General features: G+C 32.9%; 7 protein-coding genes across 15 annotated transcripts; 5 read left to right on the top strand and 2 right to left on the bottom strand.

Annotated features, from left to right (window-relative positions):
- The first annotated feature begins 10,749 nt into the window (after nucleotides 1-10,749).
- Nucleotides 10,750-18,057, top strand: LOC105765973 (uncharacterized). 3 transcript variants are annotated; one of them, XM_012585267.2, is made up of 19 exons: nucleotides 10,803-11,220; nucleotides 11,741-12,401; nucleotides 12,947-13,147; nucleotides 13,343-13,426; nucleotides 14,041-14,100; nucleotides 14,251-14,295; nucleotides 14,444-14,643; nucleotides 14,764-15,255; nucleotides 15,417-15,519; nucleotides 15,710-15,889; nucleotides 15,975-16,064; nucleotides 16,161-16,223; nucleotides 16,327-16,401; nucleotides 16,543-16,593; nucleotides 16,743-16,823; nucleotides 16,934-17,068; nucleotides 17,273-17,380; nucleotides 17,502-17,567; nucleotides 17,710-18,057. In XM_012585267.2, exons 2-19 carry the CDS (start codon nucleotides 12,033-12,035, stop codon nucleotides 17,779-17,781), a joined length of 2,475 nt encoding a protein of 824 aa, XP_012440721.1. In that variant the 5' UTR covers nucleotides 10,803-11,220; nucleotides 11,741-12,032; the 3' UTR covers nucleotides 17,782-18,057. The 3 variants fall into 3 exon arrangements, with proteins under 3 accessions (XP_012440728.2, XP_012440721.1, XP_052489420.1); XM_012585274.2 differs by lacking the exon at nucleotides 17,710-18,057 and having other exon boundaries at nucleotides 10,750-10,875; nucleotides 17,502-17,702; XM_052633460.1 differs by lacking the exon at nucleotides 17,710-18,057 and having other exon boundaries at nucleotides 17,502-17,702.
- A 135-nt stretch (nucleotides 18,058-18,192) lies between these two features.
- LOC105766000 (uncharacterized) lies at nucleotides 18,193-22,106 on the bottom strand. Its single transcript, XM_012585300.2, has 10 exons — nucleotides 21,459-22,106; nucleotides 21,150-21,362; nucleotides 20,855-21,055; nucleotides 20,661-20,768; nucleotides 20,394-20,531; nucleotides 20,028-20,279; nucleotides 19,586-19,906; nucleotides 19,298-19,475; nucleotides 19,094-19,172; nucleotides 18,193-18,468 (listed from the first exon to the last, which is right to left on the bottom strand). Exons 1-8 carry the CDS (start codon nucleotides 21,963-21,965, stop codon nucleotides 19,308-19,310), a joined length of 1,908 nt encoding a protein of 635 aa, XP_012440754.1. The 5' UTR covers nucleotides 21,966-22,106; the 3' UTR covers nucleotides 18,193-18,468; nucleotides 19,094-19,172; nucleotides 19,298-19,307.
- A 1,474-nt stretch (nucleotides 22,107-23,580) lies between these two features.
- Nucleotides 23,581-24,149, top strand: LOC105766008 (uncharacterized). The gene has a single exon (XM_012585308.2). The coding sequence runs from the start codon at nucleotides 23,646-23,648 to the stop codon at nucleotides 24,030-24,032; it is 387 nt and encodes a 128-aa protein (XP_012440762.1). The 5' UTR covers nucleotides 23,581-23,645; the 3' UTR covers nucleotides 24,033-24,149.
- Nucleotides 24,150-27,820: 3,671 nt separating this feature from the next.
- On the top strand, nucleotides 27,821-31,376 carry LOC105765963 (MDIS1-interacting receptor like kinase 1). The gene is made up of 2 exons (XM_012585255.2): nucleotides 27,821-30,593; nucleotides 30,685-31,376. The coding sequence occupies exons 1-2, from the start codon at nucleotides 27,914-27,916 to the stop codon at nucleotides 31,089-31,091; spliced, it is 3,087 nt and encodes a 1,028-aa protein (XP_012440709.2). The 5' UTR covers nucleotides 27,821-27,913; the 3' UTR covers nucleotides 31,092-31,376.
- A 16,890-nt stretch (nucleotides 31,377-48,266) lies between these two features.
- On the top strand, nucleotides 48,267-50,366 carry LOC105766045 (plasmodesmata-located protein 1). Of its 4 annotated transcripts, none has more exons than XM_052633711.1 (3): nucleotides 48,267-49,277; nucleotides 49,911-50,054; nucleotides 50,155-50,366. In XM_052633711.1, the coding sequence occupies exons 1-3, from the start codon at nucleotides 48,497-48,499 to the stop codon at nucleotides 50,160-50,162; spliced, it is 933 nt and encodes a 310-aa protein (XP_052489671.1). In that variant the 5' UTR covers nucleotides 48,267-48,496; the 3' UTR covers nucleotides 50,163-50,366. The 4 variants fall into 4 exon arrangements, with proteins under 4 accessions (XP_052489671.1, XP_052489672.1, XP_012440804.1 ...); XM_012585350.2 differs by having other exon boundaries at nucleotides 48,268-49,277; nucleotides 49,917-50,066; XM_012585344.2 differs by having other exon boundaries at nucleotides 48,270-49,277; nucleotides 49,911-50,066.
- A 2,078-nt stretch (nucleotides 50,367-52,444) lies between these two features.
- LOC105766071 (mitochondrial import receptor subunit TOM9-2) lies at nucleotides 52,445-53,084 on the bottom strand. Its single transcript, XM_012585383.2, has one exon. It carries the CDS (start codon nucleotides 53,001-53,003, stop codon nucleotides 52,686-52,688), a length of 318 nt encoding a protein of 105 aa, XP_012440837.1. The 5' UTR covers nucleotides 53,004-53,084; the 3' UTR covers nucleotides 52,445-52,685.
- Nucleotides 53,085-59,841: 6,757 nt separating this feature from the next.
- LOC105766079 (pre-mRNA-processing factor 39-1) lies at nucleotides 59,842-68,918 on the top strand. Of its 4 annotated transcripts, none has more exons than XM_052633410.1 (14): nucleotides 59,842-59,994; nucleotides 60,298-60,750; nucleotides 61,334-61,443; nucleotides 61,777-62,006; nucleotides 62,611-62,778; nucleotides 63,412-63,778; nucleotides 64,255-64,398; nucleotides 65,355-65,507; nucleotides 65,596-65,712; nucleotides 66,303-66,383; nucleotides 66,543-66,638; nucleotides 66,987-67,295; nucleotides 67,574-67,687; nucleotides 68,477-68,918. In XM_052633410.1, the coding sequence occupies exons 2-14, from the start codon at nucleotides 60,339-60,341 to the stop codon at nucleotides 68,567-68,569; spliced, it is 2,394 nt and encodes a 797-aa protein (XP_052489370.1). In that variant the 5' UTR covers nucleotides 59,842-59,994; nucleotides 60,298-60,338; the 3' UTR covers nucleotides 68,570-68,918. The 4 variants fall into 4 exon arrangements, with proteins under 4 accessions (XP_052489370.1, XP_012440849.1, XP_012440859.1 ...); XM_012585395.2 differs by having other exon boundaries at nucleotides 66,501-66,638; XM_012585405.2 differs by having other exon boundaries at nucleotides 59,846-59,994; nucleotides 60,313-60,750; nucleotides 66,501-66,638.
- Nucleotides 68,919-70,600: the final 1,682 nt, after the last annotated feature.

Genomic DNA, 70,600 nt, shown 5'->3' with positions numbered 1-70,600 from the left:
ATGGCCCCTATTGAATACCCTACGTGGTGACCTCCTGATGAGCATTGAAACCACCAAATATAAATTCTTACACTTTAACTTAATTAAATAGTAGTATAGAGTAGTAGGGTAGATCCCACATGGACTGGGATATCTAATTTTCTGTTTTTGTGACCAGATTTTTGAGTCTAGGCAACTGCCGTGCCTTTGACTTGTGCGTGCAGTGCTGTAAAATAAATGAAATGGGGGGATTTAGTTGATAGAGAAAATAAAATAAATAAACATGTAATATAATAAAATAAAAACGGATTTGAGATTGCAAAATAAAATTAAGTGAATAAAATTTAATCAAGGAACTGAATATATTTAAACTTAGTCTCAGCCGTAGTATGCTCCAAACTTGAACCGGTTCTTGAAAAATGGTTTTTCCCTTCCAATCGATAATTTAGTTATAGCGACTAAGGACGCCTCAACCACCAACTTTCCCTCTCGTAGCCGATTCTGGTACGACCTGCAAACCTACCATTGCCGAATTTCTAACCATGTGGCATGTAGTCGTAATTTAAGATTTTGACAGCTTTGCGATCTAGAAAGCCCAACTCGAATTCACAGCCTCAACCGCGTGGGTCATTTAAATCCGATCACTATCTCCCTTGACGGAATCCAACTAGCTTTTCCAATTGAATATGCCAATTTTTTCGTGAGAATTCGAATATTGCACGGCCGACTCAACTTCCCAACTGTACGCCAAACGATTTCAACCCAACGCGCATTTTTTGAATTGAAATCGAATCAATTTTATGGGACGAATTTATATTATCCCATATACCAGAGAGCTAGTAAATACTGTATTGTAAAGTTTTAGTATGAGTTCATATCTCACAGTTATCTTATCGAAGCGATAACCGGACTAAAGCTAAAAGGGACTTAGCTAAGCATGAAGTTAATCATGTTAGTTGGTGCATGGAAATAATATTTAATGAAATTGGTGGAAAGGGAAAGGGGCTTAGGAAACAAATTACCCAAAATGTTGAAATGGAAAATAAAATGGCAGAATGCCAATACTTCTCTCTGATGCAAGAATGAAAAAAAAAAAAGGAATTATTTTATTCCAAAACCAAGTGTAATCAAGTGTCACTAATACTAGGTATTTATACACATTACTCTGCTAAATTTAGCATGTTTATCCTAAAATATCAATTAAAATTAAAATTTTAAAAATCAAAATTTAAACTAAAGATCAAATTCAAACTATTTATACGATTTTGACAATTTAAAAAAAAAATCTGATTTGGACCAGTCAACCACTAATCCTTTTAATTCTTCAATCCGGATCTCCTTTTTTCTTTCCATTCTAATTTAGTCCATTTTGTTTGATTTTAAACTTTGGCACACCAATTTCATCCATGATAAGAAAAATACAAGTTTAGTAGCATATTATTTGAAAATTAGTCAAAAATAAATACATTAAAAGCACAAATTTAACTTGCTATCAAATTTTCACCTACTTAGTCGATGCTTGTCCTCAAGCATGATGTTTATCAAAATCATTAGATAATCTTTTTTGAAATCAAACCCCCTTTGTAATGACCTAAAATTCACGAGCATCGGAAAAGTACATTATCGGGCCTCTGTCTTAGTAAACTAAGTCATAAATAATTATTAGAAGTAATTATGAGTTTAGTTGAGTGCTTAATTAGGTATTAATTAGGTGAATTTAGTCTAATTAAGAATAATTAGGAAAAAGACTAAATAGAATAAAGAATGAAAGCTTAATTATAGATTAAAAGAAAGTAAAAGGGCTAAAATGGCAATTAAGCCATTATATGAAATGAGGCGGCATATATGCATTAAAATCTAAGATTTTATTTAAGTTATACATAAATATTATATATAATTATTATAATTATTAACCATTACTATGGTTTTATATTATATTATTATTATTATTAAATAAAGTAAATAGTAGACAATTGTATGGTAATAAAATATACATGTGTAAAAATTATATTTGTACATTTGTAAACTAAACACCTAAATTACTTATAATTTAAGTATGAAGATATTTTATAATTAATTATTAATTGTATTAATTAAATTATAAGATTTTTTGTGATAAATAAAATAAATGATGACAAATGTATGGTATAGATGATATTGTACATTTATATATAAAATATATATGTACATTTATAATATTATTATTTGTTGTTAAATTGATTTTATTGAATAAATAAGATAATTGACATATAAATGGTATAAAATTTATACAAATGTAATAAAATAAATATGTACAAATGTAATTAAACAATTGGTTTATTTAATATTTAAGCCTAAGATATTTTATATTGATATAATATTAATTATTTAGTAATTAAAACAATAAAGCAAATGAAATAAAGTAAAAAAAAAAAAAAACAGAAGCAAAACGAAAACAGGGGAGAAAGGAAAGGAAAGAAAAATAAAAGGAAAACTAGGGATTTGAAGCTTGAAGTTTAATTGGTAAGTTAAATCAAGTCCCTTTGTTATAAATTTGATGTTTTGGAATCCTAGAGTGAAATACTCTTGGATTTAAGTTAAAAATTTGAAAGTTAATAGATTTTTAGTAGGGTTTATGTTGAATAAATTGTTGAATTAGGAATTTAAATGATAGAATTTCTAGTTAGAATTGATAAAAGGATTAAATTGTGAAGTAAGCTATAAGTTTTATGTTGTAGGGACTGAAATAAGGAAAATTCGAAATTAGTGAAATATGCTGAAAATTTGGTAGTTAAATTTGAGTTTAGATAAAATTTGAATAGAAATAGAGTGTGAATTAAATTAGAAAAGTAGATAAATCTAGTTAGGATTAAATTGGAATTAAAGTATAAAATTTGATAGAAATTTTATTTTTATTGTAAAATTTGTGCTGTAATTAATTATTTAATTATTTAATTTTCGTAGGTAATAAAGAATTCAAGGTATCGGCACAAAAAGGGAAGGAGAAGGTCGTTGAGGAGTAACTGCGAAATTCGGGTTTGTATTACTATAATTCAAATTATTTATTATTTTAATGTTAAATTAAAATTATGTGTATGGTAAGCAAATAATAAGGTAAGTGAAATATAAGGTAAGTATTATTATTAAGTTGAAAGAAATTCAATTGAATGATGGATATATGTGGAATTGAAATAAATATTGACTTGAAAATGGAAAAGTAAATTTGAATTGAATTGTGATTGAAAGTGAAAAAGTGAAATTGAATTGAAATGTGAATTTGAAAAGTATGTGTTGGTATTGAATTGTGTTTTGATTAGTGAATGGAAAAGTATAGTTGATATCGAAAATGAATTCTGGAAATAAAGGTGAAAATTTGATTGTGAAATTGAAATACCCTATTAATTAGTCGGACTGAGTCGGATATAATTGGCATGCCATAGGATTTGGAAGAGTACGGGATTTATCGACTTTGCCTACCAGGCACTTTATGTGTCGTACATCAGGCACTTTATGTGTCGTTTCAGGCACTTATGTGTCGTATACTGATTAGGTATTATGTACCGTTTTAGGCACAATGTGTCGTACTGGTGTGTTTGGGTTGGAATCCGTGTATCCGTCAAGTCTAGATTGTTAATAGGGTGAATAATTGAAATGAGAAAATCAAATGAATTTGATCGATTGTAGCATTGAATATGAGGAAAATTAAAATTATGGATTGAAATTGAGATTGAAAACAAAAGGCATGAACTTAATGTTCAAATAGTGATTGAAATTGTTACATGTGATATGTGATTGAAATTGAAGAATAGCTAAAAATTGTATTGTTATTGTTAATTAATGAAAGTTTATGAATTAATTGATATTTAAGAAATCGGATAGTTACATGCTTGGTAATTATAATTTTCGTTATTGCTATTATAATTTGAATTATGGTAATACCACTGAGTATAAAATACTCAGCTACGATTGTTTTCGTGCACAGGTTAAAAAGGAGTCAGAGTCTCGGTTTAGCATCCAGGTCAATCCCGACTCCAGCATAAAGATTTTGGTGATGTTTTCTTCCTTTAAGTGAAAGTGGCATGTACATAGGGATTTATAATGGTTATTTTAGTATGTTATATAATTTTGTTGTAAAGAAAGATATTTGGTGTTTTGACGATTAAATTAGTAAAATGGTAGAAATTGTTTATGGCATTGGTATTGAATTGGAATGGCTTGAATAGTTGATGAACTAATTAGAAAAATTAATAGGGTTTTCATTAATTAAAGTAGTAAATCAATTTATTGAGCATGATTTAGTAGCATTTTAAAGGATAAAATCATTGATTGAAATATTGTTATTGGTTTGTTGTTGGTTTTAAGTTCGCATGGGGTTTTATGTAAAAATAAGTAGAAATACTGTCGAAATAAAAAAAAAATGAATGAAGTCAATTAGTATAAATTTATACGAATTTATGATTCTTTTATATATGTTTGTTATTTATTTAAGAATTATTTGTAAATTGTCTGAAATGTCCGATAATGCCTCGTAACCCTGTTCCGGCGACGGTTTGGGGTTAGGGGGTGTAACACCCTTCCTCAGTCAAGCGTAATGCAAACAATGAGGTGAATCAAAAATAAATAATTGCTAGGTTGAATTAGTAAGCACTTTACAAAATTTCGAATAATATGTCAAATTCAATTATTTCACTAAATTTAGGCTTAATCAAATTTGTGAGACAATTGTACTCAATATATTCTTATTATTTATTATTATTTTCAAAACAGTTTATTTATATACATTGAAAAAATTGAAATAAAAATTGCAATACTTTATATTAATAAACAATGTAAAATAAATATGTTATTACTGTCGAAACCATTTTTTTTGGAAAAGGTAGAAGAGGGTCGACTTTGATTTTGAAAATGAAAACGAACATGGGAGTCGCCACCGATAATTTTTATGAGGTGTAATCGGGTCACCTCGTGACGGTTTAATTTATTAAAACAATAATTTTGGTCTATGAAATTCAAAAAAACGGGTTCGAGAGTCGGTTACGTACGAGGAAGGATTAGCACCCTCATAACACCCAAAATTGATACCTAGTTGATTAATTAGTGTCGAGAATTAAAAATCTTGAAGAGATTTAAAATACGATCCTTTGTTAAAATATTGAAAATTTTTCGAGAAAGGAGCATATTTCACGCTAATTGAGAAAGAGGATTAAGTCCCGTAAGTTAAGACACAATGTCTTAAATTCTCAATACAAGAATAAACGCCGAAAAATTTACTTATTTGAAAGATATTCGATTATCTCGATTTTAGAAAGAAATCATATTCCGTAAGTTAGAACACGACTTTTTTGATTCCCGAGATAATGAAAATTTGCCTCGGTTTAAAAATCTTCCTTTTTTTTTTTTGCATCTTGCCTAGAATGAACGTATTGCTTAGAACGATATACATTTTACTTATTCAGGCATAATATACACATGGATAAATGCTTAAACTTGATGTATGATATAGTAACAACGAAATAATATAAGATGGCCATGTGGGTAGAACATTTATATTAGAATGATAAATATCAAATACATAGATAAATACTATAATAATATAAATATAGTAATAATAAGAATATTAATTCATGACATTAACAACAAAATAAATAAAATAACTTAAAATAAAAATGAAAATGAAAAGTGCTCAATGAAAAGAAGTATAAGTAATATCAAATTTAAATACTTAAAAAAATAAAAGAATAAAAATAGATAAAACAAATATACATAATATTAAATTTAAGTATTTAATAAGAAAAGAATAATAAATAAATAAATAAATAGATAAAACAAATATAAAAGGATAAATTAATTGAATGAAGGGCTGAATTGAAATTTAAACAGAATTAAAGGTGTATATCATAATAAATTAAATAATAAAACCGAATAAAGACTAAAATGGAACGCGCGCAAAAAGGAGGGGGGCCAACTGGGAAATTATCCTAGGCTCTCTAAGTGCGCTGTTTCAATATGGACCAAAATGAAACAAAAAAAATTATGCGGAAAAATTTAAAATATATAAAATAGATGGGACTAGATTGAAAAGGAGTCCAAAAACGGAAGGACTAAAAGGGTAAATAGACCCTTAGTCCAAGAACACGCAACTCCTGGGGGGTCTTGGGTCGGATCTCAGGTCAAGGGCCAAGACGGTGCTGTTTTGGGGCTATTGAAGCCAGCCCTAAAACGAAGTCGATTGATGAATTTATAAAAGCTAAAATTTTTTTGAAAAGTCATTTTGCACCGTTTCTTTGAAAAAAAAGTTTCGAGAGCTCTCTCATGCTCTCTAGTCTCTTCGAACTCCGGTCGTCGGGCCACCGTGGCGGCCACCAGTCGCCAGCGACGGCGCCGCCGTCCACGGTGGCCGGGAAACCTAAAATGCCCCCCTTTATCCTCCTTTTCACGAGGAACCTCATTTTGGGGTTAAAAGCACCAAGGTATCGGCAAAAATCAGGCCAAAAATGAGAAACCCTTCGGTTTCCTCTTCTTTTTGGCCACAGAGGTTAGTGAAAAGCTTCCTTTTTTGTTTTATGCTTTATATATATATATATATATATATATATATATATATATATATATCTAAAAAATGATTGAAAAAAATAAATAAAAGAAAATCAATCACCTTTGAAATCTCGGGTTCTAATGTTTAGAAATTTTTTATTGCTTTTTTATTTTTGTATTTCTTTCTCTGTTATTTCAAAAAAAGAACCCCCTTACAATATGTTTTTTAGGCTATTTACAATGTATTTTATCTATTTTTTTCTACTGTTTCGCATTGTTTCTTGTGTGTTTCTGCTTTCCTTTCGCGCCTTTGCGATTTTGGTGCAATGCAGCAAAGGAGGGGTCAGGCCTCGGGACGAGGCGAGGGCGGTGCGCCCGAGGAGGAGCGGCGCACATGGGAGCTAGGGTTTCTGCTTTTCTAAAAATGTTTATGTGTTGTGAGCTTGTAATTTTTGAGCTAGGGTTTTTATAATTTAGGCCTGTTGGGTTTGTTGTTTGTAGCTGGATTGTTTAATTTTGGTTTCTTGTGGTCCTGACCCGGATAAATTGTGCCTATTACAATTACAATATTTCATGATTAGTGTTTGAGCATACTCTCAAACAACCAACACATTACTTGTCGGAAGGAAGGGCACACACTGTCTAAGGTGAAAATAAAATACGGTAAGAAAACAAAGCACCCTTCAAACTCCTTCCCTGACCACCAAAACACTGCAGGTAGCATTAGACTCCAAGAATTATTCTTCATTGCATTTGATGTCTATGAATCTTCTTCATCTTTGACTTGAGCCAAGATTGCATTTGCTTTTTCCATGGCAACAACTTCACTGCAGAAATCAAAGTTAAAATAAAATACTTATGCATCTTAATTAATCAAATGATAATAAGTAATTTTCATTGCAGAGACAAATTACCGAAGGAAGCGAGTGAGATTAGCAGCTTGAACCAAATCTCCACCCTCACGAGCTTTTAAGATTCCCAACATGACACCCAGCTTGATTCCAGTCATGGCTGATTATTTGGCGATCATTTGAACTTCTTGTTTCAGCTCATGACATTGCCTCTCAATCTCTCCGAACTTTGTTATTGATTTTATCTGCTCCTCTTTTAAACATAGTTGGTCGTCCCTTACCTTTCCGACCATCTCGGCTTTCAGTCGTTTGGCTTTTTCCCTCACTTTCAAATGCTTCTTCGCCATTTCTGGTTTCGACGCCACATGATCAGTCCTTCTTCTGGGTGCCATGGGAATATTTATAACTGTTGTAGGCTTGTAATAGCTCAAGTTCTGAACTGAAGCAGCTTGAGTTATGATCTTCCTTACTAAAAAGGCTGCAAACGTGGTTTGAATAACGACATTCAGTGAGCATGCAGCTTCGCAGATAATGTCTAGCGAAAATGTGGAAATATAAATTCAGCGACTCAGTGGTCAGCTTTGACTAGGTATCGCATGGTCGTTCAACTGTAATCGCGCGCGATTGAAGAAATGATGATAAAAGCTTTGATTTGATAACGTCAAATTCTATACAATGTCAACGTATTATGAGTTTGTTTGGACTTAGTCTTGATGATTTTTTCCCCAAAATGTATATTTCATTCCAAACTCATTTTTTTAAATCTTATCAATTTTTTTTTAAAATGTCGACTCAGTGTGAAAGAAGTGAATTCGAATGCGTTAAAGTGCATTATCCTCTTATTTAGTAAGTTAGGTTGACATTTTAAAAATTTTGATAAACTTTTGCACATTTAAAAAGATAAATAAAAATAAAAATGATATAAAAATATGAATATGTACATATCACATTATCTCATATTTTAGAAAATAAACCGTGCCAAATAATTTAATCGATGTAACGGAAAAATTGATCTTAAAATGAAAATATTACATTTCAAAAAGTAGAGAGATTAAAATGATTAAATTATAATAAAGAGACTAAATTAAGACATAATATAAGGATCTTTTGTAGAAAATTATCATTTGATAACGAAAAGTTTGATGCATGTGTTTAGACAAATTTGGGTTTTACAAAATAATAATATAATAAATTTTCGAGTTAACTTGTTAAGAGGGCGGCAATTCAATCTTAGAATGAACATGAAAATATCAATATCTATATTAACATAATTAATTAAATTGATATTATGAGTCAATAATAATTTACTCAAAAACCATTTAAAAATAATAAATATAAAACAACTAAAATCAAATTGTTTATGATTAAATTATTGATTAATATTTTATAAATATATTTTAATATCAATTATTTTCCATGCAATATAATATAGTAATATTTAAAGGGTTATGTGCATATATATATATATTATCTTTAATAAATAATATCATGATACATCTTTATTAAATTAAATAAATAAAATATGAAGAATTTATAAATAAATATCAATACTTTTATTTAAACATAATTAAAACATAAACTATAATAAATAAATATCAATAGCTCTAGTATTTAGGATTTTGAGTTTAAATGTTTTAGTCTAGAGTCCGGAGTATAGAGTTTAGAATCTCAAGTTTAGGTTTAAGATTTTAGCATTTATTTATAATTAATTATTATTTAATAATATTTAAATAAAGCTTTTAGTATTCATTTATTTATAACTCTTCCACTATTTTTCGTTGGGTTAATATTAGGTACATTATCATATGTCTCTTTTTTAAAAATATTTTTATTATTTTACTCATTGACTTGTTTGTCAAGTCTAAAAACTCCGTAGTAAATTAAATATTTTTTTCATTTTTCATTTTATTTAATAATAAAATATATCATTGATTATTCAACGACGATGCGTTAAACATTCTCTCAAAATAAAATTTTTAGGGTTGCCTGTGAAGAATAGCAACACTACTTTCTCAAAGTCTTTCTGGGTTTTATTGCCTCATGTTCTTGCAATTGCATGGAAAATGAAGTTGCTTCAAAAAGAAGTTATCTTATAATATTACGTTACTAATCTACAAGGTCATATTACTTCCACTATAAAGAGGCAAGATGTGACCTTGCTGCCAACACAATGCTTATATATGACGACCTAAATTTTCATATATACACCTGAACAGTAGGACAAAAATACAACCTTTATTCTCTCGCCAGATTGAACAACTCTCTCCCTTTTCTCCCATCTTCGAAGCCTTCTTCTCTTACATTTATGAGTTGAAGTTTTTCTATGTCAATATATAGGAAAAGAGATGAAAAGAAATAAAAATTTTAATTCATTTTAACTATATTTAATAAACTTATCAATATTTATTTATAATTCTTCAAAAAATTTATTATTTTACTTGTTCAAAAGGTGACTTAACGTGATTCATTGATGGTACACCGACGGTGCATCAAATATTATCTTATAAAAATATTAATTCTTTAACTGAATTTGATGTCTCAAGTGAAGTCATATCAACACAATGGATGAAAATAGTAAAAAACCTGTACATGAAAGTAAAATATAAGAGTGACTATCAATCTTTCTAGAATCGAATTCAGGTCATAAACTTGCTGATCTAATTAAAAGAGTATAAAAAAATTTTAGTTCAATCAATTAAACAAATTTTTTAATCAGTTCAACCGGTTTGTACTGGTTCACAATTCAATGATCCGATCCATATCCAACTTGATATTGATTTTTAATTTAACAGTTTCATCGATTGGTTTAATTAGTTTAATTCAAACATCATCGGTATGAAATTAATTATGAAATTGTACTTGTGAAGAAATCAAGTAAATTAATTATTTTGACAATGAAATTATTTGATCCGTTCAACCATGGATGTTGTGAAAGCATGTAAGATAGACGGCAATGAGAATGTGCGATTTTCGAGGGTTTATTCAAACTTTTACATCGTGCCAATAGGCGTTCAAACCACGCGCCTTCCGGTTTTAGCCAATTTCACACTCTTTTAACAGTGAAAATAATAGATGATTAACTTTACATAAATAGATGAATAAATTTTAAAATTATGAGTAGTTCTAGGTATTATATCAAAAAAATAGATATTATTAGAACATATAATGAGATATTGGTCAAAAAAAAAAAAAAGTCTTGTTCTCATCTCTATACTGAGAAAATCAGAAAGAAAGACCACGAGCGAAATAATAGGTTAGAATATGCCTTAAATTTATTTAACTTTTTAAAATTTGAAATTTAGTCTTTTTATTTTGTTTATTTTAATATGTCTAATTAACAATTAAATCTAAATTTTGTTTATAAAAATTACAGGATTTATAACGTGTTTTAACTAAAACGATAACCCTGAAGCCCAGCGAGGCCACTGATCATGAGTGCATTTAAAAGGGTAAAAACTTAGGTAGTCACCCTTTTTCCAATTGCATGAACGCCACACGTTGAATCAATCTCCATTCTACTTTCTCGTTTTATGTAAGTTGATGTATTATTTCTCTTTTGTTTTTAGACAATTAATATATGAAAGAACTTCCAAAAACCCATGCCATTTCCATGATTTCAGTACCTTTAGAACTCTTCCATTTTCCTTCATTATGACTTGGATTGAATTACATTTTTCTCTGGAAAAGAAGGGTTTCTGTTTTTTTTTTTAGTTGAAGAGAGAGTATATAATCATGGTACAATGATGATTATTTGTTTTAGACCTGAATATTGTTATATAGTTAAGCATTTCAATGAAATAGCCATAGCAATAGGATGATGACACAAAGCTTGAACCCAACCAACCAAAAGGGGAAAAAGTTCTCAGCAAAAAATGAAGTAAGCTGGCATTTGATTTGGATATTTACTTCCCACTATATATATTGTCATGTTTACAATTTAGCTGTATTTTTTTTCTTTTTTTTTTTGTTAATTTTCAAGAAAAGAAAAGCCTAGAGATGGCTTATTCTCCTTTTCTTATGTGTAACCTCTCCTTCTCTTTGTATTTATAACTCATTCTATTTTTAGCATTTTTCTTTTTCTCTCTCTTGCTTGAAGGAACAAAAACTTTGCTAAACAGATCCAAAAGGGGAAAAAAAGAAAAAGAAAAGCTCAGGAAAGGCAGAATCTCTCATGTTGCTCTTCCAATTAAAATTTTGCTATTTTTCATCCCATGTTATAATATCAAATTTCTTTTACAATAAAGTTGTGTGTTGATTTTTTCTTTTTTTTTTTGAAGAATATAAAGCTGTTGGGAATTTATTTATAAGTTATTGGTTTGGCATTTTTCATATTTGGTTATCAAAGTTTTGCAATAATTTTTACCAATTTCAGTTTCTTTTTTCTTCTTTGTAAACAGGGTGTTATAGTGTTTGAATCATACAGCCCAGGAATTGGCGTTGGAATTGTAAATTTATATAAAAAGAGGCAATTTTTGTATTGGATTTTAGAAGAAAATATATTGGAAAGGTTACAGATTTTGAGGATCAAGGGGAAATAAAAGGGGAATTCCATTTATCTTGGTATAATTTTAGAGGAATAAGGAATGAACTTGTTTCTTGTTAGACATGGATGACAAACTAATGGAGGAGAGATTTGTATGTATTTGGTGAAAAGAGCAAATGTAAGATGAGATAAGAGAGTGTTTAGAGATGGAAACCAAGGAAGAAGCTGAAGGAAATGAAGATTATCCACCATCACCCTCTTGGGAATTAAACCATCTTTTTGAGGTGGAGGAGGAGGAGGATGTCAAAGGGGATATTGGAGTAGCACAAAATCCTGAGCCCTCAGGGAGTTCGAATTATTCACGGTTGCCGCCGTTGGGGCATAGGCGCACTCAGAGCGATGTTCTAAATGCAGCACATCGCCGTAACAATAGTTTCCAGAGATTGAAAACATCTATGCAGAAAGCTTTGCGATGGGGTGGCAATTCGAGGGATGACAGGTTCCGTTCAAGCTTCAATCCTGAGGTTCTGGCAAACCAGAAACGCCAGTGGTATCAACTCCACTCCAAAACTATGGTATTTGAACTGAGCCCTTCCCTCTTCTTTCTTTTCTTTTCATTTAGTTTTTCCTTGGTTTTCTACAACCAGTTAGTGTTTGCATTATATGCAGCTTTAAATTTGTTTGATTGAATATAACTTGTTCTTGAAGAGCATCAGTACTTACACTGAACTTGTTTCCTCCCTTTTAGATGCATTTTGTTGCACTTTGTAACCTTAATCCTACCTTGATTTTCATTTGGTTTATACATCAGACATTGATGATATATAGGAAGCCATAATACATGGCTCTTATTGTTAATTGATTTTAGGTTGAATAGCCATGGAACTGGATAAACATTTTGCTCTTTCCCTTGCTTGAAATACCAATCTATAATAATCTAGTATACCTTAATGTAGGAAGTCAAGGGCATACCTTAAGTTAGTGATTCTGACAAAAATCTGCTATTGCTTGAAAGAATTTAGATGTTTAGATAAAATGGCTTGTGTAAGTTAACTTTGATGGGATACTGATACATATTTGTATTAGAAGTTTGGAATCTAATTGGAGAATGTTGTTGCAGGATAAGTTTAGATATGAGCAGCCGACTTCAATCTTTGAGCACTTCATTATTGCTGGGGTTCATCCAGATACTGATCTTGGGACAGTGGAGGAAGCCTTTGCTAAGAGGAAGAAGTGGGAAACAGATATGAAAAGATCTGGGATGATAGATGTTAAAATGCTGCAGAATCATGGACCTCCACTTCCAATATTTGAACCGCAGGTTTAGTACATAATTAAATATGACGAAACTCTTCTATATTTTTGACAATAATTACATGACCTTATGGAGATTAGTTTCTCCTTGCAAATTAAGGCTATGCCATTATAGAAGCAAGAATTTACTTTTTGTTTATTTTCTTTTCATATATGCTGACATCATTATTCTGTCACTCATTTTGTTTTCCCTGATTATCAGATACTTTTTAGATACCCTCCTGGGAAGAGGTTAGCTATGCGTTTGAAGGACTTAGCCACCTTTTGTTTTCCTGGAGGTGTTAAGGTTTGATCTCACTATTTTACTGTGATACTCTTGTCTACTGCAATATCAATTCTTTAACGTGGTGTGAACCATATTGAATGAGAACAGTCATTGGGTTAATTTGTCTGAAATTCCTTCCGTTGGTTCACACACAGCATTTGAAAATTCACTTTATCATTCTGATATTTAACCTGTTTGAGGGGAGAAAATGGTTATGATTCACTGAAGTTTAGCCTTTCTATGACATTGTAATTTGTAACTTGGTGAACAAGTGAGCAAATTGCTTGTGATGATCTAATTGAAAATTATCATCTCTTAGCCTTACATATAGGAGTAGCTAATGACATTTACCAGGAATGTGGAAGAATTTGCAGGATATGTTCCATAGGCATTTTGAGCACTGCATAAATCATTTATAGTGATTGCATTTAACTTTTGTACACATATTACAAGAAGCATCTTTCGCTTTTTCATATATATTGTTTCTATAGTTTAGATTTTAAGTTGTAGTCTTCAGCCCGAAATAGGATTTTGATGGCTTCTTGTATCTTTGTTCATTGTACTGGATTTTTTTTCCTTTTCTGGGTATTAATATATATGGACCTAATCCGAACATTTATTTTTCAATGAATTAGGCACGATTGCTGGAAAGAACTCCGTCATTTAGCGAGCTAAATGAGCTTCTTTATGGACAGGTATGCCAAATTAATGCATCTCTAATTGTCTCGTGTTTGAACTGTTAAAGGATTCTTGTAATGCATCTCTGTTTTACAAGTTTACTTGCTTCATCTTTCATTGGCCTAAATCCAAAACGTAACATTTTCACTATTCTATATTCTCCACAGGAGCATTTAAGCAGAGATGATTTCGCATTTATTTTTTCACTCAAGGTACATTTCGTATGTTCTCTCCTGTCAGTACTGCTGACTCCCACAACATAAGAAGTTGCCTGTTCTGTATCTCAGTTTTTTTCACTTGTTTGTTAGAGGAAGAGGACCATATATTAGGTTGTGAAACATTTTATGCTCCCTTGGTTAGGTGGCAGGCAATGCTACGGTTTATGGCGTTTGCTTGCATGTACCAGAACTTGTACAAAGACAGCCTGGTAATTTAGGTGGTTCATCACGCCTTTCTTCAATTGCAGGATCAAGCAGACAGTATATGGTTTCTGCACCTCGATGCTATTGTTTGCTAACTAGAGTGCCTTTCTTTGAGTTGCATTATGAGATGTTGAACAGGTTAAAGTTTAATCCCTTTTCCCCCATCACCTGTGAGAATTGTTTATCACCGAAATTTGAACGATATATAGCTATAATCTTTGCTGATAATTGAATTCTCAAGATCTTACTTGCATGCAGTATCATTGCACAGGAGCGCCTGAATCGAATAACCGAAGTTGTTAGTGAAACGAATCCATCTCTTGATGATCTTGCACCGTCTTCCTCGAAACAAGATGATCAAATAAATGATAACACCGTCACCAGCACTCCCAACAGCGAGTATGTTAATGAGTGGATGGCTTCTGCATTACCTGTTAACAGCACTGTAGTTCTTAGTAGTGACACTGCTGCCAATGATGAGGTTTCATCTGCTTCATTAAAGATAAGTTCACCATTGTCATCTGGAAGTGTAGCTGCGAGTGATGCTTCGGATTGGGGTCATGTTAGGGAAATAGAGAAGGATGTTAGGAAGGGTGTGCTATATATTGATGATAATGCATCTGAAGCCTCAGAAATTCGTTGCAGTGTTTTGGAAAGAATAAATGGCACCCATGAAAATGGACAAATTTCTCCAGATATTGGATCAGTTTTCAGCTTGCGGAGTCGTACTTCTTCTCAATCACTATTCAGGTGGTGAATTATGATTAACTAAACTGCTTTTGTTTCCGTTTACATTACAATATTCCTGAACAAAAGAAGTTTCCATTTAGATTACTTCTCTTAGTTTCTTGTGGTTCTTTTCCAGTTTTTTCCGATCACAATTTTCAGTAATATATTGTTATCTTTGGCAGTCCAGCTAGAAGCCTGACATCAGAGGATGATGAAGAGGAGGATGACCTTTTCTGGAATAATGAAAAAGAATATGGAGATGACTTGATAATGGAATGGGCTAAGGTTAGTTTTTCTCTTGTTTCTGATTTTTTGCATATCATTGAGGCCTATGTTAGTCGGGTGACTCAGGTGTTGGTATCAGAACATATACGGGTACAGAACTCATGTACTTCAAGAAATGAAGAATCGCAGTAGCATAGATTTTGGTTATTGAATTTCCATTTGATCTTTGTGTATCTGATCTCTTTGGTAGGAAAACAAAAATGATCTGCTACAGATAGTTTGCAGTTATCATGCTTTAGCTCTTCCACAACGAGGAAGTGAAATAGTTTTTCAGCCTCTTGAGCATTTACAGGCTATCGAGTATGTGAGACCTCCGATATCAGCCCTTGCCATGGATGAAAGCTTTTTTTATTCAATGGAACCTTCTGAGGTATTTCTTTGTTAACAGTATTTTCAGTCAGGTATTTCCTTCATAACTTATATATTTACTTAGATGTCACTCAACTTGGTGAAAGATCAATGCGAAGTTCGCAGCAGCTGAGGAAGCTCTTGCACTTTCAGTATGGACAACTGCAACGATTTGCCGAGTTCTCTCTCTCGATGGTGTAATGTTCTTTGATACATACCTATTCTTTAGCTGTTTCTATAACCATCAGCATTTGAATTGCAAATGAAAATGAACCTTATGATTGTTCCTTCAGATTTTGGCAGTGATTGCAGGAGTGTTATTGGAAAAACAGGTCGTAGTCGTTTGCCCGAACCTGGTAAGTTAAACCAGTTAGAAGAGGTTGTAATTTTTATTCCTATGTCAGCTATAAAACGTAGTATTGGGGTGACGACAGTAATTTTCATCTATCATCTATGCAGGGTGTTCTATCGGCCGTGGTGTTATCCCTTATTCCTATCATTCGTCCGTTTCAGTGGCAGAGCTTATTGCTTCCAGTAATCTTCCATAACCTCCATATCCCTGCTGCTCTTTCTTTGAAAGTTGACAGATATCTTTGTGGATGTAGCTTTGTTTCAATTAAGACTAATTCATGTGATCCACTATTTCTCATTTTTGTGAAATTCTCTTGCACTCAGGTACTGCCTATGAGGATGCTTGATTTTCTTGATGCACCTGTTCCATTTCTTGTGAGTTTTAGTGTTTTATTTTTGGGTGTTAAAAAAAAAGAATAGTACCCTTTTTGGCATTTGTCAAGCAGGTCAAAGCTTTTACTTTATTACGTATGAATGAACTTAAAAACACAGATGCATGATATCACATTTCTTTCATTTTATAGGTTGGCGTACAAGATAAACCAGCTGATTTGAAAATGAAATCAACATCCAATCTTGTTCAAGTTAATTTGCCCAAGAAACAGGTATTTTTGTGGTTTTTGAACATAGTTTTGCACTTTATTGGTTAGTATTGCTGGAAGTGTTTTGCCTTTACTCCCAAGTATTGTTGTTGGTTGTTTCGACTGTTCTTCAGGTGAAAACATGTTACGTGCCGCAACTTCCTCAACGGAAAGAGCTTGTATCAGAACTAGGGCCGATACATTCCACACTTGCCTTTGAAGGTTCAATTGCTAAGAAGCATCCTACATATAGGTGCAATGAAGTGCAGGTGTATACTCGTCACCACAACCATAATGTGCTGTTTCTACTTGCATGCCAACATGAATTCTGTTTTAACAGTAGATTTTACCATCCAACTTGTTTTCTGTTCCTTTAGCTTACACATCCATCTTTTTTTTTCTGTATTATTTACATTCATTTTCCAACAGCAACTAACTTCCGACCGAATATTTTTACCTTCTTACGCACTCAGGCTGAAGCTGCAATCCAGTTTTTGGCAATCATGAGGGACTACCTAGAGTCAATCTGTGCAAATCTGAGGTCTCATACAATTACTAGTGTACAATCAGACCAGGACAGGGTTGGGCACTTCCGATGCTTCTAATATTATGCTGTTGGTTTTTCCAGTTTGTTTCCTAACGATTACTGCAGAAATGCTACATGTTTCTCAGCTTCCTTTTTTGTCTTTGATTAACTACCAGGTTTCCTTGTTACTTAAAGATAGCTTTATCGATTCTTTTCCGATTAAGGACCGGCCATTTATTAAGGTATTTTATGCAGTTTTGGTTTTAATGATACTTGCAAAGCATACAACTCTCCATACAAATCTCAAATGTTCAGAATGATTGCTTAGACTTGGTAACTGAACAGCTTCAACTACTTGACATATTCCTGTTTTGTTGTTTGCAGCTATTTGTAGACACACAACTATTCACCGTTCTATCAGATTCTCGTTTGTCAAGATATGAGAATGAGCACTAACTTAAACCCCCCCACTAACAGGTATGTTGGCATCAGGTGAAATTTCCTAGGTGCAAAAAGCTCCATCAGCTATAAAAAAAGAAAAGAAAAAAAAGAAATGCACTTTATAAAGCCTGAAAGTGATGGTATCTGAAACTATATTGGTACTGACACTAAGCCATGTCAAATGACAATGGCTGCTGCAGAGGAAGAGCCATAAAATGTGAACTCACTTGCAGCAAACGATTGGGAAAAAAATGAATTTTGTAACATATAATGAAAATAATAATAATAATTGGGAAATGCCATAGAGAAGGTTGCAAACAACTGTTATCATCCCTAATATTTTATGGGATGTGATGCTTAGAAGATCAGAGATTTGTTATTACTCGTGAATCCTTGTAAATGTCAATAGTTTAATCGCACAGTCTATAGAGCAACTCATATTCTTGGTCATTGTATTTAGCTATAAATGTTACTGGATCATCTGTTCTTCTATCAGCTTACACATCAAAGCTTCGCAAACTAACCTACCCTATTTGACCACGAAGGTCAAACCAATCATCATTAATAAAATTTAACACTATCCCTTAAAGCTAAAAGTAGATTTCATTAAAGATACTATCCTCACCATGAAAGGCTAACAGGGCTATAGTAGCCTAATCTTTTACAATGATTCACCATGGGCAGTAAGTTCAAGGATCCATCCTGCATAAAATAAGTAAAATATTCAGTGAAGAGCCAAATAACTAATCGGTATTAATCATTCCGGGTATTAATCATTCCAGTTTTGAACCGGCATATGAAAAAGAGAATTATCTGAATATCTATGATTAAAGGGTAAAACAAGCAATGGGTAAATCTTTAAGTGATCGTAAGGGAACTATCTATTTATGGCAGCTTGAAGTAAGGTTTAACAAAAAAGAATGAATCAAACAATCCCAGTTAGAAGAAGATAGGTATAACCCAGAATCAAACAATCCCAGTTAGAAGATGATAGGTATAACCCAGCTAAGCTTCATCCATGAGCAGTTGACCACTCCAAGATAAACAAAAGAAAACATTTAAACAAGAATTAATTGCTTATGCAATCAATTTCTATGATTCACATTGGACAAATATTTAGCTTGATTGTGCATATTTCTATTTAGCATGTAATACGATATACCTACTGATATTATTGTATATTATGATAAAAGTACAAACTAATTTTGACATGAATCCTACAATTGGTAGGACAAATGAATCAATCATTTTTTGAGGATGACATGCAAATAATAAATTACAGACCAGTCGAAGACAAGAATGTCAGCAAAAAAATCAATAATTGCACCTTCCAGATAGCCAGTTCAATTCAATGAGTTCCGTAGGAGCCATATTAACTTGGGTAACATAGAGATCATACATATCAGCTGCCAAAAAAAGGGTCAAGAGTCAGAACCTTAACAGTAAGAAAGTAACCTATATACCATCAAGCATTGGATAATCATCATTTAGAAAAGGGAAAAAAACTAAAAAGTAGAGAATAAAATGCCACCACAATCAGATCATTTCTCTTCATCCTCAGAATCTGACTTTGCAAAAACAGGTTCTGGCTGGGTTTCAGCATATGCAGGAGCAATGAACTTTGGGTCTTTTTCAGCAACATCAGCGTACTTAAGTATAGCTTCTCTAGGATCTTCTTCCATCCATGTTTCTTTGATCATTCCCCCTTGCTGCAATGACAGGCAACAGGTAAGTCTCTTCCACTAGCTTTAGTTATACAACATTAAAACTTTGACGAACCCAAGACAGGCAAGTTCTTAGAAAGGAAAAACACCATTACCTTAAGAAGGTACTGGGTCAACAAACTTCCCTTGGTTGAACCAACCCTACCACCATGTCCTGGTCCTGTTATTGGAAGTTCAGGTTTATGTGACTTGACAGGATCCTTCAGTATCTTCTCCCGTTGACGCTTACGGCTTGGTTGGTCTCTAAATAATGGTAGTGCATGAGGATTGTGAATCACAAGCGGTGCCTCAAAATCATCAACAGATTTCTTCCTAGGTGCACGTGCAACACAAACAAGAGCTCCTCTCTCACTAAGTGTTGGATCATATAGTACATGAGTCCCTCCTTGGCTTTTGTCTCCTGATGTAGCAAATATCTAGAACAGAAACAAATAAATTAGTGTATTATTTTATTGTTATAAGTTTGTGCTTTCTTACCATGCATGCATATGAATCTGCGCTTAGGATAATGCAGAGAGAGACAACACTATGACATACCTGATTTAATCTTGGGTGCCAAGCACACTGCACCACACTGCAAGAAGGAGATATCCCAACTCTTTGAACAAGTTCAAGTTTTGAACAATCATAAAAACACAGCAAACCTCCAACGGTACTTTCCTTCTCAACGGATGTTCCAGTTAGAAAGAGTTGCTCATCGGGACTAAATGCAATATTTGTTTGGGCATAGTTATTTGGGAGATCATCAAACACCTTGAGAGGGGCTTTAATTTGGCGTAAATCCCAAACCTGACATTAATTCACAATTCATAGCAAATATCAAGATTCTAGAATGTATTTTTTTGGTTTTGGGGTTTGGGGAAGAGGGGATTTCATCACCGTCTGAAACTCTGTGAAAATTACCTTGAGTGAACCATCAAAGCTTCTGGACAACAAAGTTCTCCCATCACTAGAAAACCTAAGCCCAGTGATATCATCAGAATGACTTTTTTCAATGTATATATCTGGTCTGCTTCCCCATCCAGGCTTGAGGGTCCATATCTGCAAAATAGTTCAAGCAATCAATTCATCTGATTACTGAGAAAGCAGAAGCAGAAGCAGCAACACAACACCAAGCCATTTTGCAATCAATCAACATAAAAGAAGTGTTTAGCTATCAGAAACAAGTACCTGTATAGAACCATCACCAATTCCACCAGCAATACATTTCCCTTCACGATCCCATGCACATGTTGTAACAGGAATTCTTCCTGGCCTTGCAAGTTTTGGTTTGATAACCTGGATAATAAACAAGTGAACCATTTTCTTACCTAATTCGCTTCCAATAAAATCAGCAATGTAAACACACACACACACACACACACCTGCTTTTGACTTTTGAAGTCATTCACATCCCATATACGAAGTGATCCATCTTCAGATGATGTCAAAATTGTCTCCTTGGTTTTTGGATGCCACTCTCCACAAGTCAGCCCCGATATATGTCCCTTAGTATTCTTCAGATCGCGAATATACATATCCCCTTTTACAAACTCGCCTAAAGTAAGTCCATCTCGATCATATATCTAAATTGAAAATCAGAATACAATCATGAGCAACTATTCAATCAATACTAGAACATCCCACAAAAACACACTAATTACTTATGTAAGAAGTAACCTTAGCTTGAGCAGAGCCAGTGACACATAAGAACCGGTCTGATGTGGGACTCCAGCTTAGATTACGAACTTGGTGGCCTTCAAATGGTTCAAGCTGTCTAAATGATTGTAAACGAGAATTCATTCCTTGAAAATCAAACATTCGAACCGTATAGTCAAAACTACCCGAAAGAACCCTTGAGCCAGAGTGATCAATTGCAAGAGCTGAAACAATCTGAAAGCATTAAACATAATTAGGATTAATTACTTTAGTAATAAGAGATAGAAAAAAGGAATTTTACCTTGGAGAAATTACGATTAAATGAATTACCTTAGTATGCCCTTTGAGAACAATCTCATTGCTTAATGGAATTCGATAACGATTCTCCTCCTCCCCATCCTCCTCCGAGTCAGAACTCGGCCCAACTGGCGGGCGTGGCGGCCCAATCATGACATCGTTATCGTCATCCTCACTGGAACCTGGAGGAGGCGGAGGAGGTCCTACCATGACGTCTTCGTCATCCTCATCAGGAACTGGACCAGGTGGCGGACGAGGCGGGCCAATCACGGAGTCATTAGGGTTAGGGTTGGGAGACTTAGAATTGCGAAGGGAATCGAGCCAAGCTTTGGAATAGGAAGAAAGAGACGGAAGGGCTTCATTGGTTTTATTATTACTATTACTAGCGGTGGTACTAGCGGTGGAGGCAGCGGCTCCGGCGGTGGAACGGCGAGTGGCGTTGTGAATGGCTTCAAGAGAGGTTTGGGATTTTTGCTGCTTACCAAAAGCAAGAGGGAACTGAGCTCTGATTCCGTCGTAAATTTCGGCTTCGTCTTCCATTTCGTTCTTTCCCCTCGCTGTTGGATCGAATTCGAAAACGTAACTTTATTTTTGATTTACAGAGGATTATAGCTGTAGAATGTGGTAGGCTCCTGGTAATGGTCTAGCCCTGGTACTCGAGCCACCCAAATCAAGCCAAGGGGTTTAGCGGCTTGAAAATGGAAATAAGCGGGCGGTACTTTCTTGGTCTTGCATTGTGGTTCAGCCTGGGCTGGGCCACTTTTTCGATTCATTAATGGATTTTATGCTTTTTCATTTTCAGCCCCTTATAATTTAAGGCTGCCAACTTTTAGCCCGGATAGTAGAGACTTTAAGCCTTTGAATCGATCGGTTTATTTCACTAAACATCCCACCTAAATTTTAAAGTGTTATAATTAAATCCTAAAACTATCAATCTCATTTCAATAAGGTCTTTCAATCAACCTAGCTATTACCTTGTTTGTTAAATACTAACTTAGATCTAACATAAATAATGTTTAAAATATATTTATCAAATTGCAAACACGTTGTATCTAGGGGAGAAATCAATTTTTTTTTGAGGGGGACCGAAATTAAATTGTATATTTTTACGATAATAAAAATTTAATTTTACCATTTTAATAGCATATATCTTTATAATTTTTAAAGGGTTAAATTAAAATTTCATCATTTTTGAAGAGGCCAAAGAATAATTTTACCATTAAAAAATTTAAAAATTTTCCGTTTTAAAGGGAGTTGGGGAGCCTGCCAGCCCCTGGGTTTGCCACTAGTTGTACTTATCGCATAAGCGATCTCATGTTAAAAAAAATAATCCCTTAATTTTAGTGAAGTAATTTCCAAGTTCCCATATACAAGAATGAAGCCATAATTTTTTTTTTTGTTAAGGAAGGCTGGAATAAAATAAAATAAAATAATTAGAGGGTGAAAGCATGAATTTTGTATTAAAAAAACTTAAATTGAATTATAAAATATTAAAAATGACTAATAAGTATAATTGAAGCCCTACTTCTTAAATTTGCCCTTGAAAAGATACACATTTATATAATTTAATTAATATGTTTTAAAATACTTCATCTCAAATTTTAGTTTGCATTTAATACCTAAATTGATATATATTTTTGGTTCAATAATACCTACATTGAGATTTGAGATAATAGAGACACATAATTGATATAATTAGTGCAATTAAATTTTTAAAATGTAGTTCCAAATATCATACATGAAAAGATAAGTTCACGGTAGGCAGGTGCAAAGGCAAAAAAGTTTTTAGGGAGGTGAGAATTAAATGGTATACTTTTATGATAGTAAAATGAAATTTTATCATTTTAATAGTCTATATCTTTATAATTTTAAAGGATTAAATCAATTTTTCTTATTTTAAAGGAGCCAGAGTACAATTTTACCATATACTAATTTAAAATTTTTAATATTATAAAAGTACTGAAGGTGAAATTTTCCATTTAGCGACTCTGACGGTAGGGTTTATTAGGTTTTTCCTCTAAGATGAGAAGAGACAAGAAAAGAGTGTAGTTGAAGTCATTCTAATAGAACATTTTGAACTTTTCTTGTTGTCGCGGACAACCAAGAACCAAACACAGACTCATATGCGCAAGCAAAGAAGCAAAACCCATTGAAATCAACTGTGATATACTTTTTGACCCAACAATTCCAAAACAAACCAACCCAAAAAAAACCCCAACAATGTCGGGAACCGATGGTACCCCAGAAATTGGCTTAGGCTCTTTCAATACCATTAACATAGAAGGAACCAATGCCGGAGCTACGATGATCATCCGTCACGGCACGTCCGGCGAGCACGAAGGCTGTTGCTGCATCAACATTTACACCAACAGCAACGTTCAAGGTTGTAACAGTTCTGTGTTGGTGGGGAGTAACATAAAAATGAAGAATCCAGGGGTGCATATCTACTTGGGAGATCTTAAGTTTGGCGGAGGAGGATGTTCAAAACCCAGATCATTTAGTAGAAGAAGAACAGGCGGTGGTGCTACAGTAGATTTTAGTAGCGTCTTTCTGTTTGTATTTGTTCCTGTTATTTTAAGTCTCTTGCTTTCTCATGTGCTGCTTTAGTGAGTGTTAATTGTATTTGTTCATAGTTTATTTATTGTTATTTGAAGAATAATATTTGAAGAATAATATGGAATACAAAACTAAAGAAAAAGGAGAAGAATTGTTTTTCTTTTCCAATTCAAGGTGTAATTAATTTAAAATTTTAATTAATTTATTTATTTAATTAAAAATATATTCTTGTCCCGGTTGGATATCCAAGTTGGCATTTAAAACCCATGTGGACTACCATGTAGGATTGTCATTAGGGAGGTAATGGAGCTTAACGGAAGAGTGACCACTTCTTAACAAAACAATAACGTAAGTGACTAAAACGTACATAAGTGACTAAAATGCAATCTGAGGCAAACAAAAGTGATTATTTTTATAATTTACCCATATATTTTTAATGCGAATATAACTTAGATGTGATATAATTAGACCTACTCATGGGTTGGGTCATCCATCCAGGCTCGCAGGCCTGTCTGAAAAGTGGGAGAATTTGGACAAAATACGAGACTCGGAAGATGGGCTTGGATAAAATTTAAGACCAAGTTTCTATATGAGCCAAGCCTTGGGCAAGATTTTTTTGCCCGAGCCTGGCTTGACCCGGATATATTATATTATAAAAATATCATATTAATTATATATATTTATATTTATATTAAGTAACTAACTCAATAACAATTAAACCCATTACTCAAAACTTAAAAAAAATATCCAACTAAATAACCCAATCCAAAATATAAAATTTTAAAAATTATATTTAATACAATAAAATATTCATTATATTTATTTGTGTTTTTAATATAATAAATAATTTATTATACTTATGGTATTGTTTTTAATGTCTTAGAAAACTTTTATTTTAACCTTTTTTAGTGTATTATATTTTAAAATAAAAATTAATCTAAAAAAATCAAATATGGACAGATCAGGTCGAATTTACCTTTTTAAAATTGGATCAGGCTTAAATAAAAATAAACTCTTTTTTTGAGATGGGTCGAACTCAAACTTAAAAAATTAATCTAAATATATTGCATGGATCTAGCCCGAACCTATCCCGACCCGACCATGAGCCGCTCTAGATTTAACCTATTATTCATATTAAAGTATATTATATCATGTTAATTATGTGGAAATATAATTATTTGGTTCACATGTCATCCACGTCCACTTTAGTAATCTTCAATAGGAAATGCACCGTTTCACCTTTTATGAAATAAATAAAATAAAATAAAATCAGCCCACATGTTAGCATGTGGAAGATTAGTTTATTTATTCAAGTAATATTATGTGAAGAAAAAATGGCGGTGGGGTGGTGGAGCATGATTGATGATGGTGCATCATGGCTTTAACTTCCTAGTATTCTTTTCTGTACTACATAACTGATGACCGAACATTCTTTTTCTTTAATATTGCAACTCGGTACTTCTTTCTTTCCAAAAAGGATAAGACAAATATGTCCACATGCATCTTTCTCTCTATTATAAATTAATTACGAAAATAGAGTGTTTGTTATAGTAATTTTGGGTATTGTTAGTGGTGGAGTTAGAATTTTTTTTGGGTTAGAATTAAATTATATTACGATAGTAAAAATATAATTTTATCATTTTAATAGTTTATATATTTATAATTTTTAAAGGATTAAAATAAAATTTTATCATTTTTGGGGGCTAATGTGTAATTTTACAATTACTAATATTTTATAAACTATAAAGGATTTAAATAAAAAAATTTTCATTTTAAGGGGACCGGGACCCTTGTCAGACCCCCTAGCTCTGCCATTAGATAATGCCTAACACAATGGTAACATCGATGAATTTAAAAAAAAAACCTGAAAAAGTGAGAAAAAAATATTTTTTTGTGGTGCCGCCTAACCATTGGTGACACTAGTGAAATAAAAAAAATGATAAGAAAAAGAAAAGGTTGAAAAAGTTAAGAAAAAATAAAGCTAAATTGTGGTTCTACTAGACAATAAATTTTTTACTATATTTAATGCCTTAATGTACTTTCCCTACATTTAATCCTTAAAATCATAATTTTTTTTAATCGAGAGGATGCAGCTTAATATATTGACGACACCAATTAAAAAAATATTTTTTTCACTTTTTTAATGTTTTTTTTGTCTGACTTTTATTTTTAAAGTTCATCAGTGCCACCAAAATGTCAGGCGGCACAAAAATTTATTGTAGCAGATACCCCATTTTCGTAATTAATTTGTTGTTTACTCTATTTTTATAATAATTAATTTTTTAATATTATTTTTGTTAAAAAATGTTTAATTCAATTAGGTGTTTTATTATCTTTCATTTTGACCATGGAAGGGTATTTTTTTTCATTACCATTATGTATAATAACATTGGGTCTTGAATGTGTTTAAAGAATGATATTTATAAGAGAATAAAGGTTAATCAAATTGAGAAAATAATAGAAATTCCAACAACAACAACAAAAACTTCATTATTTCTAAATACCAAAACTATAAATGAATTATAGTTTAATGTGCAATTGTATACACGAACTTTGATTTTGTGCAATTTTATATATGAAATTTTGATTTGATCCTATTATTGTAAATTATTAACACAATTATTGATATAACATCATTTTACTTATATATTAAATAAAAATTATATTTATCTAATATAAAAATAAATTAAAACATATTTATTTCTTTAAATGTGTATGATTAAATCAAAATTAAAGTTTCAAGTATACATTTGAACCACAATTAAAGTTTATATATACAAAATTACATATTAAATCAAAATTGATGTACCATTTATAAAATTTGTCTGTCTCTCTTTCTCTATTTAGTTGGCCTATAACATGGAAAGATTCCTTCCAATTCAATCATAACAAATAAGTAAAGCCACCCTCACATAGATTATTTATTTTATTAGGACATGATGGGACCAGGTTTTTGTGTCTTTACAACAATAAATTAGGTTTTTAATCTTTAATTTGTATTTAATCACTGTTTGTTCTATTAAAAATAATGGAAGTGGAAGTTGCCAGTATTACTTTAGCTTTGATGTTGAGAAGGTCACATGTACATCAATAATTCCTAAATTCTTGTCATACTTTGAAGTTAACCTTACCCTTTTCTTCACCTTCACCTGGAAATGATTTGAACCATCTTCCCTTTTTCTTTTAAAAACTTTTTAGTATGAAGTTCAAATACGGGTAAGCGCTCATCTTAATTCAATGTGAAATTTTTTCGAATCGAGTTGAGTCGAATCAAATGAAATTGTTCGAGTTAAATGTGAAATTAAAATCTTGTTATAGTATAATTAATCCCATGTTAGAACACGTATAATGAATTTATTTAGCTCCTAAATTATTATTTTAGAAAATTTTAAATTTTAAATTTTCTTTATATAATTTTAGAAGTCTTTTAAAAAATTATAATTATAAAAAATATATAAATTTTAGAATTTTTATAAATATTTTGATTTTAATTTTTTTGTAATTTTATTGAGAAAAGATTAATTTGTTTATTTTTAAAATTGATAAGGACTAAAGAGGTATTTATACAGTTTGTTAATCGCTTAGGTTGACTAAGTGTTATTTCATAGATGTAAGTTTGTATTACTTATATGTTTAGGTTTATTCTCTTTTATCTATTCACCATGTTTAATGTCGGAGAAACTTCCATTAAAGTCCAAAAGCTTCCCTGTATAACAGCTGTTGCAGAACCCAAGATCTCACGAGCTCTCCAATAATTAAACTAATCACCCATTTCTTTATTATTTATATACCAATACTTATGCATCAACCACTCTTCTTTTCTTCCAAAAACACTAATGTAACCATGCCACTTTGCTCATCTTTTCCCTGTTTCTAGTTCTTGTATATGAAAATGGGAATCCATTCATCATTGTTGCTCTTCTGCTACTGAGATGCCACTTAAGAAGATCAATATGAAAATGGGAATCCGTTTATCATTGTTGTTCTTCTGCTACTGTATTGGTTCTTGTTCTTTCGGTCTTGCTGAAAAAACCAACCTGAATAATGAAGTATCGGCTTTGTTATCGATAAAAGCCGGTCTTATCGATCCATTGAATAGCCTTCGAGATTGGAAATTGCCGGACAATGTGGCATTGAAGCATTCAGCTCACTGTAATTGGACTGGTGTATGGTGCAACTCTGATGGGGCAGTTGAAAAGCTTGATCTCTCGTTTATGAATCTCAGCGGACGAGTTTCTGACGATATCCAACAGCTGAAACGCCTTACTTCTCTCAACTTGTGTTGCAATCAACTGTCGTCGGCTTTACCGGAAACCATATGCAATCTCACATCACTTAACAGCATTGACGTGAGCTCTAATTCATTCACCAGCAGCTTCCCTGTGGGTTTTGCAAGAGCTGCAAGGCTAACTTTCCTGAATGGTTCAAGCAACAGTTTCACAGGAGTTCTCCCTGAGGAACTTGGCAATGTAACTTCATTGGAGACGCTAGACCTGAGAGGCAATTTCTTCCAGGGTTCAGTTCCAAAGTCTTTCAAGAGCTTGCACAAGTTAAAGTTTCTTGGCCTTTCAGGGAATAATCTCACTGGCCAGATACCAGGAGAATTGGGGCAGCTTTCATCACTGGAGACCATAATTATGGGGTACAATGAATTTGAAGGGGGAATACCAGTTGAGTTTGGGAACCTTTCTAGTCTAAAGTACCTTGATTTGGCAGTTGGTAATCTTAGTGGAGAGATTCCAGCTGAACTAGGGAGACTCAAGCTACTCGAAACAGTTTTCTTGTATAAGAACAGTTTTGAAGGTAAGATTCACCCATCAATTGGCAACATCACTTCGTTGCAGCTGCTGGATTTGTCTGATAATGAGTTATCTGGAGAAATTCCTGCTGAGATATCTGATCTTAAGAACTTACAGCTCTTGAACCTAATGTGCAATCGGTTATCAGGCGCAGTTCCTACCGGAATTGGAGGTTTGACACAATTGCAGGTACTTGAGTTGTGGAACAATTCCTTGTCAGGCTCACTGCCGATCGATCTTGGCAAGAATTCACCGTTGCAGTGGTTGGACATATCGTCCAATTCATTCTCTGGTGAAATCCCGGGAACCTTGTGTGATGGAGGCAATCTCACCAAGCTCATTCTATTCAACAATGCTTTCTCAGGGACATTGCCAGTCAGCTTATCAAATTGTCCATCACTTGTTCGTGTTCGAGTGCAGAATAATCTTCTATCCGGGACAATTCCAGTTGGACTTGGTAAACTTGGGAGGCTTCAGAGGTTAGAATTGGCAAATAACAGCCTCACCGGGACAATTCCGGATGATATAGCTTCTTCTACATCACTTTCTTTTATTGATCTTTCTAATAATGATCTTGAATCTTCTCTCCCTTCTACCATTCTTTCAATCTCGAGCCTGCAAACGTTCATTGCCTCGAACAATAACTTGGTTGGTGAAATCCCAGATCAGTTTCAGGATTGGCCTTCACTTTCTGTGCTTGATCTGTCAACAAACCATTTCACAGGAAGTATTCCAGCTAGCATTGCTTCATGTGAGAAATTAGTCACTTTGAATCTAAGGAATAACCGATTGACCGGAGATATTCCAGAATCGATTGCTATGATGCCTACTTTGGCTGTTGTCGATTTGTCTAACAACTCTCTAACAGGTGGGATACCTGGTAATTTTGGAACCTCTCCGGCTTTAGAAATGTTCAATGTTTCGTATAACAAACTAGAGGGTCCAGTTCCTGCAACTGGTGTGCTAAGAACAATCAATCCGGATGATCTTGTCGGCAATGCTGGTCTCTGTGGTGGTGCTCTCCCTCCATGTAACTTACATTCACAAACTTCATCAAGGCAAAGAAGTTTGCGAGCAAAGCATATTGTTGCTGGATGGCTCACTGGGATTTCATCGGTTCTAGCAGCTGGAATCTTACTCATCGGTGGGCGATCACTCTATAAAAAGTGGTACTCACATGGTAGTTGCTTTGAAGAAAGGTTTGAAGCAGGAAAGGGAGAATGGCCATGGAGATTAATGGCATTCCAAAGACTTGGTTTCACAGCTGCTGACATCTTAGCCTGTATCAAAGAAACAAATGTGGTTGGGATGGGAGCCACCGGGGTCGTATACAAGGCTGAGATGCCGCAGTCAAATGCAGTCGTAGCAGTTAAAAAGCTGTGGAGATCAGGAACTGACATCGAAAACGGAAACAGTGGGGATTTTGTTGGAGAGGTGAATCTCTTAGGGAAACTTAGGCATCGAAACATAGTTCGGTTATTAGGATTCCTTCATAATGATACTAGCATGATGATAGTGTACGAGTTTATGCAAAATGGTAGCTTAGCAGATGCCTTGTACGGCAAGCAAGCCGGTAGGTTGCTGGTAGATTGGGTTTCAAGGTATAACATAGCACTTGGTGTTGCACAAGGCCTTGCTTATCTTCATCATGATTGTCATCCACCTGTAATACATCGAGACATCAAGTCGAACAACATACTGCTCGACGCAAATCTTGTGGCAAGAATTGCAGATTTTGGTTTGGCAAGGATGATGGTTAGTAAGAATGAAACGGTCTCGATGGTTGCAGGGTCCTACGGCTACATAGCTCCCGGTAAGTCAGCAGTTTTAACATCTCACTTCCATGGATTTGATTCTATTTTTATATACTAATCCTAATGTATTGCTTAATAACCTTGTCACAGAGTACGGTTACACTTTGAAGGTCGATGAAAAGATTGACATTTACAGCTTCGGGGTGGTTTTACTGGAACTTTTAACCGGGAAACGGCCTTTAGATCCAGAGTTCGGAGAATCCATTAACATTGTTGAATGGATTAGGAGAAAGGTTGGAGACAACAGAGCTTTAGAAGAGGAATTAGATCCTAATTTAGGGAACTGTAAGCATATTCAAGAAGAGATGCTCTTAGTTGTTAGGATAGCACTTCTCTGCACTGCCAAGCACCCAAAGGACAGACCATCAATGCGAGATGTGATTACGATGCTCGGTGAGGCAAAGCCTCGGAGGAAAAGCAGTAGCAGCAACAGCGGAAATGCATCGACCAAAGAGATGCCGGTATTTAGCACATCGCCTGTAAATGGCCTCTTCTAGGAACAGAATAACATTTCCCTTTCCAAAAACTGTATTCTATTTTGTATCTAGCATTGTATTTGTTAAGCCTTGTAATCACTCACTGGTTCATTTTGTTCAGAATATCAACAGGGATATCAAGCTGGCTTTCACCTGCAAATAAAGTCCCATTTTTCGGGGGCGAGCCATGCATGATGATAACTCCGTTGTAACTCAAATTTTTATTTCTCCTTGTCAAAGTATTTGTAATAGTGCAGATCTACAGATAAATTTCTTGTAAAATCCATCTTCTTATGCACCCAATTGCCATAGAAAAAAGAGTGTCGATTACAGTAAAATATAATCAGTTATGTATATTGGTATTCAAAAAGTAAGATTTCAAAAGAAAATATGCATACAATAATCATACAGCAACAGCAGGAGGGCACAACACAAAGGTTTAAACGTTACACAACGTACAGCAGCATTGGTCATCATCCTTCACCTTCATCAAAATCGTTGCAGTAAGAACCATACATGAACCATGGTTGATTAGCCAGTAACAACCGTGGTTCATTAGTAGGCCCGTTCTTGACATTTTCGGGCCCTAGGCGAAATAATAAATCGAACCTTTTTAAAAAAAACTATAAAATGTAATACAATAAAATAAAATCATATACTAATAATTTCATTAAAATAATATTTTTTATGACATTAAGCGAATAATATATTTTTCTAACAAAATTTAAATTAAAAAAAATATTTTTCATTCAATCTACTCCTATGTCATCAACTAGAAAAACACAAAAAATTATAACAAAATGGGTTTTGCGAGAATTCTGAGATGCAAAATTAGTAATGATAACATCAACATCAATGTTTTCCAAAAAAATCATTCTCGATTGATAAAATTGCCTAACCATTCAACCGTGCTTGTGACATTGACGACCTCAAGATTCATTTCTCTTATAGGTTCCTTTTCAACTAAAATGTCTCTTGTTTTGTTATCAAGATTAGCTCAATTTCTAATATTATAAATATCCAAAAAAGGAATTGTTTGTTCTTCATCAATGCCAATATCACGAGGAATTGTTTGTTCTTTATTAAGACTAACATTTTCAATATTGGATACATTTAACACATCATTAAGCTAATTTGAATCATTAATTTCATCATTCTCATTCTCATTGTCATCATTTCATTTAATTGATCTAAAATTTCATTAAAAACTTTTTTTAAAATAAACTTATCAATAGCATATCACTATGATTTTTTAACTCTTCAACACGTTTTCTCTTTTCCTTTTTATAAAGGAGATACTCAAGTAACACAAGAAAATAAAACAATAACACCTGATAGAAGAATTCCAAGTTGAATATTTGCTTTCACATTGCTAATTCTAAAAGTCAAATTGAGTCACTGAAATTATGTAAATATAATTAAAATAATTAATTACAAATAAACACTGTAATTAAAAATATCCAATTATTTGTGAGTAAAATGCAACTAAAAAATTAAATGAGTAACAAAAACAATTAAAAATTCAATTGCATAAACTAATAAAGAAAGGGTATGCAGTAGTATATTGTACTATGGTTCATCAAAAAGGAATTAGGGGAGAAGCTAAATATAAGGATGACTTAATGACTTTATTAGTTAAAACCCAAAAATATCATCAAATTAAGAATGAAAAGATTACAAGAAAGAAGAATAAGGAGGAGAAGCATACCTGCAATAATGGTAAATCTGACATATCATGGATGAGAGGCTTTCAGTCTCTCAAATATAAAGTAATAATTAATAACTTCAATTGATCAATGCTAATGAGGATGAATGATGTATTACTCAAATCAAAATTGACCCTATTTAATTTATAGAAAATTTCTTCCATTGTCATGGTTATAGGAAAATAAAGAAGGTTGAATGCTAGTAATGATTGATTTTTTGAGAAAAATTGATTTTTTTTTAAACTTTAATGATAAGAGTTGGAATTTAGGAATTAGAGGAGGCTTGGAGAAGCCAAAATGAAGTATTTATGGCAAAGAATTGAAAGCCCTAACCATTTAATTAATTTATTTTAGTGTGAGTTTTTTTCCCACATTAAAAACTGAAAAAATAATTTTTTGGGGCTCCTTTTAATCTTGAGCCCTAGGCAGCTACACTTCAAAACAGCCTCAGGGCCGGCCCTGTTCATTAGCGATTGATTAACAATTCTTGATTGGCGAGTCTAGATGGCTACCAGATACCTGATTTTGAATTTAACTCAAGCTTAGTTAATTTGGTTGCCAGGCTAAGGAGCTGAGTAAAATGCTAGATATATATAACTATTTGGAGATTTAAGGTGAGTTTGATAAATTGAAATTTTAAAATTAATTATTGAATTTTCAATATTAAATTTGATGAGTGAATTTATACTAAAATTTTATTTGGTAAATTAATAAATATAATTATTGAATATAAAAGTTTATGTTTAAAATTTTATTTATTTCTTAATTTTAATTTTATTAATATAATATTTTATATTATTTTAAATAGTTTTGATAGTAGAAAAATATGATAATTTGAATCTCATTTTTTAAAATAATAATTATTTTAATAAAATAAAATCAATTTAATACACGCCTTAGCATAATCAAGTGTTGTAGCCCTAACTTTTTATAACGATTCGATTTTTAGAAGTGTCCAAAACGTGATTTAGGAATTTCATATTTGTAAATCAAGTTCGTAGGGATAATATATAAAGGTTAAGGAAGTTAGTATGAAAATATATTGAAGTTCAGTTAAGTAATTTAATCGAGAAAATAATTAATTAATGTTCGAGGGCTAAATTGTAAAACTTTAAGCGCTATTAAATTTAAATTTAGAAAATGCTTAAAGATCTAGATAGCAATTATTTAAAGGGCCAAAATGGTTATTAAATCATTTTTTTTAAAGTTAATAGAGAATGATGATAGTGTTAATTTATTTAGTAAAATTATAATTAAAGAAAAGTAAATAAGATTAGTTAAATAAGTAATCATAATTAATTAAGTTTAATTAACTATTTAATCTAACTATATATATTTTTAAGTGGATGGAAAGAATATGTCTGGCTGTCGCGAGAGAAAGGAAAGACGAGAGTCGTAGACAAGAATGAAGTTTGTACTTTCATGATTCGAGTTCGATATATATATGCATGCATGATTGTTGCATACTAAGGGCTAGTTTAGTATTGCTTTTGAAAAGTGTTTTTAAAAAATATTGTGTAAAAGTGCTTTTGAAAAGTTTGGTTTAAGATTTGAGTGTTTAGCATTGTTGTCAAAAAGTACTTTTAAGAAATAAAACATCCATTTTAGACAATGTATTATCAATTAACAAATATGTATTTAAATAATTTTCAAATTAGTTAATATTATTATATTTTAGTAAGAATATAAAAATAATATATTATAACTTGTTGTTAATATTTTAATATATGAAATATAAATTTTAAATATTTTAAGTAATAAATATTAATTATTTATAAGATTTAATTAGAATATATAAAGTATATTCTAAATAATTAAGTATAACCATTAAATATTTGTAATTAGATATTAGCACATTAGTATTATTTTAAAAAATATTTTTTTATTTTTAATTAATGATTTTAACACATTTGCAATTAAGCACCAATAAAAAAAAGGAAAGTACCATGTTGTTGGAGGGGTGAAAAAGTAATTAAGCACCAAAAGTGTTTTTGGGAGAGGAAAAACTAAAAATTTTAGCTTCTCCTTTTTAAAAGTGCTTTTCAAAAGTAAAAAATTTCAATCAAAAGCAGCTTGTTTAGCACAACTTTTCTTCCAAATGTGTTTTTTTGAAGCAATACTAAACAAGGCCTAACTATTGAGGTAAGATCATTATTTGTTTCATGAATCGAATTATGTTTCAGTATTGAATTCTAAGAATTGAATTGTTCTAAGCATTGTAGAAATGAACATAATATGAATTGCTAAATGATATGTGATGTGAATTGATGATGAAAATGGTATGAGACCATGTGTAATGACCCTGTTTCTAATCGTGTCAAAAAATGCGATTTTGGGACCTAATTTCCTTAAACTGAGTTTGTAAATATTAAATAGAGATATTTACGGAGTTAGTGTGTTGCTGAATTGAATTTTGGATAAGCAGTTTAGTTTAAAATGTGGTTAATTAAGGTACAAGGACTAAATTGTAAAAGTTTAATTGCTATAGATTTTTAATTAGGAGAAGGTTTGAGGACTTAAATAACAATTATCCAAGGGACTAAGATGAAAAATAAACCTATTCTAAATGGATGATTGTAACACCCCGGATTTTGGGGTTAGAAGTTTTGAGCTTTGTGGTTAGGGACAGTGTGTAGGTTGAGCTATTGTGTTTAGTTGCACATTTTGATGTTAGAATGGGCTTGCTGGTTTGGTGGCTATTTGTGTGTTAGTGTATCTCTGGGTTGCGTGCTCAAATCCTTGTGTGTGCATTTTGGAGAAATATTTTTATTTTGTTAAATAGCAAATTTGTTTTAAGTTTAAGAATAATTATTTTGTTTTATTTTTATTATTTTTATTTTTACTTTGGTTACAACTTTTCTTTCTTTTCATGTTCTCCTCTCCCTCTCCTTTGTTCCCCTTTCTTATTTATTTATCTATTTGTTTTGTTTTGTTTTCCTTTCTGCTTTTGCGAAAATGGTGTTGTTTGTGGTTTCTGGAGAGCTTCAGTTTTTTTGTCGTCGAGTCGATGTCTGGACGTCTTTGATCGCGAATCAGGTGTTAGTTCAAACTCTCCAACTCCATTTGTGATTTGTTGTTTCGATTATGTGGAATTTGATATATTTTAAATGGATTGGTGAATGTGTGGAAGGTTTCGCTTTTAAGTTGCGTAAAACTTGGTTTCCTATGGCATGGTTCTGAACTGTTAGAGCTTAGAGGGCGTTTGGTGTGTAAATTCATGATTTGCAGGATGTTTCGAGGTGGTTTCGGGACCACATGGGTGGCCACACGGGCGTGTGCCTATTCACATGGCCTTGTAGAATTAGGAATTAGGGTTTCCGGGCAAGATTAGGTGTCACACGACAATGTGGCTGATTTAGGGAAATTAGTCGATTTTCACATGGCTGTGTCCCTTGGGCATACGGGCGTGTGCATTTGAGAATTAGAGTTTGGTTGATTGGGTGCCACAGGACTGTGTGGCTAATTTGGGGATTTAGGGATCCCACACGGGTGTATGTTTTGGACACACGACCATGCCTGGGGGGGCACACGGCCATGTGCCTCTTTCCACTCGGGTGTGTGCCCCTCCGCAAGGGCGTGTTGACCCCCCATACGGCCTAGGTATTTTCACACGGCCGTGTGGCCCCTTCTCGTTAATTTTTGACCTGTGTCCATTTCAGGCTTGATTATGTTTCTGTATGTTCTGACTCTTAGCTAAGTTTCAGTAAGGGTGGTCGGGACTTTGTTTTGGCTTTGGCTTTTGTGTTTTCGTAGTTATAACTTTTTTTAAGCAACTCGTTTGAGTGTTATTCGATGTTATTATGAAATTAATTCTGAATCTGGGTTAGTGAGTGTACGCATTTCTAAATCTGTTTGATTGGTGTGTGGGTGTTTGTATGTGGTGCGCATTCTGTGGCTGCACGAGAATTCTGTGATTAATTGACTGAATGTGGGCTTTTGTGTCCATATGATTGTCTGAAAGTTGTGTATTTTGATTTTGTACCCCTATCTGTATACATACATTTGCATAAAACATTTGGGGTTTGGTTGTAAAGAGAAGGTAGACTAATTCTGATCTGATCTGATCTGATAGTTTAACTACAACATATCTATACAACGATTTACCGCAATGCACTGTACTGCATATACGTCAGCTTTGCTGCGTATTATTATCTGAGTGGCCTAGTCCACATACGTAGTGTGTAGGGTTGGATAGGCCTTTTAAGGTCCTATGTGGTGTGTTTGGTTGGATGAGCTTAATTAGCTCTTTTGGGGTGTGATTGAGGGACGGAGAGGTGTTTGGCTAGATGGGTGGGTTCATATTGATGCATTTCATTTTCCACATTCTGTCTCACTATCTGATTGTAAGTTTAAGTGTTTATAGGTCGTTGTGTTTCAGTACTGATACGTTTGATTTGTTTTTGATGGTGAGTGTTTTGGTATCGACCCGTTAATGGGTTTACTAATTGAGTGTTCTGGTTGTATGATATGGTGTGCTTGATTGTTACGTACGATTGAGAGGTTAGTACTGTGTTTACCTTTTGGTTTTGTATTTCTCTGTAAGTGCATTCCGCTTTTGAACTGCTGTTTGGTTTGTTGTTCTATAATTTTGTTGTTAGTCACCTTTTGAACTCACACTAAGCTCATGTAGCTCACCCCCTTAGTGTTTCCCTTTGAAGGTACATTTCTGAATTTTGATGTTGGACTCGGCACGTCGGAGGTCTCGAAGTTACGTGTTTTAAATAATTAGTTTAAGTACTGTTTTGAAAGCTGAGGTATGAACTTTTGTATTAAATACATGTAAGCATTATTTGGACTGAGGTTTTTGTAATACCGGGATTTTATATCTTAGAGTTTTTATGGAACTGCAATACTGTAATATTTTTCGATTTGTTAAACTAAAATTTCCCACGATCACTTTGGTGATCGATGTGACCTCCGAAATTTGGTCTAAACTCCTAGGCTGAGTGTTGGGGTGTTACAATGATGGCGAGATGTGATGTCAAAATGTCATTAGTTTAAATTAATTAAAGATTAAAGCTTAATTAAGCACGATTAAGTTAATTAAAATGAATCATATTATACATATGAAAAGTTAGCAGAAAAAGATGATTAATCTCATCTTCTTCAACCTTTCTTACATTCCACCATTGAGGAAAGCTTGAAAAACCTAGTTTTAACATTCGATCATCTTTACAAGTAAGTCCCTAGACTTTTTTTTTATTTTTATAGATTTTTTTATCATGGAAGCTTACTTAAGCTAACCCATTAATTATTAATTCCGCACATTAGGGACTAAATTGAATAAAATAAAAAAATTATGAAATTCTTGTAGAAATAGAAAGTAGATGGTCCCTAATGAATATATGTGAAATCAGATTTTAATCTAAAGCTCTGGATTGAAAGTTATGCTTATCTTGGTTTTAGGGACTAAATTGAATAAATTACAAAATATTCATAAATTGATATTTGGCTATGAATTGGCTGGTAATTGATTGTGTGATATGCTTTGTGACTACTTGTAGCTAACGTCGACGTGGAATCTTCGAGAAGGAAAGGAAAAAACGAGAGTTGTTGACAAATGACGTAAGACCACGATTTGTACTTTTATGATTCAAGATAGATTAATTGCTTGCATATATGTGTTAATTATATAATTGTATGTCAAGGTGAGCACATGGTGATGTTGTGAATGGTTTTAATTTGGTTTGATATAGAATATTGATATAGAGGACTAAAATGAATAAAATGGCATGAAATATTTGAATTGTGATATGTTGTATAAAAATTGAAATGAAATGTGTTATATAATATGAAATATATGTATTTGATTATGAAATGGGATTGTGGTTACGAAAATGATATGAGATATAATACGGATTGAATTGTGAAGTGAAATTGAATATTGATATCCTATTAGTTATTTGGGTTGTGTTAGATATAGTTGGCATGTTATAGGATTGGTTTGTGTACGGGATTATACGCTTATGCCCTAGGATGCACTTCATGTGCCAGATATGCACTACATGCACCAGGATACACTTCATGTGCCAAGATGTACTATGTGTGCCAGTATGTACTTTGTGCACTAGGATACGCTTCGTGTGCCGATATGCACTTTACGTGCCAGTTTACCCTACTTTGGTTTATCCGGTGATGCACTTCAGTGCCAGTTTGGTATGTTGGTTGGATGATCCATTTATCCATCCTAGTCCAAGTCACGTTAATAGAGATTTATAATTGGTTAACTTGGTAAATGATATATAAATGAAATGGCATGATGATATGAGATGATTTGTGTACATATGTGAATTGTGATAGATAAAACAAGTAATCTATTGTGTAAATCAATTGAAAAAGAGACTTAGGGGACAAAACAATTGTGAATGAGTCAATCAGCTCCAGAAAAGACATTGAAAGGTAGTTAATAATGTAAATGTTGTTAATTGAACATGACATTAGTTAGCATACTAATAAAGGTAAATAGTTGTATGTGTTTGATTTATGATTGGCACTGAATTGGTATATATATTCATGGATTGATAATTGACAAGTAAATGAAGTTGGTCAAGGATATGGAAATGTTGAATAAGTTGTTTTAACACGATCATAAATATGCTTTCATGCATTGTAAGATGATAAGAATGGTAGACATTTTGGACCATGACTTGGTTAGATATTGAGTGCATATACACATCTATTTGTCTTGAAATGTATTACCTATGTTTATGCTATAATATCTTGGATCATGAAAGTGCTATTGAGCCCTATCGCTCCGTGTGCGGTTTGTTTATTTCGTACACATGTACAGGTATTCTCGAAGCCCTGGAAAAGTGAAGTCAGCACCCAGATGATAGAAATCAACTCAACCTAAGTTTGTATAGCCTTTTTCATTATATCAATGACATGTACCTCGGAATTCTTGGTCTAACTTTTGAGATGGTCACCTAAATGTACCTAAGTTATGGATATAACTATAATGGTTTTGGTCATGTATGAAATTGACATTTATGGCTTGAAAATGGTATATTATGCATGTATATTGTGTTTATTGGATGATTTAGGGCATTGTGACAAAACCTCTTAATGCCATATGCTAGGTGAATGTTAATGGAAAATAATGACATAGGGGTCTACTACCAATGTCATGACTTCACACCCTGAATGTCATGACATCAGGCTACCACGTCGCAATGTCCTCTATTTGAGGTCAAGACGTCGGTCCTATCTTATTTTGAAAACTTTACAATTTGCTCTTTAGGTTAGGAAGCTTGGCTACTGTCTTCAATGTCATGAAACCAAACCCTGGAAGTCGCAACACCCACCTGAAATATTTTGAAAACTTTCAGTTTAGTCCTAGTTTGACCCTGGGATGGTATTAAGCTTTCGTAAGCTCGTATATGACCCAAAAATGATTATATATCGTGTTTTAGGTTTGTAATACTTTTAATTTAATAATTAATTTATGAAATTTGTTTGTAATCGATCGTTGTTGCTCCGGCAATGAATGTAGCATTCTATAGCTCAAACCCGACGATCGAGTTGGGTATGTAACGACCCAGTTTCTAGTGGTATAAAAAAATGCAATTTTGAGACCTCGTTTCTGTAAATCAAGTCCATAAATATTAAATAGGGATATTTACGGAGTTGGTGTACAGATGAACTAAAATTTGGATAAGTAATTTAGCCAAAATTGTAATTAATTATGGCGTATGGACTAAATTGTAAAGTTTAGTCGTTATAGGTTTTTAATTAGGAAATGACTTGGGGACTTAAATTTCAATTATTGAAAGGGCCAAACTAGTTAATAAACCATTATTAAACATGTTATAGTGGACAGTAATGATGTTAGATAATTAATTAAGAAAAGTATGATTAATTAAGATAAAAATATGATTAATTAAGTTTAATTAAACTATAATCTTAGTATAAAAGTGAACTTTGGTGGATGGAGAGATAAAACATCATCTCCTTCAACCGACCATAAGAGAAAAGAAAGAGGAAAATGCCATTGCTAAGGTTTTAATCTTTTGGTCTTTAATTCAAGTAAGTCTCTATCTTTTTTTTTATTCTTATGGAAATTGAATCATGAGAGCTTGATTTACATAGCCCATGTATTAATTACAAAAATGTTTAAGTTTTTGAAAGTTACCATTGTTGAGAATTGGTGTGAAATTGTTAGAAATTAAGCTTAGTTTAAGAAAATGACTAAATTGTAAATTTAAATTATTAGTTTAGTACATTAGGGACCAAATTGAATAAAATCCAAAATTATTATAAAATTTTGGGAGGAATAGGTAAAGAGTTTGTAATGAATATAAGTGAAATCAGATTTTAATTTGAAGCTTTATATTGAAAGTAATGTTTGTCCTGATTTTAGGGACTAAATTGAATAAATTGTAAAATGTGTGTAAATTGAAATTGGTTATGAATTGATTGGAAATTTATTGTATGATATATTTTGGGAAAGGAAAAGTGAGAGTTGTCAACGAGTGACACGAGACCACGGTTTGTACATTTATGATTTAGGCTCGTATTAATTGATTGCATATTCATATTAATTGCATTTAGAAATATCAAGGTGAGTACCTAGTGATAATGAAAGCTATTAAATTGAGTTTGATTGTGAATTGCCGAAATGAGAGACTAAATTGAATAATTTGTAAAATATTATGAATTACTCAGAATATGATATGTGCTATGAGATTGGGTGAAAATGTATTGAATGACATGAAGCTTATGTGATACGTTAATTGATTGGGTTGTGATTGTGAATATAATTGATAAATGGTAATTGTACTAAATTGTAAATGAATTGAATATTGGTACCCTGTTAGTTGTTTGGGTCGTATCAGATATAGTTGGCATGTCATAAGATTGAATTGTGTATGAGATTATGTGCTTATATGCTAAGATGCAACTTATGTGCCAAGATTCACCTCGTGTGCCTGATACATGCTCCGTGCGCTGGGATGCACTTTGTGTGCTAGTATGCATTTTGTGCACCAAAATGCGTTTTGTACGCCATTATGCATGTTACATGCCAATTACCTTACATTGGTTTATCCAATGATGCACTTTGGTGCCAGTTTGGTGTGTTGGTTGGATGATTTGAGTATTCGTCCGAGTCCGAGTCAGGTTAATAGCAGTTGTAAATTGTAAGATTGATAAATTATGTGAATATGGTAATATATGGTGCTATTCAACTAAATATGTATATATGTGAATTGAGATAAAGGGAAATATGTTGATGATTATGAAAATCAAACGAAATCGAGCCTTGGGCACCGAAACAAACATAAATTAGTTGATAGACTCCAAAAATGAGCTAAATAAGGTGATGGCAAAGTAATGGATTGTATAGTATAGTTCATGATTAGTATATTGTTAATGATATATTGTAAAGAATCCTAAATGAATGTTTGACCCATGACTAAATTTTGAATTAGTATATGATGAATAGTTGGATATTGATAAGTAAATTAGAATTAGTCAATCATGATGTATAAATTGGATAAGTTATTTAGTATTTGCTATAAGCATGATTATATGTTTTGATTGATGATGGGAAACTTGATAGTTAACACATATATTAGATTGATATTATGTGCAATTTTTTTATGTATTAGCCTTAAGTAAAATGTTAATGCTATGTTACACATATACCTTGAATTGTAAATGAACCACTAAACCTTATTGCTCAACGAAAGGTTTGTTTTCTTCGTGCACAGATATAAGTGAACCTCAAGAATTCAAGAAGTTGTTCCAGCATCCAAAAATTGATTCTCCGACTCAACAAAGTTTGTAATGTACTCTTGGATTAAGTTTTTGGTTTGTTTTGTATATGGTGAAAGCTAGAATTTAATAGTTTGATGTTATTTTGAAGTACCATATATGTATATTTTGGCCTGGTTGCATTTGGTATGTTTTTAAATTGGTTGTATGGAAATGGTTACATATGATTTCAGGTCACCCAAACTTGTACCATGTTGATTTTTATGGAAATAATATGTCACATCACGACGACGTAACCCCAACATCGCGACGAGGAACAACTCAAGATTCACATTGCAATGGTGTGCACTCGAGGTCACAAAGAGCCTAAGTCAGAGAGTTGCACTGCAATAAGGAACCCCCAACGTTACGACATCAACCCAAAGTTTTGAAATCTTTACAATTTGGTCCTATTTTGACCTCGTGTAATACCCCGAAAATTACTACAGTAAGAAACTAGGTATCCTTGATAGTAAAATAAGGAAATAAAGTGATAAAAAGGGAAATTTTGAGTTATGGAAACATTGGGAATTATATTATGACATATTAATTCAAGAAAGGATTAAATCGCAAAAGTGAGAAAAGTTTTGTTGCCCAAAAGTAAATACTCAAAATTTGAGGGATTAAAGTGTAAATAAAAAGTTAAAGGACCAATAGTGTAAATATTTTAAGGGTGGAATAATCTAGAAACTAAGGAAAATGGATGAATTAGGACCAAATTGAAAAGGTGAAGAATTTTAAGGACTAAATCATAATTTTACCAAATTAAGTGATGACTCAAGGATGAAATTTTTAAAGATTATAAAGGAAAATGGTCAATTATAAGAGAGAAATCTAGAAGATAATGATTATGTTGGAGATATTTTATATTAAATAAATAAATAAATATTAGTTTATTAATATTTTAATTTGATTTTAAATGATATTTATTATTTTATTAGTATTTTATTTAGTATATATAAGAAAAGGAAGATGAAGAATCATCCATTCCACCATATTTCCATGCAACTAACGTGAGAAGAGATGATAAGAAATAAATTTTTGCTTTCTTTACAATTTGGTCCCTCTACCAAAAATTTACAATTTTTACCTAGAAATCAAAAGAATTTCCATAGCTTCCAAGAGAGAAGAATAACAAGGAGACAATGGGGAGCTAGAATATCAAGTTAGATTAAAGAAATAGAAGATGGAGGAGAGAGAACATCAAGTTAAAGATTGAAATCAATAGCACAAGGTAAGAACATCAAGATTTCAATATATTTTAAGTTTGATATTATTGAAAAGCATGGAAATAATGTTATAGTAGAGTTTTCTTATATAATGTCTTATGTTCTTGATATATTAGTGAAGAGAAATAAGTGAAAGTGATGAGAAATATTATAGAGAAAGGGAATAAGGGAGTTATACACCTAGTAATTAATATTTTGCACTAAAACAGTTTTAGACAGCAGCAGTAGGTTAAGCTTGAAAAAACACCATAAATTGTGGAAATAGAATTAGAGTATGAATAAAATATGTAAATAAATCTTATTGAGTCTAGTTTTCATAGAAGAAACGGTGTAAGTAATGAAATTGTAAATCATGAGGTATAATAAATTTTGTGAGACAATGTCAGAATGAATTCGGGTTCCCATGTTCTGACTTGGAAAAATCATTAAAATTGTAAAAAAATAATTATGGGTTATAATTTATATGTTTAAAATCCTTAATGAGTCTATTTTAAATAGAAACAAATAGAAACATCATTTGAATTTTGTACAAAGAGATAATTAATTTTTAGTGAAGAGGGGTCGGGACTGTCAAATAGTGAAACAAGGGAAACTTTAAAAAATAAATTGTACTTATTGGCTAAACCAAAAATTCTGAAAATTTTATGGTAAGAATATATGTGAGTCTAGTTTTTGATAAAATTTTCTGATCTCAATTCGGAGATCTGTAGCTTAAGATATAATAAATTTAGTGACTATGACTCAAGTGAACAGCTTGTTATGAGTAAACAAGTTAATAGTGGTATTATGTATATATCAAGGATGTGGAATGGAGTGGAGGAGGAGGAAAATATATGTGAATATTCAGCTAATATGAGTTTATTTTAAAATATCTAATTTACATGTTTTAGGTTCAGGGACTAAATTGAATAAAAGTAAAATTTTAAGGGTAATTTTGTAAAAATGTCAAAATGTGACCAAATTGCATGAAATGAATTGTATTATTATTTAAATTAATAAATTTAATGAAAATTAATTTATATCAAGATTGGGTGGAAATTGAGGAAAATAGAAAATTACCAAAATGTCCATAAATTTTGGTATTTCTGCAATTTAGCCTGGTAAATTCGTGTAACTTGAATTATATTCTTAGATGATTGAAATATATATATTGGATTGAGAAATTGATTTGAATTGTGAACATGAGAAATTGTGAATTGAATGAAATGGAAACGAAGCTTTGAATTACATGAGTAAATATCGGGTCTCGTAGGCCCTATTTGTTATGAATATAATATTTCGAGGATATGTTATAAAGAATTATAAAAGCACGTTAAAAATTTGAAAGTTTTAATTCGGATGAAATTTTGTAACTCGGTTTAATACGTACGCAAATGTATGTCTTCTAGTAATGCCTCGTACCCTATTCTGGCGTCGAATACGGGTAAGGGGTGTTACAATGTGACATCGCCAAATTCGGTCATAACGTTTAGACCGGGTTTGGGGTGTTATACCTCGGGTTAGTAAAAGAGCTTTCGTAAGCTTGTATTAGACCAACAAATGATTATGTATTGTTTTATACATATGTGTTACTTATATTTAATGCTTAATGGTTTTTAATCAAATGTAAATTTATAGTAGTTGCTCTAGCAACGAATGTGGCACCTTGAAGCTCGGACCCGACAATCGGGTCGAGTAATAGAGTGTGGCAGGGTATGGGGTGTTACGTCATGATATGTGAATTGGTTTATAATATGTAATTGAAACATTAATTACCCTACTATTTGTTCAAGCAGAATTGGATATAGTTGGCATGCCATAGGATACGGTATAATGATTAGAAACTATCGTTGTTAGACAACCCAAAGTGGTAAAATGTACATATTCTAGCAGTCGTCGTTGTCGAGCAACCCAGGATGATAGAATAAACATATTGTGAAAGCCATCATTGTTGGGCAACCCGGAATGGTAGTATGTACATGTTCTAGTAGTCATCATTGTTGAGCAACCCAAAATGACAAAGTAATATATTTGTGTATGCGTCCTAAGTCTATGTTGGGTTAATAGGGTTTAAAAAACATGAATTGGTTATATGATAATTGAAATGAAATGTGAATGAATTTGCTATACTTTGTATATATATGGAACATGGAAAATGATAACATGTGAAAAACCATGCGAACTGGTTTATACGAGCCTAGAAGACAATATGGAAATAGAACAAATTAATAGATTTGAGAATGAGATGAATTAAAAAAAAAAAAGAGATTGGATCTTATGAAATGAAGCTATATGTACCATATTGTTGAATGGTATGATATGATAAGTTTAAATGCAAGTGTCAAATGAATTGGTATACAAAATTGTTCTATGCATATATCATATGTTAATGGAAACTTTTGGCGTGAATGGAATGTGAATTGGCTAATTGTTGAACTTGAATTGATTGTGTTCATTTGATTAATGCTATTGTTATATTGACTTGAATAATGAAAGTGCCACTAAGTTTTATCGCTCAACGTACAGTTTGTTTATTTTGGGCGCAAGCTTTAGTAGATCTCGAAGACTTAAGAAGTGATCCAACATCCAAACCGCGATACTCGACTTAGCAATATTTGTATAGTTTCTTTTGTTTTAACAATGACATACCTAGATTTTGAGTCGATTTTGTATTGTAAATTGTCATTTTGGAAGTTTGGATAATTAATGACAACTTGAATAAAAAAAATATGATTTATTTAGCATGTATGGAATAGGTATAACATTTGAAATGGCTGAAATGAGTCATTTATACATTTGTTTTAAGTGTCCTGAATTGGTACCATATGGACCTTTTGGAATCAGTTTGTGAAGTCACGATGTCAAGCCCTCAATGCTGTAATGAGGAATGGTCAGTGAGTTGCATTGTGACCTGGAACCCCCAAAGTCGTGACGTCAACCCGATAGTTTGAAAATTTTATAATTTGGTCCTTGTTTGATCTCGAGTTATCTAAAGAGCTTTTGTAAGCTTGTATATGATTGTATAACATGTCATAATAATGTTTTGGACTTAATAATATGTATTAACTATTAGATTGAATTGTAATCGATCGTAGTTGCTCCGACAATGAACGTGATATCCTGTAGCTCAGATCTGGCGATCGAGTCAGGTATGGGGTGTTACACTTTCCCAATGCACTTCTTATATAGCCCAACTCTTTTTGTATTAGTAAAACCTTTACTTTATCACTTAGCTAAAACTCTATTTGCGCACAAATAATAGGATTTTCAGTGAGTTTTAAAGAGTTTTTATGATAATAATATTCTCTTAGTTTTAAAGAGTTTGTGTGGAATAATTTCTACTTTTTTTCTAATATGTAAAGAAATAAATATTTAACTTATTAAAGACTTATTTGATTTTACTCTTTCATTAAATTTTAAATTTTTATAATATATGATATTTTAATAATTTCTTATCATTTTAATAACTTTAATAAAATTTAATATTTTATAAAATTTTATTTGAAAATAAAAGATTAAATTTGTGGATGCTAACAGTAGTCATTTCACACGTCTCGTTTTGTCAAATCGTTGATTTTAATAGTCAACATGATTAAAAATGGTTTTCATTAATGAGAGGTTTAATTACTTTTTGGATTCACGATATTTTAGTTTTTATATTTTTGAATTTTGAAATTTTAGTGCTAACTCAATAGTAACAAATAAATTTGTTTGGTTAAATTATGCCATTAGTCATGTATTTTACGTAAAATTATAAATTTAATTCATGTTCACCAATTGAATCATTCTTAGTAGCTATGTTTTTGAACTTCAAATTTTTGACCCATCAAATAATAAAGATATAGCATTACACATACGATAATATATTTGACACATCAAAATTTAAAATAATAGAACTTAACTTTATGAATTTAATAGTTATCATTTGGTTAGGATTAAAGTTTTCTAATTCTAAAAGTACAAAGACTAAAATGACTAAATTAAAGTACAAATATTAAACCTACAACTTATGCAAAATATAGGGTCTAATAACACAATTTAACTATTTATTTATGTTCTTCCAAACTTTAATTAAAGCTAACAACTTGAATATGAAGAAACAAAATTACAATCAGGAAAGCAACCAAAACATAAAACTAGTCTTTCCGTATTTGATAATTGTAGAGAGGTATCAACCCCGTGGGGGAAGTCTTTGAAGTATCGTTCGCCAAGCGATTTATACAGCCTCCAATAATCATAGGTATTGTCTCGGGCTCGGGATGTTTCGGGTTTTGTCTCCTAACTCCATGAAGAGCCATGAGGGTTCACGGAGTAGGAGCGCCTTGATTAGTGGTTCAATTCACATCGCACACGACTTCATCGATTAATTATCTATATGTCTTTTAAGTACGTACTCTCTCTACTAACCGAGACGCTTCTATTCCACGAACCCCTGAGGGCTCTCCAGGGAGCCAAGAGATAAAACCTAGACCATACCTACTATTGTTGAAGGTCATATTGGTCACCCTACAAACAATATTTCAAAGACTTTTCTTAACGGTTAAATATCCCTCAACAATAATCATAATGAACTCTAATTAAATTTGGACATGAATTAACTCAGACGGAAACTTTGCTGATAACACCATATATATATATATATATATATATAGTCTCTTTCCTTTTTGCAGCTAAACACATCTAGAAAGGCCTATAGAAACCCCTGTTCAAACCATACTTTTTTTATGTTTGTCAAAATAAAACAATCCAGTTCTCTGAAATGAGTTTACCCAGAAAGTCCCTCTCTTTGCTCTTTGTTTCATTGTTTTCAGTCACAATCTTTGGTGGTGGGTCTTTTACTTTCTTTACAATAGCTGCAGATGATACCAACTTGGTCTTTAAGGGCTGTGCAAACCAGAAATTTCAAGACCCATCAGGGGTTTACTTACAGAACCTGAAAAACCTTATGTCAACTTTGGTTTCACAGTCATCACAGAAAACATTCTCCACCACAAGCTCTGGTGAGGATCCATATGCAATCATGGGCCTTTACCAATGCAGGGGAGACCTCACACCAAGCCAGTGTTACACCTGTGTGAGCAAGATCCCAGAAATGAGTGATAAACTTTGTGGTTCAGCTGTTGCCGCCAGGGTTCAGCTGAGTGGATGTTACCTAAGGTACGAGGTTGTTGGGTTCAAACAGGTTCCAGGGACTGAGTTTTTGTACAAGGTTTGTGGGTCATCTCGGGCAAGAGGGACCGAGTTTGAGAGCAGTAGAGACGCCGCTTTCAACATGGCGGAAAATGGTGTAAAAAGTGGTGGCGGTGGTGGTGGTGGTGGGAGCAGCTTGTTTTACACCGGAAATTATCAGTCTGTTTATGTTTTGGGGCAGTGTGAAGGTGATTTGGCTGCAAGTGATTGTGGGGACTGTGTGAAAAGCGCTTTCGAGACTGCTAAAGATGATTGTGGTGACTCAGTTTCAGGACAGGTTTACCTGCACAAGTGCTATATTAGTTATAGCTACTATTCTAATGGAGTTCCAACCATATCCTCTCCTTCAGGTAAAGCTGTAGATAAAAGGAAAAAAGGAAAAATAATTTATCTTTCACATTAATATGTCCTTTTTTAATTATATTTTTGTATTCTCACCTGTTGTTGAAAGAATGAAGATCATTTTCAATCTTGAATTCTAGGGCCAAGTCTCCACCTGGACCTCTCAGCTTTATTTTTTTCTTTAAAGATAAAGTAGGTGACTTAAAAAGTAATTAAGGATTTGTAGCCAGAGAAAAAGATACTGGTCTCCTTGTGTGAAGAAGACAGGTGGATTTCCATTTCATTTCCTTGGGATTTTGTGTTACTGTCAAAATGCTTTTAGTTTCACTGCTTGTTAACTATTTACAATGACAAACATATATTTTAAACTTGAATATAGAATTTCCAAATTTCCAAAACCTTCATTTTTATGTATTTTTCATCCTACATTTAATCTAGAGTATTATAATAATAACTCACATTTATATATATATAAAAGAGGGATAAAGAGGGTTGAAACTTCCAACTCAATACTTTATTTTAACGAAAGCCTCTAGTGGACGAGTTCACTTGTTGTCCTTGATTAATGTTATTAGCCTAGCCCTATTTTTGTCTTTGAATAAAATGGAATATGGTGAGCTGGGGCTTTTTGATTGGTGTAGCGACAGGGACAGGGGCAGGGACAGGGACAGGGACAAAGCAACATGCTCAGAGGACAGTGGCAATCGCAGTAGGAGGAGTGGCAGCTTTGGGGTTCATTATCGTTTGTCTTATGTTTCTCAAATCAGTGTCTAAGAAACGAAGAAGTAAATATTAAGGTTATGTTACAATGTCTAAAACATTCACTCATCTCTCACGCCTTTCTTTTTTTGGAAACTATATAATTTCTCACATGATTATGTGCAGGGTATTGAGAGAAACAAGCTGGGAGTGTGAGAATTTCATGGAAAAATATGAAGCTTCCCCACAGTTAAATACTAACCTTTTTGACTTTCAAATATAAGGGATAGGGTTATTCAAAGATTGAATCAGTCTTTTGTCACTCCACGTATGTGTATATATGTACATATGTATATATAACATGAACAATGGGTAATGCAATTTTACAATCTTGTTAATTTTGCTGAGTACTTTGCAAATACAATGGTACGGAAGCTTTATTCTTTGACTGGTTTTAGCCACCTAATCGAGTGAATTAAGTATGTGGGTGAGAATCAATCATAAAAAACATAATGCATCACTGTTAAGGCAATAACTATTTAGCATCCAAGTCCCAACTACCTGTTCTATCATTATTGTTATGTACTAAAGACTGTGTTAGTCTTTGTCCTAAAAATTTATCAGGGGCTGGGCACGGTTGGTTTTCTGGTTCTCTTGTCTCAGAGGGCCACCACCACTTTCACTGATCATTCAACGCTGTCACCTACACCTAGTGCATCAGGGTCAAAGTTGTTTTGTCCTACCTCAGGGCTCATCAATGCCGTCGAGTTCAACAAGATATCCAACGCCAATCTTAAAAGCAGAGAAAACCATATCCACAAGTCTGCTCTAGGGCCCGACCTCTCTAATTCTCCACCGACCAGGATATTTATGATGAAGTTTGTCGAATGACCTAAGCTGAGATCACATTACCAAATTCTCTAAGTCTTGGCTATGTATACAAAGAAAATTCTAGTTCCTAACCGTCGGTGTCTAACTGATTCTTTGCTTGTTTCTTTACCTTCTTACATTTCACAATACTCGGACCATTCAACTTAGGATGGGTTTGGATGGGCGATTGGGTGCGATGCGGTACGTTTAGCTTACTTTTTGCCTCACGCTACAATATCGCTATAGTATCTAATCTCACTGCCACCGCTGTTTTTACACTAACCGCAGGTAAACACACCGCCCATCCAAACCCACCCTTAGTTTGCAGATGCTGCTGCTCCTATGGCTACCCATTGCTTCATTAGAATGCGGTGTGCCTCTCTTCTTGTTGCAGGGAAGCTAACTAACATATCCTTCGGCAATGAACAGAAAACAAGAGCTTATGAGTTTCTTTCTCTAGACCGCTACTTTGTTTGCCCCCTTATTGGATAATTAACATGGTATAGCACCATCCAAGAGGGCTAGTGTAAGGATCGTAATATAACTGTTGTGAAGGACAAAGTACTCTCAAATCATTTACACCTCTAACTCTAAGCATTTAATCTGCAAAATTGCATTTTCACATGGCTGCAACTGAAACCACCAAAAGAATGATGAAAAGCCATGTACCAAATATTTTCACTTCATTCAGGTTGATGCAAAAGGAAATCTAACAATACGAAGCACTGCTGCAATGCCTCATCCTTGGCGGTGGGATTTAGCTTATTAAAGAGAAGAATATTACTCTTATCTTCTGGAGAATATGTAATTTGTTTCCTAATCCTGATCTCTATAGAGCAAAGATCAAGCAGTGCAGTTGTAGTGCAAGAGTCTTATCAGAAAATCTTACAGTACTCTCTTTCCTACAACCCAACTTTTGAACAAAAAGTTATTAGAAAAAAGGAATCAGAGACCTAAGATTGATCCAGACCACATTCTTCTCAATTCTCATCCTTGCCTCTGATATCAGATGCCAAGCTTTTTGATCTAACAGATTCAACCACCGTAGCAATTATAAAAGAAACAGCCTCAAACCCTCCTAGAATAATTGTTCAAACTATGAATCTAACAACTACAGTCCCTCGAGAACTTATATCATCCAATATGCTTTGCAATATGTCATGAAGGTCGTCCTAGTAAAAAACAACTCAAATCTTCTAGTACTTAACCTTTCTACACCTCCTGATTCCAAAATATTCATCACCAATGCTAATGGTAAACAAACCCCAATGTTTGGCCCATTGCAAGGGCGTTCACCCCATCCCCATGACTTGCCTGGTAGTGGGGGAGGGGCGATCCCAAACAAAAGCATGAACTCTTCACATATCTATCTATGGTTACAACATAATCCATAAACACAGATTCAATGCAAAGCGATGAGGTAAATGCATTTTCTTATATGTTTGGTACATATACAACCATAAAACAGAGTCCTTACTCCTTAGAACTATGAAATTTCATTTACAAAAAACATACAAACTAGAACACTTCATCAATGGTATCCCAATGAATTCCGAGATCATTATATGCAATGAAACATTAAAAAAAAAAAATCATTCCACGATCATTTAGTTTCACCAATTTTACTTTATCACAACAATGTTCAGTTTCACTTAAAAATTCATACGAATAAACTCAATCGATAAAACAAAGTCCAGTAACAACATTCCGACAAGTAAAAAACTTAAACTCAAATTAAAAGGAAAAAAATCCTAAGACTGAATCTAGAAGTTTCACTAAACTAGGACAACCATAAAATTTGATAAACAACAAGCTCCTCTGACCTGATATGACACAGACCCGGTTACTCAAGAGCGTGCAGGTGCAGTGGGTGGGGCACCGAGGAGACTAGCTTGCTGGAGCTCGAGTTCATTGAACTGCTGCTCGCGGTCCATCTCAATGATCAAAGGGACAAATAAGATCAAGAAGGTAGTTCCGGCGATCCAAGCGGCTTTGCCGGTGCTACGGAGGAGTTTCTTGGAGACGAAAGCAGCGTCAGAGGCCGCTTGCTTACCACGGGAAACAATGGGGGAAGAAGTGATCCTGTGGAGAATGTTGGAATGGGGTTTGGAGGCGGATGACCTCTCGGGTAGGGAAATTCCGCCTCGTCTGGGTTGGGCCGCCATAGGAGGGAACAGTGTTTTTGTTGGAGGGTTTTCTGTTTTGACGTGAAGACTGAGCAGTGAACTTGGAGAAATTGACTGTTATGACTTATGCGCCAATTTTATAGGTCGAGGGATTAGATACGGAGGTCAAAATAGGTTTTTTCTCATCACTATTATTTCGCTAAATTAGCCAAATATATTTTTTTTCTTTTATTGGTCAAATATGATATTTTTTTTCAAAATTTAAGAGAATTGGTCAATTTTGGAGAGAGTTGGAAGTATTTTTCTCGAACCATCATTTTCTAACTGTTAAAATTTCAACGAGGCAACTATAATTTTTTTAAGAGATATAAATATAAGTCATTTTTCATTCTTTTCAGTCAAATTTAACTTTCTCTATTCTCTCTAGACTTTCAATTCTCTCAAATCTCTCAATTTTTCAAGTTTTATTTAAAATTTTCCAATACATTTAGTTAAAAATATTATAGTTTTATTTTATTATTTTATATATTATTTATTTTGATTAAATTTTCACAAATGACAAGTTTACTGATTCGTTTTGACAATAAACACATTTTTGTCACTCAATAGGTAATGATAAGGAAAAAATTTTAATTTTGTTATTTTCAATTAAGTTAATTTTAAAGTTTTTTAATTTTTAAAATTATTTTATTTTGTTGATATATATAAGTGGATGATCGTGTTTTGGAAGGGCTCATACACAATTTGCCAAAAAGCCCAGATACTGAAATTCGTGATTACTTGCAATATACGAGATTTTTACATGTGTCTCGAATGCTTGGGGGATACAAATTGGATCCTACACTTATCAGCGTGTTGGTAGAAAGATGGAAACTCGAGATACATATATTCCATCTTCCATTCGGTGGGTGTACAATCACGCTCGATAACGTAACTTTGCAACTTGGTTTATTGGTGGATAGGCCATTTGTTATGGGTTTAGTGGTCGTTCCCAATAAAGAAGACTTTTGTGAGGCATTTTTGGGGAAGGTGCCGAGGAAGTTTTAAGGTGGCCGAATATATATGAAATGGTTGGAAGATAATTTCAAAGACTTTTCTCCGAACGCGACCGATGTTGTCAAAGAACAATTTGCTCAAGCATTCATCCTGAAGTTAATCTGGGGCATTTTAATGCTCGATAAATCTTAAATTTTGGTACACATAAGGTGACTACTACACCTAATCGACTTCAAAACATGCATACAACTGAGTTGATGATCATCTATGTTGGCCACGTTGTACAGGAGTTGTGTCGGGCTATGGAGCCAGATAAGATGTCAATCAGTGGTTGTCTACTCCTGCTACAGTCATAGGCATGGTGGCGGCTACCTTTTTTACATCCCCGGGTGCATGACCTTTATACATTCCCATTGGTGACAAGATAAAATTCATTTGATAATAATATATAGTTACCATAGTAAATGTTGTTTATTTATCATATGTTTGAATTAACATATTGTTTGAGTAGGTGGAACCATGGGCTGAATTATGTGGACTACTAGAGCAACTCGAAGATATCTAGCTGTTGTTAGATCAACGCTTGGAAGCCAATGTTAGTTGTTGAATTTTTTTTTCAAATCTATAATAATTACACAATAACTAGGAATTTAAAATTTTATAGATGATAAAATTTATAATTGTGCACTACAGTTTGAATGGATGTCATACGTCGATCCGGATATCATAGAATGTGTCTTGCCCAAATTTTTAGCCATTCAGAGTATGTGGGATACGAATGTGCCATTGATAGTTTACGCGATAGTGGGGATGCATGAATCAGTTCGAGTGATACGACAATTCAGGTGGAGACAAAAAAATTTCCATCACCACTGCAAGACATCGAAGCACTGCACAAGCTTAATCTGCGGGGAAAAATCGGCGAAAATTGGCGAGATTTCCACAAGGACTATATCGATATTTGGGATCATAGGATGGATTTCTAACCCATTTGCGAACCTTTTTTCACATCAAACACAACGACCTATTTGAAGTACATGCCTTGGTTTAAGGTCGCCGACAAGCCATATCTACTATCGGTGGTGTTGGGAAATGTGCCCATATTGTAGTAAACATGTAATTGTTTTCTATGTATTTGAACGATGAATAAATAAATAAAATTAATTTCACATTTCACTATTATATCTTTTGTGTTTCTATCTTTCATGTTTTGCATGCTTAGCGAAATTGTGACAAGTAAATATTAGCTCATTGATTGTCCAAGTTCAAACTGATAATAAGTGACATTGTAAGAACGTTTACATTATGAGAAAGACAACTTACATCAGTAGATAATCTAAACAAGCTTGTAATCCCGTAAAAGAATCAAAGTAAGCATTTGATTCAAAAACTTAGAAGGATTATTATGTCGTTTACAATTTCAATTGGAGAAATGACTAGTCTTAACTATCAGAACAATTGACTCCACATGTAGAGACATAGATGTACTAATTGGAAGAATAATATATTGGACTGGACCTAAGATGAATTAATTTTCAAGTCAAACAAATATATTCAAATACTTATACATGTTTTAAGTTATATAGGAGAATGGATGTGATATTATATATTTGTATATAATTATTTTTTTTTTGCCAAGGTTGTGGTTCTTAGGATATAAACCGTGAACTATCATCTCCATGTAGGATTTTTTTTTAAAAAAATTCATAGAATTCTTATGAGCCGGAAACAGATATTGGATTTAAATGTAATTTTTTCAAAAGGAGTCAATGATAAGGAAAAGATGTAGCATAATGGTAGAAGATCCAATGAATGCCTTGTGGTGAAAAACTGTATAATTTTTTTTTTCATTCGTTTTCTAAAAATAGAACCATAGAAACCTTGGCTGGCAGTTTCTAAGGTAATGATCCTATCCTGACATGACATATGAAATGCATGTGTTTTAAGACGCGTTATCGCATCCCTATCTCGTCAAATTTACCTATAAAATTTCATGGTTTCAATCTCAAAACCCTAATTTCTAAACAAAAAACCCCTAATCCTAAGCTTAAAAAAACACTTAAAAATCAGAGATTGAGGATGCGCTTTCCCACACTCTTTCCAAAATCGACCTATATATTTTACTAAATTTTTTTAAAAAGGGTCTATTTGGCCAATTAAAAAATGGCATATTTGGCTAATTTATTATTTAAGCTTGACTATAGAATATTTTTATAAAAAAATTATTTTAGGTAAACTATTTTTATAATTAAAAAATGTTTGTATAAAATAGGTAAATTATATGTGTGATTAGACTTGCTCATGAGCTGGGTCATCTGCTTAGGCCTGAAGGCTCGCCTGAAAAATGAGAGGGTTTAGACAAAATATAGGGCTAAAAAATAGGATTGGATAAAATTTAATGCTCATTTTCTATATGGGCTGGGTCTTGGACAAGATTTTTTGGCCCGAGCTCGGCCTGGCTTGGTTCGAATATATTATGTTATAAAAAATTATTATATTAATCATATATGTTAAATAATAATTGTATATTTATATTTATATTAAATTATTAACTCAATAACAATTAAACTCATTACCAAAAAAAAAAATTTACCTAACTAAATAACCTAACCCAAAATATAAAATTTTAAAAATTATATTTAATGCAATAAGTATTTATTATATTTATTTGTGCTTTTAATATAATAAAATATTTATTACATTTATAGTAGTGTTTTTAATATAAATGTTTTTAATGTATTTTTAATGTGTTAGAAAATTTTTATTTTAACATTTTTAGTGCACTTATTGTATTCTATTTAAAAAAAATTATTTTTAAATAAGAATTAATCTAAAAAAAATTAAATATGTACTAGTCTAGGGCCCGGAATTATCATTCTTAAATTGTGCCCAAAATTGAACTTGATACGTTGCATGAGGATACAGCAACGTTTGCAGAACGACGGCAACACTCCTCTTAACATTCTCGAAGAAATCATTTGGCGCAAAGCCATGGGAATTTCCTCAATTTTTAATTTAGTTTAATTTGAAATTTATTAAATTTGTACCATTTTGGAATGTGTGATGATAATTATATTTGGGTTTAACTGATGAAAGAGAAGAAGCCTTTGGCTAGGTTGAAGAAGTATATCAAAAATGCACCTCTGACTAGAGACTTTATTCGGGGCCCTTAAGGCAGCGTATTCGTAAATTGGATTGTCTAGTAGAAGCCATTGAGTTAGGCTACAAAGAAATACTAGGAAATGAAACAATAAATTGGCCCCTTTAAAAAAATATAAAATGTAATAAAAATTGAAAATTTTCTAGGCCTTAAGAACTGAAGCATTTATGGTAAAAATTTAAAAGCTCTAGATATTTAATTAAATTATTTTAGTCTATAATTTTTTTTCTCACATTAAAAACTGAAAAAATATTTTTTTTAGACCCTTTCCAACCTTAGGCCGTGGACGATTATCCTCTCAAACAACCCCAGAGCTCAGCTTGGTTCAAACCTTTGGTTGAGGGTACGACTAAAACAAAGATATAAAAGCTACACCATTTCTATATGTTTTGGTTTAAAAACAAAAGCTCACGTATAAATTAAAGTATTAGGTGGATTTCTAAAATAATAATAATTTATTTTTAAAAAAATATTCATGTCATTTCTATTTACAATTTTAATGAAAGTAATTAAAATCATTAAACTATATAACGTGAGTGTCTAAATTGTAAACCTTTTTTGGTGCTTAAAATGAAAATTTTAAAATTTGAATGACCATCTGTGTAGTTTACCCTATAAAATATTATTGTTTGAACATTTAAGTAATCATAATTTTTAGGGTCAACTACACCCAAGGTCACAAAATTATTAGTAAATTTACGTTTTGATCACTTAACTTTAAAAAGTTATAAAACGATCACTAACTATTCAAAAGTTTTCATTTAAGTCATTAAACTATTTGAAAGTTTTTATTTAAGTCACTAGGCTGTTAAGGTATTTTCTTAAGTCTTGGCTAGCGAGCTCTAAGCGACGATTCGACGACTGATACAGTGAACTAGTACCATCGATGAGTAGAATAACACCTTAGATCCAAGTCAATCTGACGACCTGTGTCAGAGATCGAAGAAAAAAGTTATTTGGATTTTGGTTTGCAGATTCGTGATGTTTAAAGCTGTTTTATAAAAAAAAACTGAATTGTAGAAAAGAGATTGGTACAGGCGGTGCAAACAAAGAAAGCCATACAACAACGATTTTAACATCCTAGTGACTTAAATAAAAACTTTTGAATAATTTAGTAGCTATTTTATGATTTTTTGAAATTAAGTGACTAAAACGTAAACTACTAATAATTAAGTGACCTCGAATGTAATTCATCCTATTTTTAAAAACATCAATTTAATTTAAATTAAAACATCATTTAATTCATATATTTTCATAAATACAAAATTTAATTATGTAATAATGTGTATCCACGTAACATTGAAAATAACTTTTACAAAATTTCAAATATTCCCTCTTCAAATAATAGGAGATTTTGACATATTTTCTATTTATTTTATTAAGAAAATAAGAAGTAGTTCATATTTTATGTATCTAATTTAATTATGTTAGATCTTGTGTTCAAGTTTCATTTCTTGTAAATTATGTGTAGATTATTTTTAAATTTATTTTAGTTTAAGTCTCGATGCTAAAGTTTAATGACAAATATTAGTATATAAACGTGTGAATCCCATTTAAAATATTTTCATTTAGGTTCAGGTTATAAATATAATAATGTTTTGTGATGTTTTATTATGATTATTATTTCAATGCATTATTTTATATTTTCAATTAAAATTTAAACTTCTACTGGTAATTATATTTAAAAGCTGCTCAAATTATTAAATTTCATTATAAAAAGTGCTTAGAGAAAAAAATTTATAACTTGAGTAGTGGCGGGGTCAAGCTTAACTCAAAATTCGCGGTTTAATATTCAATTTAAGCTCGAATGAATATTAATTTTTAAGTTCAATCCCGATCAAGTTTATTTGTCATTTTTTATATTTAAGATTAAGGCTGTATTCTCCAATGCTTTTCAGATGAGCTTTTTCATTAAAAAGTACTTTACCCTAAAAAGCAATAAAGAACAGACGTTAGTGTAGAAAATTTTTTAACTTATTTTAAGTACTTTTTCACAGATAAAAAAGTAAAAATTTTTAGCTTTTTTCAGCCCGAAATGTTTTTGGCTGATATTTTACTTTTTTAACCTTACTATTTCTTCTTCCAAAGCGAAATAATACAAATGTGTTAAAAGCATTAATTAAAATAAAAATAATTTTAAAATAATACAATTATGTCAACATCTAATTACAAATATTTAATTATTATATTTAAATATTTAAATATAGTTTATATATTCTAATTAAATTTAATAAATAATTAATATTAATTACTTAGAAATATTTAAAATTAATATTATGTATTAGAATATTAACAATAAGTTATAATAAATTATTTTTATATTTTGGCTAAAATATCATAATATTAACTACTTTGAATATTATTTAAATACATATTTGTTACTTTATAATATCATGTCTAAAATGGACATTTTATTTCTGAAAAGTACTTTTTGACAGCAATACCAAACACTCAAATTTTTCAAAAGTACTTTTTCACAGCACATTTTAAAAGTATTGCTAAATTAGCCCTAAATTAGGGCTCGATTAAGCTTATTTGATACCAAACTCAAGCTCAAGAATCAGAAGTATTTTTTAAAGAGAATAGAATTAAGTTGTATAATTTCTTTTAGGGGAAGCGAAATTAAGTTGTATATTTACGTAATAGTTGCATACTTTCCTAAATACCCATTTGTCAGGATCTGGCAACTATGAACCCAATGGACTTCGCTCAGATTAAAACCATCATTCAAAAAATTTACGGCCCAGATTTATCTGCTCTCTCAAAGAGTAAAAAACGCCACCGGCGACCCGCGAAAGGTTTCAGCTGCTCTTAACAACTCTCTAAAAGCCTTATCAATCCCACAACTCTCCGACGTCCTCATCTCTGCTCCAGGTACGTCTCCAGCTGTTTCCTTTGTGTTCTCTGGTTCATTTGATCCAATTTAGGGTTTTGGTTTTGCCATAATCATTTAATGTCGGATTAAGTTCTTTTTCCCGCTTTTCGATTTTAACGTATATAAAGAAAACAAAAAATTAGGAATCTCGGGAATGAAAAAGAGGGTCTATGTGAAATTGTCATTTTTTGTGTCCATCTATTATAATTTTAATGTAACAATGTTATTGAATTTTGGTAGGATATTGTTTTCTTGTAAAATGAAACAATGACAGTAAATTATTCGCTTGGTTTTCATTTCAGTTTGTATACTCTTAGTTTAAGGTTGAAGTTCCCGCGCTGGGATGGGAGATAGTGAAGCAGTAGTTACTGACTCATCAGCAAGTATGGATTATACATCAGCAGTCTATAATTCTACCGGTTCTGGTGCTTGTCCCCCTGAGGCTACTGGAGATCCAAATGCTTCTATTGCACCAGTAGATGGAACTTATGCTGCTTCTGGTGGTTACCTGAATTCAGCTGGTCAAGAGGGTCAAATCAGCATAACGAATGAAAGTAAGCCAACTGGTGGATCAACCGATGGGAATGCTATCAATGCTGGAAACACAGCAGTAGATGCAACTAAAACTGCTGGTTATAGTATTTTATTAAATGGCAATATTGTAAATGAAGCTCGAAATACTACAACGGTTGAGAATGGGAATGTTTTAGATAATGTTGGCAGAGCTTCTAACGCACCAGAGTTTGTGGGTTCTGGTATGTTTTTCTCTGGAATGTTTTTACAAGTGTCTATCATGCATGAGGCACCTCTTCTTGATTTCTATTTGTGTTGAAGGTTGTTTTATGGGATATGATTTGCAAACCTGCTCAACAATTTAATGTGAACTCTCTTGCTAAATGATAATTTCAAAGAATACTTGTTAGGAATAAACTTTAGCCACCTGGATAATTCTAAACTGAATAAAACTTTCTTATCTTCTTAATCTATGTTCATATCATCTCTAAAGAAGGAAAAAAGAAAGAGTGGGCCTCTCAAATGATTTTTATATAGGATTTTTTTTGGTATCTGAAACCAACCTCCTGAGATATTCCAGAATGGCTAAAAGCTCTAATAATTGAGCACCAAAACAGACTTTATATGCTGGCAATCAGCCATGAAGCTGTTTTCCCAATCAACATATGCATGTGGTAGTTCTTTGGACATCTACTTTTAATATTGACTATAAGTATCTTTTTGCTTTATTCAATGTTATGCATCTCCTTTTCATTATTTGTATTTTCAGCATTTGAATTTAGAGAATGTGAAACTCATTTGTGTTTTTTCATTTTCATCTTATAGTGCTAGCCATGTCTGGTGAAGAGGATCGTTTGTGGAGTATAGTGAGAGCTAATTCTTTGGATTTTAATGCTTGGACTGCATTGATTGAGGAGACAGAGAAGGTTGCAGAGGTATGTGGGTTTGAATATGTTCTGGACCATACCTAATGAATAACTTTGGGGAGTAGGGGACTGGATAGCCACCTTATTACCTTTGAGAAAAGTCATGAAAGTTGTATGCAATAATGTTAAAAACTTTCTTTAGTGGATTGGGGCCCAGAGTACAACATATCATACAGTTATTTGTTTATTTTCTACCCTTCTTCCTTTTTGCTTCTAATAATCCCCAAAGTTGCTGGTTTCTGTGGTTATTTAAGTTCCTAGTTCATAGGTTCTCCATTCTCTTTATTTATATAAGTTTGGTATCTTGTCTGCCAATTGATGTTTTCATCTACTCGTATGCAGGACAATATACTGAAGATTCGAAAAGTTTATGATGCTTTCTTGGCTGAGTTTCCTTTGTGTTATGGTTACTGGAAAAAGTATGCGGATCACGAAGCACGCATAGGCTCCATGGACAAAGTTGTGGAGGTTTATGAAAGAGCAGTTCAAGGAGTGACTTATTCTGTGGACATCTGGGTGCTATATTGTTCTTTTGCTATAGAAACATATGGAGATCCGGAAACTATCCGCAGGTAATAAGTGTTAGTCTACCCACTGTTGTTCCTGGTCTGCATTAGGTGATCATGATTGTTTGTTTTTCTTAGTTGTGAGGATCTGGTGATTTTTGTTGCTTTCTAACATTATTTCGGTATGCCTGCAACAGCAATTCCACGCATTTATGGCAGAAAGGTTTGATGGGAATGAACTTTAGAATGCTTTTTTATCCCCATTCTTGATTTTGAGGCTACTGTATGTGTAGCAGTTGAAACTGTTTTAGGATATTGACTAAGTTCCCGAGCCTGTACTCACCCCCTCCTCTTTGAAGCCTGCACCATAGTCCTGTAGTTATCAATGAATTATTATTTTAACCTTGACACTTTGAGGTGCATCAATATGCAAAATGCTGCTGGGAAGATCTCATCCAGATAAGGGCTAGATCGCCTCTATCACTGCTCCATTTCAGATATAGTTTGATTTCTGTCAGTAAGGTAAATGCAGCGTTTTGGACGTGTCTAGAGTGAATTCTTCCTTCTGCTTCAACATTGTTCCCACTGTCTTCTGTTTGTGGAAAGTTTGCATTGCCTGGAATTTTTTTCTTATTATTTATAATAATGATTCTTTTGCTTTGCATTTCAGGCTTTTTGAACGAGGATTAGCGTATGTTGGAACTGATTATCTTTCCTTCCCTCTTTGGGATAAGTACATTGAATACGAATACATGCACCAGGAATGGAGTTGCCTTGCTGTTATATATACACGAATTTTAGAGAACCCCAATCATCAGCTAGATAGGTATTTCAACAGGTAAGCTTTTATTTGCCTCTTCATATCTAATTGTTTATGTACATAAGGTCACCACAGTTGTCTGATATTTCCTAGGGAGATTGGCCAAACATGATGCTATCTTTGCTTCTTGAACTTGACTATGCAGGAGAAATAAGGAAATAGCTAAAAGTAACATTAATTCATGCTTTTTGGTTTCATTTAGAAGTATGATCATTTAACTCTTTGCTTTTTGTAAATTACTGCTGAAATTTGTATTTTGATCTATTAAAGCATTTTTGCCTTTACATATGAAGATAAATTCCTTTTCCTTCCAGAATTGGATGGAGACCACGGAGAAATATTCTCTATTTACTAAATGAATTTTGAATTTTCTTAAGTTGTTCTGTGATATTCCAAAGAATGTATAGGTAGTCCTGAAGGATAAATTGTGAAGGTTAGAACTTGAAACTGTACCTTCAACTCAGATTTGAATCTCGGGAAAGGAGGGAGGATTATGTTCTTTCTACCTCTCATCGGATGATTCAAAATGCAACGCATTGCACATTACATATAAAAAAGTGATTCTGTGGAGAATGATGTACATAATGCATTGTGCTCTTTTGCTTATTATTCTTCTAACTTGATTATACGGTGATGCTAATGGTATTACAGTTTTAAAGAGCTAGCAGGAAGTAGACCTTTGTCGGAATTAACAACTGCCGAGGAAGCTGCTGCATATGTATCAGGTATAGCTTCAGAGGCTGATGGGGAAGTACTTGAAGGAGAGGTTCGTCCTGATGCTGCAGAACAAACTCCTAAGCCTGTAAGTGCTGGCTCAACAGAAGCAGTTGAGTTGGAGAAGTATGTTGCTATTAGAGAAGAGCTGTATAAGAAGGCTAAAGAGTTCGACTCTAAGATTCTTGGTTTTGAAACAGCTATCAGGAGGCCTTACTTTCATGTGCGTCCCCTTAATGTTTCTGAGCTTGAAAATTGGCATAACTACCTGGACTTCATAGAAAGAGAGGGTGACGTCAATAAGGTATTTGAGGTTTTTTCGGTTTTAGCTATGGTTTGTAGTGTCTAGTTGTCCTGTTTGTTATATATTGACTTACAGTTAAGTAACATCTGCTGCATCATTTGCTTTGTTGGCTAAACCGTTGGGCGAAGCAACTTTTTTAAACGGGAACTTACTGAGACTAAAGCATGGACCTCGATTTGGTTTCTTTGAGGCTAAGTGCATCAAACCCTTATTTGTCAGTGGACATCTTAGGTTTGTAATATGTTGAATAGTGAATTCATTTTATACTTTTTAAAGTTCCAATGTTATGCCTGCAGGTCTGTTCTTGTCTTCCTAATCATTTATCTTTCATCTAGGAGGGTCCCATCTTATTTGTGGGGCCTCTCTGTTTCAACTCTGGAGTACTTTTATGAATTTCTCATTGTGCTTTATATCATCCTGTGTGTAATGTTGCACTGGAATGTCTTCTCAGTTTTTGCATTTCATTTGTGAATTAGGTGGTCAAATTATATGAAAGGTGCCTAATAGCCTGTGCCAATTATCCTGAATACTGGATACGATATGTTTTATGTATGGAAGCCAGCGGAAGAATGGATCTTGCTGATAATGCACTTGCGCGTGCTACGCGAGTCTTTGTCAAGGTATGAAGTGACAATTTGGGAAGGATGAAAAATACTTTTGGGATGAATTTTATCTCCCTTTCACATGATCTGTTTTTGGTTTTGATGCCAGTGTTAAACCCTCTCAACTTTGACATCTGTTGTTATTTAAATATTTTAAATTAAAAATTTTGAAAAATAAAATGTTCAGAATCAAATCTTTTAAAGCCTTTTTGGGTTTGTTTTTGCATATTTTAAGCACTAACAACTTCCAAATAAATGAATTCAAAGCCGACAAAATTTGACCTAAAAAACTTAGGCGACTAGTGGAATAGAGGGAGCAGTATGGTTTTCAGTCCATTTCAGCTGTAACTTCTAACATATTGTTATTAGAGTTCTTCTTTGATGCACCTGGAAGTGGAAACTTTTTAACTTCACAAGTGGGTTAAGAGGTTGTCACATGTTCCACTTATGTTTTTTAATTATTATTATTTTCTTTATTGGACCCTAAGAGGTATGTGCCACCCTGCAAACAATGCTTATGGAGTCTAAAAATTCCACTAGCTGTGGGTGGGATAAATTTTCTTGTTATTAACGGATAGAAAATCATTGCATAACTTGATTAAAGATGCTCCACTTAAGGAAATTATGTAACCAGTTGTCATGAGAAAGCTGTTTGCTAGAAATTTGCCTTCGCACATATTCATTCACCTCCTATTTCCATGCCCTGACTGGGTTGATTAAAGAATCAACACTTTGTCTTTCCTTTGATGGTTGTTTTCTTTTCTCAGTTTAAGGAAACTCTTTGGCTTGTGAGTTAGTTTTCTTATTATGCATAGCCGGTATGGTCTTCACTCTATTATACTTGTTTAAACTTTTAGCATTGATATGCTAAAGAAGTATGGTTGGTGGGTGTTCTTGTGTAGACTTAATGTTGTTCCAATATTTTACAGTGTTTGAATCTACTAGTTTTTTTCTTTGTTACCAATATTTGACAGAGGCAACCGGAGATCCATCTTTTTGATGCTCGATTCAAGGAACAGCATGGGGACATACCTGGTGCTCGAGCTGCATATCAACTTGTTCACAGTGAAATTTCACCTGGTTTTCTTGAGGCAATTATTAAGCATGCAAATATGGAAAGCCGTCTGGTGAGATCATGCTAGCCTGCCTATCTGGTCTCAGTTGTGGTAAATCTGGTTGCCTGTTTCAAATGGGTTGTTTATCTTGATTGTGCAGGGGAAACTTGATGATGCCTTCTCTTTATATGAGCAAGCCATTGCTATTGAAAAAGGAAAAGAGCATTCTCAAACGTTACCAATGTTGTATGCACAGTACTCTAGATTTTCATTCTTGGTAGGTGGGCCTAATTTGTTTTGTTCTTTTAATGTGTGATTCATGTGAATGAAAATGGGAATTTTCTTTGATTTCAGGGGTCAATATTAATATTATCCATGATTTTTTGTCTCCACCTATGTCCAAATATGTACTTCGTTAATATTATACTAGTTATTTTCTAGTTTCAAATACCATTAATCTCAGCTTAAATAAGCATTATGCCATATCCCAGCATTTCTCTGTATCCTTTGCCATGTAGGCATTTGTGTTTTCTCTTGTTTCGTATGGCTTCTCTAAATACCTATCTCTGACTATTTTTCTTACTTTGTCCTAGATTCCTTGTCAGAGGCTGAACTTGTGTCTTAAGTTCTTTAAAGAATAAAATAAAGCACACCCCTGGTACACCCTACTGTAGTTAAGGAAGTTTTTCTCTGTTCTTAGGTCCATGGTTATGGTTATTGGGAATTTTTATGACAGAATTGAAACAAGGTTTTTGTTGTTTGTTCATCATTTTGTCTGATTACCATTAGTTCCAAGTGTTTATTGTCATCGCTAAATTCATTCGCTGATGGCCCTTTATTTTCTTGTTCCCTTGATTTTCTTTGTAGGTTTCTGGAAATGCAGAGAAGGCTAGGGAAATTCTGACTAGGGCACTTGACCATGTCCAACTATCTAAACCATTCCTTGAGGTTCTCTCTCTCTCTTTCAGACACTCGCATACGCACATGTAGACACTGTTCCATTACATCTTTTGAACAGTCTCTTCTGTAATGGGATTTCTGATTTTATTTTTGTTTTATATATAGGCCTTAATACATTTTGAAACAATTTTGCCACCTCTAAGACAGATTGATTACTTAGAATCATTGGTTGACAAGTTCTTGGCCCCGAGTTTGGATGGCAGTACTGCAGACAAGGAAGATCTATCTAGCATATTTTTGGAGGTAATAATTTGTGTAAAAAGAGTTGCTTGTATTTGGCCAAGACATATTGGACGTGAGTGGAGGTTTGAGTTTGCATGGAAAACAGAAATTGCTTATAACCATAAGTTTGACCTCCTTTTTTTCTAAGACTGTCTTGAGTTTGCTTGAAGGTGTTTCTATCAAAATTTATCTGCAGTTTGAAACCTTTTGAGTTTGTTTTGAGGACTTTATTTTAAGATTGTAAATGCTGTTTGAAGTTTGGCATTCAGCGTTCTGATTGTTTAGTTTGGTGTTTTACTTCGAAAATACGGGTTTTAATTTTGTATGAAAACTTTTACGTGTAGCTCATTGTAGAAAATAATTTTGCAGTTCTTGGGTCTTTTTGGAGACGTGCAGTCTATTAAAAGGGCTGAAGATCGGCATGCTAAGCTCTTTCTACCCCGTAGGCCCATTTCTGAATTAAGAAAACGTCGAGCTGAAGATTTTTCATCTTCAGATAAGACAAAGCTGGCAAAATTCTACTCAGGTGCCCCTTCACCTGGCCAGTCTTTACTTGGTATCTATCCAAATGCACAAAACCAGTGGCAAGCTGGTTATGGTGCGCAACCTCAAACTTGGCCACCCACTACACAGCCACCGGCACAGGCACAACCGTGGACCCCTGGCTACGGTCAACAGGTTGGTTGAACTTTTTGATACTTTTAATTGTATATAGGGACATACTTGTCTTATTTTCATGACTTATTTTAGCCTATGGGTATGTTTTGATCTCATGGATGTGCATATCAGTTCTATGGCTTTTTTTATGATAGTATTCTTATTTTATTCTATTCCATGTTGGATTTGGTGCATATTTTGAAGGGAAAACTAGCTGAAATGCTAGCATGTAATATTATGCTTCGTGCAGTCCTTGTCATGTTTTTTTGACAGTTCCATAATTTTTATTCTACTTGTAGGGAGCGTATGGTGCTTGTAGTAGTTATGGTAGCAATTATGCTACTCAACAAGTACCCACATCAGTTCCACAAAGTGCCGGTTATGGTGCTTATCTAGCTACATACCCTGTTCAGGTATAAAGTTGGATAATTGCTTCTGATTTATTTTATGGTTATTTGGCAAACTGCAATTTCAAAAACTAATGAGACAACTATCACATTGATGCAACAAGACCAATTTCATTAAGGGTGTGTTTGGTTGAGTGGAAAAACAGAAGGATGGAAGGAGTGAGTGGGCAAGTGAAAAGAAAGTAAATCTTGAGTTCGCTTGGTAGGAAAGAAAACTAGAGAGATGACTATTTTTCATCTTAATGCATAAAAACAAATCATTTCAAATTGGAATGATAAAAGGAGAGAAAATGAGAGAATTAAAAATCATGCATTTTTCCAAAGTTTCATTTCTTTCTTCTCATTTTTCAATTTTGTGAAGCAATGAATGGAAAGGAAAAATATGTTTTCTTTCTATTTTTCTACTCCTCAATTTCTCATCTTTGTAATTTTCTTTCTACTCTACCAAGCAAAGCCTAAATGAAATATCAAATATTGATATCATCCCACTTGCCTCTACTCATTTTTGATTGAAGGATTTTAAATGTGGCTCCTCTTGATAATAATTATAAGCTTTTGAAAGATTCATGGCACTTGCAGTGCCATATTCTGTGGACGTTTGTAATAATAAAGTCTGTCATTGGACGTACTTAATTAGTTGAGGGTAGTAACATGCACTGCAGCATGCACCTAAGTTTTGAAGCAAATTTTCTTGGAATGTTGGTATAAATTTTCTTATTTTCTTCATAATCACCATTCAAGTTTCAGTTGTTGTTCTTCTTTGGAGCTCTAACGCTTAGCCATGATTCTCTGTAGAGCTTTCCTCAGCCAACTGCCACCACGACACTAACCCCAGTTCAGCAACCTGCTGCAACTGTTCCTCAGACTTACTACGGTTCTTACTATTGAGATGTCATGTCGGTAACACGATTATCCATTTCTTATGCTCTCTGATACATTGTCTTGTAGTTCATAGTACTGCACACTCATTTTAGCAGTTTGTCGAGGTGGGCATATTCCGGATTTTGGCCGTGGAGGCGGTGTCGGGGAGGGGACTACTAAGGGTAGATGTTCAGTGAAGTAATTTGCTTTAATGGTGGTGTCTTTTTATGTTTTTCTTCAGAATTTAGATATTTTTGTGGAAACTTGTACAGAACTACAGATGCTAGTGATTTATGTGATGCGTAGTTGAGTTTCTCTAATCCGACAGACCAAGAGGCAAAACTGCTTAATACAGTAACCAACTCTGTTGTCTTCATGCTTTTGTTCCAAAGCTCCATTTATTTTTCTGTAAGAAACTGCAAAAATGCAAGAAAACTGAATAATAAGGCTTAATATATCAAAAGCTTCCGTGTAAAATAAGTCAATAATAAATTGAAGCTTCAATAGAAAATATCATCCAATTGAGCCCAGTAAAATAAATTTTCGAAAAACCAATTTTAGTGCAAGCCCTGACATCTATTAATTTCGCCTCCTGACACATGAGGGTTGTGTCTTGATTGTCATGTGATGAAATTGATAAATTTTCTTAAAATGTTTAAAAGTAAGAAAAGTAATTAAAATTATAAAAATTAAGTCATCAAATTTTATAATATTATATTTTTAAACAATTTTAAGGAAAATTATCAATTTTATCACGATCTAACCTAAAAAGAAGGATAAATGTCCAATTAAACATTTTGAGATATAAGTCTCAATAAATTCAATTAATGGTTCTAATTAATCCTCCAATAAATAATCCTTGACAAATTGAAGAGTAAGATTCCCACAACTCATTGAAGAAAATCAATAAGAAAATTACTTCTAAAAAATCACAATTGTGTGTTAATGAACAATAAAGAGACCTTTATAAAATAATATTAATATAATATTAAACTCATATATAATAAAAATTAAGCCTAAAAATCGAATCCAATATGATTTAAACTCGAATTAAAAGCTCGAAACTTGTAATTTTCGTCATAATCCCATCCATAAATTCTGCTCGTGCAGTATTCACTAAAACAGTCATAACTTAAGTTTTCGAACTCGAAATCGAGTGATTCAGAATGCATTTCGAAGATAAGAGATAGCTCTTCAAATGTTATGTAGACATCTAAGTCCATAAATGCAAGTTGACTAATCTTTTCAGCGTGAAAATTAACAGTTTGGTTGAATTGACTTTAATAAATTTCACCCATACCGTGCATGTATCATTCTCCTTTCCTCAAAAAGATTCATCCTCACATATTGTCTTTGATCGAATCTTGGTTTGATTTGCTTGGCCTTTAACCTTGTTATCGAGTCTTGGATAGTATAAGCTCATTACATCCATAGGCCTGTAATTGACGCTTGAGACTTGTATCACATAAACCTAGCGTGCCAAGTGACAAAATTAAATAGCATCAAGGGCTTACAAGAAAATTAATTTTTCAATAATTTAATTGATTGTTTATATTAGATTAAAGACTCAATTAATTGTTTATATTCGATTAAAAGCTCAATCGATGATTATTTTACTAGGACTCTTTTTTATACATTAAGCCAATAATAAAGGAAGGTGGGAACCACTAATTGATTAGACCCCTAGGGCCCAAAAATTATAAACGAAAAAAAAGGGATAATGGCAAGTTTTATCTTTTTATTTTAATGAAATTGTCAATGTGGTATTTACACATTTAATTTATTCATTTTGATACCTGTACTTTAATTTCGTTTATAAACATGGTACTTGACAGTAACAGTGTGAAAAATTTTACTGTTGTGATATGTTGACCAATAAAAAAGAGCCACATGGCACATTGTGACCAACAACCCAAGGGCCTCTAAGCAATAAGTCCAATTTATTTTTGTTTCCAAAATTTATTTTTTCTCTCTTTTTTTTTCTTTCCTTTATTTTTTTCCACCAACATTTATTCATCATCATCGTTTTTTATCGGTATATCACTATTAATTTCGATA

Source organism: Gossypium raimondii, chromosome 7 (genome assembly GCF_025698545.1).
Source record: "Gossypium raimondii isolate GPD5lz chromosome 7, ASM2569854v1, whole genome shotgun sequence".
NCBI classification, from domain to species: domain Eukaryota; kingdom Viridiplantae; phylum Streptophyta; class Magnoliopsida; order Malvales; family Malvaceae; genus Gossypium; species Gossypium raimondii.
Note: the sequence above shows the minus strand (reverse complement) of the source record. Positions and strands in the feature narration are given on the sequence as shown.

Excerpts from the sequence above, each read along its gene's own strand:
- LOC105765973 (XM_012585274.2), top strand. The coding sequence starts at position 12,033 with ATGGAAACCAAGGAAGAAGCTGAAGGAAATGAAGATTATCCACCATCA. Across the intron at positions 14,296-14,443 it reads CATTTATTTTTTCACTCAAG|GTGGCAGGCAATGCTACGGT; the intron begins GTACATTTCGTA and ends TCCCTTGGTTAG. Across the intron at positions 16,065-16,160 it reads GAGTTCTCTCTCTCGATGGT|ATTTTGGCAGTGATTGCAGG; the intron begins GTAATGTTCTTT and ends TTGTTCCTTCAG.
- LOC105766000 (XM_012585300.2), bottom strand. The coding sequence starts at position 21,965 with ATGGAAGACGAAGCCGAAATTTACGACGGAATCAGAGCTCAGTTCCCT. Across the intron at positions 21,363-21,458 it reads TTCTCAAAGGGCATACTAAG|ATTGTTTCAGCTCTTGCAAT; the intron begins GTAATTCATTTA and ends TAATGCTTTCAG. Across the intron at positions 20,769-20,854 it reads ACTTCAAAAGTCAAAAGCAG|GTTATCAAACCAAAACTTGC; the intron begins GTGTGTGTGTGT and ends TTTATTATCCAG.
- LOC105766008 (XM_012585308.2), top strand. The coding sequence starts at position 23,646 with ATGTCGGGAACCGATGGTACCCCAGAAATTGGCTTAGGCTCTTTCAAT.
- LOC105765963 (XM_012585255.2), top strand. The coding sequence starts at position 27,914 with ATGCCACTTAAGAAGATCAATATGAAAATGGGAATCCGTTTATCATTG. Across the intron at positions 30,594-30,684 it reads CTACGGCTACATAGCTCCCG|AGTACGGTTACACTTTGAAG; the intron begins GTAAGTCAGCAG and ends ACCTTGTCACAG.
- LOC105766045 (XM_012585344.2), top strand. The coding sequence starts at position 48,497 with ATGAGTTTACCCAGAAAGTCCCTCTCTTTGCTCTTTGTTTCATTGTTT. Across the intron at positions 49,278-49,910 it reads AACCATATCCTCTCCTTCAG|CGACAGGGACAGGGGCAGGG; the intron begins GTAAAGCTGTAG and ends TGATTGGTGTAG.
- LOC105766071 (XM_012585383.2), bottom strand. The coding sequence starts at position 53,003 with ATGGCGGCCCAACCCAGACGAGGCGGAATTTCCCTACCCGAGAGGTCA.
- LOC105766079 (XM_012585395.2), top strand. The coding sequence starts at position 60,339 with ATGGGAGATAGTGAAGCAGTAGTTACTGACTCATCAGCAAGTATGGAT. Across the intron at positions 66,384-66,500 it reads TATCTAAACCATTCCTTGAG|GCCTTAATACATTTTGAAAC; the intron begins GTTCTCTCTCTC and ends TTTTATATATAG. Across the intron at positions 67,296-67,573 it reads CCCCTGGCTACGGTCAACAG|GGAGCGTATGGTGCTTGTAG; the intron begins GTTGGTTGAACT and ends TTCTACTTGTAG.